The following is a 71258-nucleotide window of genomic DNA, read 5'->3' as shown; positions in this document are numbered from 1 at the left end:
TGGTAGTTTGCTGACTTCTACTCTAGACAAATGTCTTCAAACCTGACAACTCATTAGAATCACTTGAGGAAGTGTTAAAGAACTTTACTCTTGAAAACAGGTGATTTACATGTCAAGACTCCAAAAAGTCACCACTCCATCCATATCCCAAACATTCTGTCACCCACTGTCCCCAGAGTCATCACCTTTATTATTTTCTTGTACAGGACTTCCCTGGAGGTCCAGGGGCTAAGATTCCCTGCTGGCAATGCAGGGGCCATGAGTTCGATTCCTGGGCTGGGAACTAAGATCCCACATGCTGTGCAACACGACCAAACATTTAAAAAATTACTATTTTCTTATACACTTTCCCAGTGGTTCTTTACGCAACTACAAGCAGTTTAAACGTACATTTTTTACTTTCTTCCCCTCTTCTTACACAAACAATACTATCCGATCAACACTGTTCTGATGCTGATTTTTTTCTTTTCTAGATATCCTAACGGTCTTTCCATGTCAGTGCAGAGAGATGTTTCTCACTCTTTTTGAACAGATATATAACATTCTAGGTTGAGGGTGGACCAGAGTTTACTCAATGACTCTGATAGATAACTTTTACGTTGTCTCCAGTCTTTGTTATCACAAAGTCTGCTGCAGAGAATGATTCTATGTATACATGGATTATAAGTTTGTGGCAGCCTCTTTGATCCTGCATCCCCACTTTAAGCCAATTAAATCAGGAATTCTGAGAGTGAGTTCCAGGCATTCTCATTTTTATTTGTGTTTTTAATTTAAAAATTTTACTGGAGTACAAAGGATTTACACCAGTGTGTTGGTTTCTGTTGTATGGTAAAATGAATCTGTTACACACACATCCACTCTTTTTTAGTTCCTATTCCCATATAGGTCATTACTCAGTACTGGGTAGAATTCCCTGTGCGATACAATAGCTCCCTATTAGTTATTCATTTTATATATAGCAGTGTGCATATGTCAGTCTCTTATCTCCAATTTACCTCTCCCCCTTTCCCCCCCATGACAGTAAGTTTACTTTCTACATTTGTGACTCTATTCCTGTTTTGTGAATAGCTTCATTTGTACCATTGTTTAAGATTCCACATATAAGTGCTATCACACAATATTTGTCTTTCTCTGTCTGGCTTCTTTCACTCAGTATGACAATCTCTAGGCTCATCTATGTTGTTGCAAATGGCACTCATTCGTTCCTCTCTATGGCTAAATAATATTCCATTGTGGGGCTTCCCTGGTGGCTCAGTGGTAAAGAATCCTCCTGCCAATGTAGGAGATGTGGGTTCGATCTCTGGGTCTGGAAAGTCCCCTGGAGAAGGAAATGGCAACCCACTCCAGTATTCCTGCCTGGGAAATCCCATGGACAGAGGAGCCTGGCAGGCTACAGTCCTGGTGTTGTAAGAGTCAGACATGACTTAGTACCTAAAAAACAACAACAACAAATAACCCATTGTACACAGGCACCGCGTCTTCTTTATCCATTCCTCTGTCAACGGACACTTAGGTTGCTTCCATGTCCCGGTTATTGTAAACAGCGCTGCGATGAACAGAGGAGTGCTCCTATCAGACTTGCTCATTTTTAAAAAGCCCTCCAGGCAATCCCACCGTCAGCCAAGAGCGAGCAGCGCTGCCGCAGATCAAACACGCCCTGGAAAGAAAGAGGATGGTGGGGCTGCTTCTGGTGGATTTTCCAAGCAGGACGATGGTTCTCAAGCCTGGCTACGCCTCAGAATCACTGAAGAGCTGTTAATGAGGAGTGAGCCACTGTGTGTGGGCACCCTATAGTTCTACAGTTGTTCATCTAAACTTTTATATTGCTTCCTTTGGGAAGAACTACAGTGAGTTAGGTCAGCCCTCCCGCAGGCTTTGTGGTATGTCACGAGAACCTGAGCCGTCACCATCATCCCACTGAGTTACTGTGAAATGGTCTTTTCTGAGTGTGCATTCTGGATGCAGTATTGACGGTAGAATATGGATCACCTCTACTTCTGTATTGATTTATTTATTACTAGGCCTCAACTACAGCCTTCTTTTTTCCCTTCCACTTCTCTTTGCCTGTAAGATGTACTGTATATAGTCACGCACTTTGTAATATATTAGAAATCTGCAAATCCTTTTTTTGCTTTTTACATACTGTTGGATACTTATAATCAAAACTTTTACTAGAATATTGAATAAATTTAGTCTTATTAGAAAGTTTAAAGAGTACCCCACATTCAAGGTTCACTCCTAGAAAAACTGACTTGTAACCAATGCGGGTAGTGCCTCAGCATTATTTTTTAAAGCTTCTTCTGTGATTTTAATTTACAGTCATGGTTGAAAACCATCCTTGAAGGGGCGAAAATGCAGCCTTTTCAAAGGGTTGTTGGTGGAGTCAGAGCTCTCTTGTCCTCTAGTCCACGCTCTGTCTCTCTACCTGCTTCCCCAGTCTTGGAGATCAGTCTGAAGTGGATGTCGATCCGGGGACACCTGGCATGTCATGCCGAGTGCCCTCAGCGCCAGGGCGGGGCAGCGGGCTGGCTCAGCCCACCGGCAGCCTGAACATGAAGGCGGTGCCCGCTCTCGGTGCCATGCATCGCTGCCCATCCATGAGCTCCCAGATTAATATTTTCCAGCCCTTGATGAGCTTTTGCTTCCTTCCGGCGGCCTCTATTTCCCATCAGCAGTGGGAGTGACCGTGGGGAGTGATGAGGATGCTGGTGGGCGAACAGAAACTGCTCTTTCCTCTTTTTTTTTTTTTTTAACTTGATTTCAATGAATTAGCTTGGAATCTAAGACAGGACACCCTTTGGGCATTGCTTCCTCATTGTGTCATGGGGAAAGGTAAGGGGAAAAATGCATTTTTAAAAGAGAAGCAAGAACTGGCCCTTAATAATGGGCACATTGAGTGCTGACTCACAGAACCTCCACATAGAATGGGTGAGATTTTTATCATCCTCATTACAGTGGGAAACTGGAGCACGGAGAGGTTAAGACGTTTATTCAAAGGAACACAGCCGGGCAGTTTCAAAGCAAGTGGATCTCAAATACAGATCCATCCAGCTCCCAATCCCAAGCCCTAGGTGCTATAACGTCTTCTTCTAATAGGAGTTGCTGCCGCCAATGCCCCTGTCCCCACGGTGGGCCATTGCTGACCCACGCCTCCGCAGGAGACCGTCAAACACTCACAGGCAGGTCTGACTCTGTCTCTTTTTTTGGTGGGGGGGATCACTGCTCCTTTCCCTTGGTCCTGGTGTACACAAGGTCTTGTTTGTGCCCTCCGAGGGTCTCTGGAGGGTACGGGGTTTGATTTTAATGTGATTGCACCCCTCCTACCATCTCACTGCGGCTTTTCCTTTGTCCTTGACGTGGGGTATCTTTTCTTGGTGCGTTCCAACAGCCTCCCGTTGGTAGTTGTTCAGCAGCTAGTTGCGATTTTGGTGTTCTCGCAGGAGATTGAGCGCACATCCTTGAACCCCACCATCCTGATTCTCCTGATTCCTGGAGGTGGATGTACAGTCTTGAGGGCTGCCATCTTTGATGGAATCAGAGACCTTGGTGGTTTCCACCTTGGAAAGAAAGAAAAGGAGTCTTTATACATAATCTGCCCTTATTCTAAGGTTCATACACTCTGTACGGAGCAGCAAGGACTGCTTTTCATCTTCAGTAAAGCCACAGCACTTTCTCACAGGGTTGTACCCAAAAGGTCTTTGTAACGTTCCTCCTGAGACGCCATAAATGCCACCTGCCAGCCCATTACCTTAACCACGATAGTCACCGTCATTACCTCGTCCAGTCCTCATTCCACCCCACTCCATGAGCAAACTGAGTCCCTGAGGATTTCAGTACAGTGGTGTCTGACGTCACATCGCCAGGGGGAAGGGAGCTGGACTTAAGTCCGCATCCCGCCTGCGCCCGGCCGTTCCAGCGTGCTTTCTATGGAAGCGCTTTTTCCCACCCCTGGTGCATCTTTCTATCTTCCTCCCTCTCCTCCCAAGCACATTCAGAACTTCTAATTCTCTTTCTCTTTCTTCTTCTACCCAAGCCAGAGAGAATTAGGCCATAGCGGATGGATTAATACGCAGAGTTAACCCATATCTTGCCCACCCGGGGCCAGAAGAATCCCAGATGTTAAGAGTGGGTCCAAGAAGCTGGAGTGAGAACCCAGGGGTTAATATTGCTCTAGTGGGAAAGTTATCTGCTTTGTTGTAAAACACAGCTTCCCAGCCCTACAGAAGGGGCCATTAGCATGCAAATGTACTTTGCCTCATGCTTTTTAATGTTTTACTTCTCTTAATTGCTGAAACCGGTTGTAATTTCTGAGCACTGTTGGCTTCAGGGGAGCAGTTTCCTCTAAAGGGATCTATCAACGCACCTGGAAAGATCTGGAATTCTAATTTTATTAACCAGTTGGGTGAGGCATTTTCTCTTCTTTCAAAGGGGGAAAAAGTCCAAGTTTAAGTTGGAAACTTTATTTTCTCCTGGTGCCTAACTTCCTCCAAATTCTTTTTTTTTAAAAAAACATTTATTTATTTGACTTATTTGGCTGTGCTGGGACTTCATTGCAGCACGCGGGACCTTTAGTTGTGGCATGAGGAATCTAGTTCCCTGGCCAGGGATAGAACCCGGGCCCCCTACACTGGGAAGTCTGTCCTCCGAAATCTTTGGTGTGGACTTTGACAGTCATTGAGAGATCAAAAATCACATGTGATATTTGATGGAGGTAAGAGGGGCTTCCTTGGTGGATCAGAAGGCAAAGAATCTGCGTGCCACTCAGGGGACTCAGGTTCAATCCCTGGGTTGGGAAATCCCCTGGAGGAGGAAATGGCCACTCACTCCAGTATTCTTGCCTGGAGAATCCCATGGACAAAGGAGCCTGGTGGGCTACAGTCCATGGACTTGCAAAGAATCAGACACAACTGAACGACTAACACTTTCACTTTCAAGAGGCAGCGTATTAAAGATTTTATGTGTCAGACCCTTGGTTATGAATTTGCAGTGAAGAGGTTTCCTGAATGCTACCTGAATTAGAAAATAACCCTTTCTCTCACCCCAGAGGTCCTGCAGATAACTGCATTATTTCTAGGATGCTCTGTGACTCTCTAACTACTTTCAAATTTCTACAAATTCAAATTTGAATTTCTACTTCAAACTATGAAGTAGAAATGACTGGAGAAACTCGGTCACCATAACACAAATCTTAGCACCAATCAAGACACTCTTAGCCAGTTTAAGAAACAGCTGCCTTCCCTCCCTTCATCCCCATCCCTCCCAAATGCATTCTTTTCCATGAGTCAATACAGACAGATTCCCATGGAGAGACACGCTACGTAACCCTTGGAACTCTTGACCACAATTAGTCTGACTTGGCACTTATTTCTGGTCGAAAACCAGTCTTGGGGAGCCTGAAATCTCATCAGAAGCACTCAGCAATTCTGTGAGGATCGAGGACCACTGTATGCAGAGGTCTGTACCCAAGAGAAAGAGGGAGTGGCCAGCGGTGACATCACCGCTAATGGCAGGAGGCCACCCTGACCCCTCTGGGTCCAAAAAGTCAGAATCAATATGGATTTGGCCACGGCTAAGTTCGCACTTGATCTTGTCATTTGCTGCATGGAAAGGATCATTCGTATCTATGTTGTGGCCGTTCTTTATCCACCTTGACTTTCAATACAACCCTGAGTTTCTGGGAATCACAGGTACGCTGAGGAACGATGGGAACACACGACTGGAATGAAAGAGCAATACCTACATGTGCAAAGGTTGCAAAAGTTCATTTCCTTGTCTCCCCTGTAGACCCTCCTGCATCCCCGGGGAGTCCATCCTGTACAGCATCTTCCCACAATGACGTCATCATCAGAGTGTGTTCATAAATGCACATGGAGCGATGCAAAGCAGAAAATAGCTCACATCTTATCTGTTGATTGATTTATGCACAGGTTTTCAGGGTTTGGGAGACTGTAATGTCTGAAAGGAATGAAGTCTAAGGAAGAGAACATTGTGACCAAGCTGAGGTCTGGATGGAGGTTTGAAGGAAACTGCAGAGAAGACAGGGCTTCCCTGGTGGCTCCGTGGTAGAGAATCCACCTGTCAATGCAGGAGATGCAGGTTCGATCCCTGGGTCGGGAAGATCCCCTGGAGGAGGTCATGGCCACCCACTCCAGTATTCTTGCCTGGGAAATCCCATGGACAGAGGAGCCTGGTGGGCTGCAGTCCGTGGGGTCACAAAAGAGTCGGACACGACTGAATGCGCATACATGTATATGCAGAAAGCAGGAGAAGGGACACTCACTGTTTCAAAGCCTGCAGTCTTTCATTTGGCCTTTTCAAAGTTCTCTTTAGGGGTCCGTTGTTGGGAGCGGGGCTGCGGGGGGAGAAGAGAAAGGCTTTCCCCTTTTTGAGCCCCTCATTTGTACCTGGCACTTGAAGCTCACTGAGGACTCTTTAGGGTTTGAGGAGGTGGGTTTTATCTCCATTTGGCACGAACAAGAAGCGAGGCTCAGAGTCACACGGGGACTCCAGAGAGAGCGCCGCTGAACCGGGGTTCACCTTCGTTCCTCCCCGACCCCCAAACTCTCCCCTGCTCCACACCGCCTCCCAGACACGCACTAGAATCTTCCACCTTCCCTGGCAAGGCCCCAGAGTCGAACTGGTGGTGGGGACCCCGCCCCCAGAAAGTGGCCGTAGTCTGTCGCCAGCCACCCACTGGCCCTTCCCCTCCCCCACAATTTCGGCTTGTTTTCCTGGGAGCAAGCATGCCTTTTCCCATTGATGGAGCTCCTGGGCCAGCAACCCACCGTCACAGGCTCCACCCCTCCCAGTTCGTCCTGGACCCTGCTCTCAGGCTGGCCGCCCCCTCCCCTCCCCACCTGCCCTGACCTTCCACCGCAGGAGGAACTTTCTGAATAACAATGTGTAGTCCCTGCTGCCTGCCGAGCTGCCCTTTTGCCGTTAGCACCTAATGAAAATGTAACCGTATTTAACCCCCCACCGTCCTAGATTAGCAGGAGAGGGCCCCGAGAGGCTTGAATTCCTTTGTATGATAAGCATCCCGGTCTCGTCCCAGCCCCTTCTCCCTGGAGAGGATGCAGGGCTGCGCAGGGCTAACCCGGGATCTCTCAGCTGTCCCGGGCACAATGGGGAAAGTATCTTTTGTGGCATTAACGGCTTTGGGGAGGGGAGAGGGGAGGGTCCGGGCTGCCGGGGAGGGGGTGCCGTTGAAGAGAAGGAGAACAATGTGTGAGAAGCGGAGGCTGTGGGTTTCCCACACGGACCACTACGTCCCCCCCACCCCCCTCTGGGAGAGACAGCGCTTCAGCGACCAGCCCACAGCTGATCCTGCCTTGATTGGCTTTTTTTTTTTTTTTTTCATTGTGCTCTCAAGGGACGAAAATCCTTTTGTGGCGTGAAAGGAGAGGCGTTCCTGCCGTTCCCCTCCCTCGAACTGATTGGCTGTGTCACGAGATGGCCAAATCCATCCGGATTAATGCGCGGCCGGCGCGGCCGGCCCGGCCCGGAGCGAGGCCGTCTGAGTCCGCCCCTTCGGGCCAGCGAGCGTGTCTGGCGCCCTGGGAGCAGGGAAGGGAGGGGACCCCGAGGGGCAGGCCACCACCTTCCTCGTATTTATTATTCCCCCGCCCACCCGCCTCCCGGCCCTGCAGGGATGTTTATTCATGGACCACATCTGCTGGCTGGCGGACACGTCTCTCTCTTTCTCTCGTTAGAATGCCTCAAGTCCCCAAGGAGCCAAGAAAGCGGGGCACATTCCTCAGGACCTGCCTCTTCTCTCAGCTCAGAGACCTGTGGCTCCTCCAGGGCACCTGTAACCCTAGCTCTCAGCCGCCCCCTCCTCACCCCGCCCCCGTCCGCCCGCACTTGCGCGGCCTCCCGCCCTTTACCTATTCCAGACTTCCCACCTGGGCATGCTGGGCTCTCTCTGCTTTCTCTGGTACCCAGCACCTAAAAGAGCATCCCTTCTCTCTGCTGTTTGCCCTTCTGTGGCTTCTTCCGGAACCTCTCTTCCTCTTGTCGATTCTTACGTAATTACATCCCAGGTCTTGAGTCAGCTCAGATTGTGTCTTTCCCGTTCTCCCAATTGAAAGGACTCTCTTTTCCCCCACCTCTGACCTCTCATATGCTTTTCTACATCTTTCATTGAAGAGCCAACACATTGGAAAAGACCCTGATGCTGGGAAAGATTGAAGGCAGGAGAAGGGGGTGATAGAGGATGAGATGGTTGGATGGCATCATAGACATCAGTGGCATCTTGAGTTTGAGTAAACTCCAGGAGACAGTGAAGCACAGGAAGGCCTGACGTGGTGCAGTCCACTGGGTCTCATAGAGTCAGGCATGACTTGGCAACTGAACAGCAAAAACAGAGATGAAATCCACAGTATGTGTGATTTTGTGGCTCCTTTTACTTGACCTTTGGTCTGATGGTTGCATCAAGTTGGAGAGGGTTTATTCCTGTGGTGGTGAAATAGTTCATTGTGTGAAAACCCCACAATTTATTTTTCCACTCTGCTGTGGATGTTCGTTTGGATGGTTTCCAGTTTGGGTTGTAACCATCACCAGAACAGGCACAGAACTTAAAGAATCAAGCACGTGATGAATCTTGTGAGAGGAGTGCATGTTTTTTTAATTTTTTTTCTTACTGAAGTCTAGTCAACTTAAAACATTGTGCTAGCTTCTGGTGTGAAGCAAAGTGATCCACAAATAATTTTTTTTTCAGATTCTTTTCTGCTATACATTAGGGTTTGCCATTTCCTTCTCCAGTGCATGAAAGTGAAAAGTGACAGTGAAGTCACTCAGTCGTGTCCGACTCTAGCGACCCCATGGACTGCAACCTACCAGGCTGCTTTGTCCATGGGATTTTCTAGGCAAAAGTACTGGAGTGGGGTGCCATTGCCTTCTCCGCTATACATTATTACAAGGTATTGAATACAGTTTCCTGTACTGTACAGAAGGTCCTTATTGTTCATCTGTTTTATATGTAGTAATGTGTATCTGCTAACTCCAAACTCCTGATTCCTCCCCCCACTTTCCCCTTTAACCATAAATAATTTCCCCAGTAACCATAAATAGCTTTGCAAATCTATGAGTCTGCTTTTGTTTTGAGAATAAGTTCATTTGTATCATTATTTTAGGTTTCACATATAAGTGATATCATATGGTATTTTATATCAAATAACATATGATATCATATATGTTATGATATCAAATAACATATGTTATTTGTCTGTCTCAGTCTGACTTACTTCACTTAGTATGACCATCTCTAGGTCCATCCATCTTGCTGCAAATGGCACTATTTCCATCTTTTTTATGGCTGAGTAATACTCCATTTGACTGTGTGGATTACAATAAACTGTGGAAAATTCTGAAAGAGATGGGAATACCAGACCACCTGACCTACCTCTTGAGAACCTATATGCAGGTCAGGAAGCAACAGTTAGAACTGGACATGGAACAACAGACTGGTTCCAAATAGGAAAAGGAGTACGTCAAGGCTGTATACTGTCACCCTGCTTATTTAACTTATATGCAGAGTACATCATGAGAAACGCTGGGCTGGAAGAAGCACAAGCTGGAATTAAGATTGCCAGGAGAAATATCAATAACCTCAGATATGACACCACCCTTACGGCAGAAAGTGAAGAGGAACTAAAGAGCCTCTTGATGAAAGTGAAAGAGGAGAGTGAAAAGTTGGCTTAAAGCTCAACATTCAGAAAACTAAGATCATGGCATTTGGTCCCATCACTTCATGGGAAATAGATGGGGAAACAGTGGAAACAGTGTCAGACTTTATTTTTGGGGGCTCCAAAATCACTGCAGATGGTGACTGCAGCCATGAAATTAAAAGACGCTTGCTCTTTGGAAGGAAAGTTATGACCAACCTAGATAGCACATTGAAAAGCAGAGATATTACTTTGCCGACAAAGGTCCGTCTAGTCAAGGCTATGGTTTTTCCAATGATCATGTATGGATGTGAGAGTTGGACTGTGAAGAAAGCTGAAACTGAAGAATTGATGCTTTTGAACTGTGGTGTTGGAGAAGACTCTTGAGAGTCCCTTGGACAGCAAGGAGATCCAACCAGTCCATCCTAAAGGAAATCAGTCCTGAATATTCACTGGAAGGACTGATGCTGAAGCTGAAACTCCAGTACTTTGGCCACCTCATGCGAAGAGTTGACTCACTGGAAAAGACTCTGATGCTGGGAGGGATTGGGGGCAGGAGGAGAAGGGGACGACAGAGGATGAGATGGCTGGATGGCATCACTAATTCGATGGACTTGAGTTTGAGTGAACTCCGGGAGTTGGTGATGGACAGGGAGGCCTGGCGTGCTGCGATTCATGGGGTCGCAAAGAGTCGGACGCGGCTGAGCGACTGAACTGAACTGAACACTCCACTGGAATTTCCCAGGTGGCGCTAGTGCTAAGAAACCCACCTGCCAATGCAGCAGACACAGGAGACGTGTTCGATCCCTGGGTTGGGAAGATCTCCTGGAGGAGGGCATGGCAACCCACTCCAGTATTTTTGCCTGGAGAGTCCCATGGACAGAAGAGCCTGGTGGGCTACAGTCCATGGGGTCGCAGAGAGTCAGACAGGACTGAGAAGACTCAGTACATATTCCGTTATGTATATGTACCATATCTTCTTCATACATTCTTTGGCTGAAGACATTTAGGTTGCTTCTGTGTCTTGGCTATTGTAAGCAGTGCTGTGATGAACACGGGGGCACTTGAATGTTTTCCAGTTAGAGATTTTGCAGATAGACGCCCAGGAGTGGGATTGCAGGATTGTATGGTAGCTCCATGTTTAGTTTTTTGAGAAACTTCCATACTGCTTTCCATAGTGGTTGCACCAATTTACATTCCCACCAACAGTGTAGGAGGCTCCCTTTCCTCTACGTCGTGGCATTAAGACAGGAGTGAAGAATTTCTCTCTTCTCTTTGGTGTCTGTCTCAGTGCTAAGAACAAACCAGAGTCCCCAAAACGTTTAGCCCAGTCAATTCTCATTTCGTTAATTTTACAATGCAAATAACTATGGGTTTCAATTTTCAATTGTCACCTGTTAACATGTTTTGGCATAGATGAAGGAATGAGCCTTTGCAGAGAAGGCTTTGTTTATCAAGGAGAGGAGGGACAGTGTGAAATTGCTGGTATCTAGGAATGAGAGTAAACTCAGGAGTTAGAGCAAGCCCAGATCGGGAAGGCAGTGATGGCAAGCACGGATGTCGAGTGTTTCACAATTTGCACCTGGACCGTTCTGGCCCCCATGGCCATGGTGGTCATCAGAGGGGTCCTTCTAGGGCTACTCCAGCCCCCCTCGAGGCCACCTAAAACACCCTCTTCCCTTCCTGGGCACTTTTCCACTTTCTCTTTCTTCTGAGTTAATAGGTATTTCCTCTGTTTCTCTTACTGGCTTAAATGTCATAATTAATCACTCTAGCTTTTTAGGCAACGGTCTTATCCTTGGAGCCGTCACCGGTGGGGTTACAGCTACATGTCTTATCCCCGAGTACACCCCCACATGGATCCGCTGCTCCATTGGTCTCTCCAGCCTCTTCGCAAGCTCTCGTTCTGTTCTCCCCAGAGTGTTACCATCCACTGAGTGGGTCCTTGTGCCAGGCTCCACGTGTGTGTGTACGTGTATGTATGTGTTCAGTCGTGCCTGACTCTTTAAGACCTTGTAGACTACAGCCACCCCCAGGCTCCGCTGTCCGTGGGATTCTCCAAGAAAGAATACTGGAGCGGGTTGCCATTTCCTCATCCAAGGGATCTTCCCGACTCAGGGAGCGAACCCAGGTCTCCTGCATTGCAGGTGGACTCTTTTCCATCTGAACCACCAGGGAAGCCCCATAAATTGAGGTCTCGCATTCAGTAAGTAGTCGAGTCAGAATCCAGACATGCACTGTCTTGCCCTCTTCTCTTTCCACCAAAGCCACAAAATGATCACGACAATCACATCTCACTCAGGTCTGTGATTCACTTTTATTCTCAGGTTCGCACATCCTTGCTCCCCTGGTCCCACCCCATTCCCAGCCTCTGGCCAATCATGTCAGGCCTCTGCTCTCCTGCCCAGTTATTAAGGTGTAGCGGTCATTTTCAATGGCTTTTCTTGCCATCTTCCAACGTGAATGTGAAAGTTTCATTCATTCCCAGAGTGGAGCTTACATTGTACAATGAAACCTGGGAAGTGGGATTTGATAATATTTTGATGTCAATGGGCAAGAGTTACTTGGATGGAGAGAAAGTCTTGATCTGAGGGGTCTGTGTCAGTTCTTCATTCATTCTTCACTCATTCATTCAAAAAAGGATGTTCAAGTTAAAATGAAAACCAAAAACTCTCAGAGTAGGGGTTCAATCACCCTTTTTAATGTTGTTTTTATTAGATTTTATATTTTATTTATTAAATTTTAATTTGTGGATAATTACAATAGTGTGATGGTCTATGCCATGCATCAACATGAATTGGCCATAGGCATATATGTGTCCCCTCCCTTCCTCCTGAATTCCCACTCCCACCTCCCTCCCCAGACACACCCTTTTCTTGAATTTAAAAATATATGCAAATTCAAGGTGGTAACAGTCTAGTATTTTGAAAACACTGACATTGAACAAAAGCACAGTTTTGACAACATTCGCAATTGCATGAATGCACCAGGGCGTCCCTGGTGGCTCAGTGTTAAAGAATCCATCTGCAAAATGCAGGAGACCATGAGTTTAATCCCTGGGTCAGGAAGATCCCCTGGAGAAGGAAATGGGAACTCACTCCAGTATTCCTACCTGGGAAATCCTATGGACAGAAGAGCCTTGTGGGCTACAGCCCATGGGGTTGCAAAGTCAGACACGACTTAAGGACTAAAAACTACAGCAACGACTGCGGTGATTTCTTATGTAGCTCACACGCAGTTCAGTCAGAACTCTGGATTCAGGGCACTTCAGAAACATGGCGTCGCGTCTTGTGATCAGCTCTGGCCATAAAAAGAAATCTTCCCTGATCGGTGGTCGTGCTACTGCCCTGGGTCTCGGGGAGTCTCAGCTATTATCCGAGAGGAATTCCAAGGCTTGGTTGGGGCTGAGGGATCAGAGTGTAGCTTTTCAGGATTCCAGCATGAAATGCTTTACCACCCAGAAATAGCAACAGCCAAATCTGAGCTCCCAAATTCCAAACTTAGCCTCTGCAGTGCCTGCAGGGCACCCCTAGCCTTGCCCTGGGTCTCTCTTTGTGTGCGTGCTCAGTTGCTAAGTCATGTCTGACTCTTTGCAACCCCATGAACCATAGCTTGCCAGGCTCTTCTGTCCTTGAGATTTCCCAGGCAAGAATACTGGAGTGGGTTGCCATTTCCTTCTCCAGGGGAACTTCCCAACCCCAGGATCAAACCTACGTCTCCTGCACTGGCAGGCGGATTCTTTACCACTAAGCCACCAGGGAAGCCCAGAGTCCCTTTTTGCTATTGTTCGTTGTTCAGCGGCTAAGTCATGTCCAACTCTTTGCGACCCCATGGACTGCAGCATGCCAGGCCTCCCTGTCCTTCACCATCTCCCAGAGCTTGCTCAAACTCATGTCCATTGAGTGGATGATGCCATCCAGCCATCTCATCCTCTGTCGCCCCCTTCTCCTCCTGCCCTCAATCTCTCCCAGCATCAGGGTCTTTTGCAGGGAGTCAGCTCTTTGCATCACACCATCACAGTCCTGGAGCTTCCTTTCAGGGCTCCTCTTCACTCCCCCCAGACACACAGCTGCATGTCCACCTCTGTCCCGCTGCTCTGGGAGCGTCAGGAGCCCCTCGGCAAACCCTCCCACCCTGCTGGGTCAGGGATCTCTGGACACCAGGCCAGACAACGGAGGTGGACTGGCCTCCAGGTCCCCATGGGAGGGGCTGAGGGGGCCTGTGTGGACGTGGCCGGCTCCTTGTTCCTCAGCTTCAGGGAGCTCTGAGGGCTCCCTGGGTGTAACACAATGTGAGCGGCTGCGGGGTGAACTCTGTTCTCCCGTGACAGCTGCCTTGGTCTCTAGCAGGACCTGTCTGAGCCGACTGCACTCTCCATGTGTGGCCAGCTGCGGCGGCCTTGACTCTTTCTTACACACCCCTGCAGGCCACGCCCTTGCCCGCTGCTTCCTCAAAATGCCAGCTCTTCCAATGACCTTTCTGGGGGCCTTCCCTGGTGGCTCAGTGGGTGGCAATCCACTTGCCCACGTAGGGGACATGGGTTCGATCCCCAGTCCAGGAGGACCCCACATGCTGGGGAACAACTCAGCCTGGGCACCGCAACTACTGAGCCTGTGCTCTAGAGCCCGGGAGCCACAGCTGCTGAGGCCACACGCCACAAGTACTGAAGACCGAGTGCCCTAGAGCCCGTGTTCTGCAGCAAGAGAAGCCACTGTGATAGGAAGCCCAAGGACCACAGCTAGAGAGTTGCCCCCACTCGCGGCGACTAGAGAAAAGCCTGCAGCTGTGAAGACCCAGCACAGCCAAAAATAAATAAATAAATATCTTAAAAAATTACCTTTCTGGGCTGGAGGATGGCTTGGTGTCGAGTGGGGGAGGAGCACACGGCATCCCACACCTTGGATGCTCTGGGACCATCAAGAGTGTCCCCGGCCCGTGAAGTCTCACTTTGTTGGCAGGAAGGGCCATCTGGCTTGAGTCTGGCACAGAATTTGACCACTCGCCTCTCCGCAGGTGTTTGGGGAGATTTGTTCCCACCTGGCAGAAGCGACTGGAGGCAGACGGATAGGAATTTTAAATACCTGCTCACACCCTGAGGGTTCTTCAGCTCTAAAACCGGAGGCAATCAGGTCAGGGAATCTGAGGAGAAGTCCAGCAAGTGAAACTGTCAGAGCCCTGGGTTTGCAGGCAGGCAGACCATCGATGGGGCTGCGGTGTCGACATTCGATCTCGGGCAAGTTGTTTCACTTCTCCAGGCCGAGGTTCATCCGCACAGAGGCAGATGGTCGTGACAGGGTGGAGGGCAGTGTCCACTTCTGCGGCCGCAGTGCCAGAAACTTGCTCCAGAGAGAAGATGCCGAGGCTCCAGGAAGCGTGGACGAGGTGAATAAAATTATTACTCAGTTTCAATTTGGCTCTGAGCTAAGAAGGCAGCCAAAAGGAAGTTGCTAAAACTTATACTTGTTACCAAACCAATTGTTGTTGTTCAGTCACTCAGTCGTGTCCGACTCTTTGCGACCCCATGCGCTGCAGAACACCAGGCTCCCCTGTCCTCCACTGTCTCCCAGAGTTTGCTCAGATTCATGTCCATTGAGTTGGTGATACTATCTTACCGTTTCATTGCCTGCCACTTCCTTCTCTTTTTTGCCCTCAATCTTTCCCAGCATCAGGGTCTTTTCCAATGAGGCAGCTCTTCCCATCAGGTGGCCAAAGTATTGGAGCTTCAGCTTCAGCACCAGTACTTTCAATGAATATTCAAGGTTGATTTCCTTCAGGATGGACTGGTTTGATCTCCCTGCTGTTCAAGGAACTTTCAAGAGTCTTCTCCAGCACTACAATTTGAAAGCATCAATTCTTTGGCCTTCAGCCTTCTTTATAGACCAACTCTCACATCTGTACGTGACTACTGAAAAAACCACAGCTTTGACTGTAGGGAACTTTGTCGGCAAGGTGCTGTCTCTGCTTTTTAATACACTGTCTAGGTTTGCCATAGCTTTCCTTTCAAGGAGCAAGTGTTGAGCACTAGCAATACCCTGGTCCTGAGAATAACAGAGATAACTGAGATGGAGACCCAGCTTCAAGGAGCTGAGATGTGGGGGTGGTGGGGTGGGGAATGCATGGCTTGGACTCTTGGCTATAAATATAGAAACCCGAGTCTAATTGTTATACATAAAACGGGAGCATGAAAGGATACAGGTGCGGCTCATGGGATCCAAGGAAGCGCCTCCCAGCCACGCACCCAGCAGTGCAGGGATGTAACCTGGCTTCAGAAACAACCAGGACAAGAGAGTCAAGTGTGGGGCCATCTCCACGTAAATGCCACGATTGCTAAACCAAAGAGGAAAGAAGAGATTTTAGTGTGTGTGTGCTAAGTCATTTCAATCGTGTCTGACTCTTTGCGATCCTTTGGACCATAGCCCACCAGGCTCCTCTGTCCATGGGATTCTCCAGGCAAGAATACTGGAGTGGGTTGCCATGCCCTCCTCCAGGGGATCTTCCTGACCCCGGGATTGAACACATGTCTCTCAGTCTCCTGCATTGGCAGGTGGGTTCTTTACCACCAGAGCCACCTGGAAAGCCCCAGTTTTAGGAGATTCAGTTATAATTTCTACTACAGCTAAGACTTTAAACACTTTTCAGTGTTCACTAAAGCAGCATGTTTTGATTGCCTTCTACAAGCAGCAAACCCCAATAGGTTTTGGCAACTGACTGCAGAAATCCTAGTCTTGACCGCTGTGGCTTCTGCAGTGACAAAGCAATGGCCTGGAAGCTTCGAGCACCAGGCCGAATCGGTCCTCCAGCTGCTGCGGGCCGCGTGTGGAGAGTGGCTTGTTACAAGACTCCTGCTGTGTACCTAGAATTTGAATGATTCAAATGACCGAATTTCAAAGCACCTACGTAGGAACATGTTATTTCCATTTTTCAAAAAGTAGGAGTAACTGAGAGGTTTATTTTCTCCCTTCCTATGTTTATGTTTGGTGATGATCGTTGGGTGGAAATTATGTCCACCAAGTCTATTGAGCTGTGATAAAACTCCAGTTAATATTTGACTATTGGCTTCCTGTTACACACAAAAAATCAAATAGTGAAGTATATACTACAATATAGGTTGACTCTTCTCCTCTTCTCTCTCAAGCTTTGGTGTCGCTACCTTTTTATTTTTAAAAGTTTTTCATTTTATGTTTTCATTGGAGTAGAATAGCTGTACAATGTTACATTAGTTTCTGCTGTACGGTGAAGTGAATCAGCTCTAGGCATGCATGTCCCATCTCTCTTGAGCCTCCCTGCCGACCCCCACGGCTCTAGGTCATCACAGAGCCCTGAGCTGCTCCCTGCGCTGCTCAGCAGCTTCCCACCAGCTCTCTGCATTTCACAAGGCAGGGTAAACATGTCCGAGCTACTCCCCCAGTTCACCCCCCTGCCCCGCACCCCCCAACCCCGCGCTCACTTGTCCCTTCTCTGTGTCTGCATCTCACTTCCTGCCCTGCAAATAAGTTCGTTTGTGGCATTTTTCTATCTTCTGTATGTGTGCGTTAACATACCAGCTTTGTGTTTCTGTTTCTGACTTGCTTTGCTCTGTATGACAGACTCCGGGGCCATCCATGTCACTCAGTTCAGTTGCTCAGTCGTGTCCGACTCTTTGCGACCCCATGGACTGCAGCATGCCAGGCCTCCCTATCCATCACCAACTCCCGGAGTTCACTCAAACTCACGTCCATTGAGTCGGTGATGCCATCCAACCATCTCATCCTCTGTCGTCCCCTTCTCCTCCTGCCCCCAATCTTTCCCAACATCAGGGTCATTTCAAATGAGTCAGCTCTCCGCATCAGGTGGCCAAAGTATTGCAGTTTCAGCTTCAAAATCAGTCCTTCCAATGAATATTCAGGACTGATCTCCTTTAGGATGGACTGATTGGATCTCCTTGCAGTCCCAGAGATTCTCAAGAGTCTTCTCCCACAACAGAGTTCAAAAGCATCAATTCTTCGGCACTCAGCTTTCTTTATAGTCCAACTCTCACATCCATACATGACTACTGGAAAACCATAGCCTTGACTAGACGGACCTTGGTTGGTGTCCACATCACTACGATGACCCAGTTTCACCCCTTTTAGTGGCTGAGGAATAGTCCACTGTGTGTATGCACCACATTGTCTCTATCCGTTCATCTGTTGGCAGACGTTTGGTTGCTCCCATGTCCTGGCTGTTGTAAACAGTGCTGCATCTTTTTGAACTATGGTTTTCTCAGAGTATGCCCAGGAGTGGGATTGCTGGCTCATATGGTAGTCCTACTTTTAGTTTTTTAAGTAACCTCAACTCCCCTTTTGTGGCTTCCCTGGTGGCTCAGATGGTAAAGAATCTGCCTGCAATGCAGGAGACCTGGGTTCAATCCCTGGGTCAGGAAGATCCCCTGGAGAAGGGAATGGCACCTCACTGTAGTATTCTTGCCTGGAAAATCCCATGGACACTTTTAAATAGATGCCTTTCTGCCTGTAAATGTAGAGGTTGTGCTTACTTAGTTCGTCCTGAGTGGAAAGCGTGGATGGTATTCAGGTTTGCTGGTCACTCTCCAAAGTGGTCGAAGGGGGCTCCAGTGAGCTTCTGTCAAATATTCTGCCTCTTTCCATACCTTCTTGAGAATATACCCAGCTGCCCATCTTTGAGGCTCTCTAGACTTGTAGGTGAGGTTAAAGAGGGAAGAAGAAATGAACATATTGGAAAGAAAACACAGCTTTGGTGTGTGGTGTCAACAATAACCAGAATGCTACAATGCTCTGTGGAGAGGAAAGAGGTGTCTAGTCTCCAGGACAAAGCCCACCTGTTTGAACCTTAGTCCCCTCCCCCCAATTCCCCGTCTCACCGCCTGCTCCCCTTCAGCCCTCAGTAGACTGATCTGATGGATCTCGTTGGTTCAAACAGTCCCCAAATACCTGCGTCCACCAGACTGTCACTGATGGATAGTTCCTGATCTCCTGGCTTTGGCTGGCTGCTGTCGCCATGGTAACAGAGAGTGAGGGGGACCTGGGGCAGCTCGGCCCATCTGCCATCAGTTGCCACTGTTTTGTGCTGCCTGGTGTGTGCTCTCCATTGAGTTCTGGGGGAGGCAAAGTAGAGCAGAGGGATTTGGCTGGAGGGCTGCGCCCACCCTCAGATACTGAGGACAGAGCCATGTAGCCTCGGAAACTGCTTTCAGAGACGCCCAAGACGTGGAGATTATAAACAGCCTCTCACCTTCTCTGGGAGAATGATTTTTCTGTAACTCAAGATTTTATGTTTTAAGAAGGAGGGTGGTATCTGTGTCAGCCTGAAGACCTTTACTTTTTTGTCGAATTAAGAAGGGAAATTTACCAGCTCCCCCACATAGAGAATAAGATCTTCCCTTTCTTATTCTGGATTGGAACTTGAAAATTTTTGATGAGGCTACTATTGTCTCATGGCTTTAAACAGAGCGTGCAGATGTGTGTATCTTGTTTCATCTTTGACCCTCTCTGGATGCTATGCATTCATGTTGAGAATTCACAAAAAGAGTTTCCCAGGGACATCTCTCCCAGCCCCTCCCTGCCCTGCCCCCAATCAGGCTTACACAGTTCGAGCCAGGCCAGCTGGGTGGCAACATTCTTGGTTGGATCAGACCTAGGAGGCCCCTTCTCACCACCGTTCTGGGCCCGGTGTATGCTGTGCTTTGAGCGTAGCAAAGACACAGACCAGGTTTGACACAGGCTTGGGGCAAGCTGGACGGAGCCCTGTCTCTACCCACGCAGGTCTCTCCAGTGTGGTCAGCCGGAACGGCTCCTTCTCCGTGATTTTCTATTGGCCCCTTGGCATCCTTTCCAACATGCTCGGATCCTATCACATGGACGTGCCCTGTTCTCTCTTCCTCTCTGCACCATCCTCCGTGGATCTTTCATCTCCTCCACCATGAGCAAGTTGGTTTTCTCTAGGGACCTGTCCAGGCCCCCTTGTCTTCCAGCTCTTCACTCCCTGCAAGGTCGCCGCCTCCTGCAGCCTGGACTGCAGATTCTGAGGCTGACTCTCCAACCTGCCTCCAAGGCAGATCCCAGTCCCGCACGGCCAGCCTGAGGACCAGCTCTGCACGAATGTTACAAGCAGACTCCTCAACTTCTCCTTGAAATCTTCCTCCGTGTTCTTTGGTGTTATTAGCATCCCTGTTCTCCCAGATGCTCAGACTCAGAAGCTTTGTATCATCTTTAATTATCCTCATACCTTCCATCTGGAAGAGGAAATGGCAACCCATTGCAGTATTCTTGCCTGGAGAATCCTATGGACAGAGGAGTCTGGCGGGCTATGGTCTGTGGGGCTGAAAAGACATGAGTGAAGCGACTCAGCACACATACAGTCCACGGCTCCAACTTATTTCCCTCCTCCTCTCCTTCCTCCACTTCCTTCTCTGCTTGCTCTTTCTTCTCTCTTCTCCCCTCTCTGTCCCCCACACTGATACAGCCCATCTTGGTACCCTTAGTTCTCCATTTTCCCTTTCCATCAGCTGTTGTTCAGTTGCTCAGTTGTGTCCGATTCATTGTGATCCTGTGGACTGCCGCACGCCAGGCTTCCCTGTCCTTCACTATCTCCCAGAGTTTGCTCAAACTCACGTCCATTGAGTCTATGATGCCATCCGACCATCTCGTCCTTCCCATCACGGCTGCTTGCTATTCCAGTATCCCCCTCTTCCAATCTTTCCTTTCTTCTGCCTTTGCCATTAGCCCAATCAATCTCTGCTCAAAAACTTTGTGTGAGCGACCCCCTGGACTGTAGCCCACCTGGCTCCTCTGTCCAGGGGAGTCTCCAGGCTGGAGTGGGCAGCCATTTCCTCCTCCAGGGGATCTTCCCGACCCAGGGATGGAACTCGAGTTTCCTGAAGCTGTCACACTGGCAGGCGGATTCTTTACCACTTGAGCCAAGTGTGAAACCCCAAATCTTTAATATCTCTCTAACCCCTAGAATCCAAATCCCATCTTTGCTTCATGTCATGCAAGACGCCCTCAAACACGGCTGGCATGCCGACCCCCTCCTCCAGGCTCTCTCCATACGTGCATGTCCTTCCATGAAGCCTTGACTCCTAGATCCAGCTGCTGGGACTGTGAAAAGGCACACCCTTTGGCAAAACAGATTGAAAATCTTGGTGTGTTTTGACCAAGTTATTTCACTTCCAGGAACTGATCTTAGGGAAATAATCAGACAGCTGCACAATGATATGTGCATAAGAAACTTCATTACAGCAGAATTTGCAATTATAAAAAAATGAAAACAGTGTCAGTGTCCAATAATATCAATACAACAGAACATGAAGCAATCATTAAAGAATAATATAAACCTATCCACTGACCAGGAAAGATAGTTCCAGCATATATCTGTGTTTCTAGGTAAAAAAACAAAAAAACAAAAACAAGTGCTATGCAGGGGTCTGTGAGAATATGCAGTGAATATACATTACTGTGTGATCTTATATATAATATTTATATACATAAAAAAATTGAACAACTCTCTAAGGAAATACAAGCACATATGTCTATATGTGCTTCCCAGGTGGCACAGTGGTAAAGAACCCACCTGCCAATGCAGGAGACACAGGAGATGCAGGTTCAATCCCTGGGATGGGAAGATCACTTGGAGTAGGAAATGGCAACTTGCTCCAGTATTCTTGCCTGGAAAATTCCATGGCCAGAGGACTCTGGCGGGCTACAGTCCATGAAGTTGCGAAGAGTTGGACACAACTGAGTGACCGAACACACACGTGTCTGTATGTACACATATACAGTGGCTTGAATTATGGTTAATGGTCTATCTTTTCCTTTCTCTTACCAGCCTTTTAAAAATGTTCTACAATAACCACAGATCAACTACATAAAGTAACGAGCAATTAAATTTACAGTATGCTCAGGTAAAGCAATTTAAAAATTCTTAAAAGGAAAATGTCCTCCACTCCTTTGTCACCTTGCCTTTGTTAATCTCATCATTGTGTCTTTAAGTCTTCAAGTCCATTTCCAAGTATGACTGAATTTCCTCTGCAAGGAAGGAGCAAAGGCTCTGGGGTCAGAGGTCCAAAGTTTGCATGCTCATTCTGCTCTCACTAAGCCGAGTTTCCTCCTTTATAAAAGAGAAAGAGTTAGCAGTATCCAACTCACAGATGTGGCGTGAGGATCAGATAATATATATGAAAAGCCTGTAGAGAACAGCAAAGCGTCACTCGGCGGTCAGGAGTGTGATTTATCGTCAGTATGACTGAGGCCCTTGGGTCTTTCTCTGTGGATTAAATTGGCACTGGAATTGGAGGCTTTTCAGCCTCAGCCTTGAGCCCAGCATGGACACAGCCCAAGCTGCAGATCACTGTGAGCTCCGGTCCCCAAGAATTGGCCACACGGGTGAAAAGGGGGCAGGATTCCTCCCAAACCCCGCCGGCACTTTCTGTCCCTTCCAGTGTTTGCAAGGCGATCCTTAACTCTTAGAAGGCTCAGAGAAAACATCGTGTCCTGGACCAGCCTGTCTGGTACCCACCCGGACTACTCAGAGCTGCCTGGAAATCTCTGACCTCATCCAGTTATGTACCTGGACCCTGGGAGCTGGGGACTGTCGCTGCTGCTGGCTGTGTGGGTGGTAAGAGGCCTCCAGTTTCCACCAGAGCTCCAGCTGGGCTGCTCTGCAAGTGTGTGTGTGTGTGTGTGTGTTTCTTCCCAGCTTAAAATCTTCTCTGAACACAAGAGGGTTGGGTCTACTGTATGCTTGTAAGTGACTCAAGATTAAAAACCACCTACTGAGGTCCCAAATGTTTGGGAAGAAGAGTATCTGGGAAGAAGGAAGAAGCAGCCGAGCTCTAACTAGACGCTCTAACTCAATGCGGGCCTGGAGGACAGAATCAGCCCTCTCCATCTCAGCTGGCTCGTTTGCCTCCAGAAGCGGCACCTGGGGAGGATCCACTGGGAGGCTTGGAGGTGGACTGCGATCCAGGAGGACTTGGAGGCACAGGGAGGTGGGGGGTGGGGGTGGGGAATGTGTGTGCAAGAGCCGGAGATCACTTGTCTTGGCTCGGATGGGATGATGCTACTTGGCCAGCCTCACCGAACCTGTCAACAAGCAGAGAGTGAGGTCAGCTGGGGGCTGGAGGCCTCATTAGCTATCTCCAGAGCTTGCATCTCAACCCCTTGAATCATCCATGATGAAACTCTTTATCAGCCCGGGAGGAGGCAGCCCTGGGGGATAAGACTCCTGTATAAGGCTTGATTTTGAGCAAGGCTACATCCGGATGGACCAGCCAGGATGAGTTATCCCCACCACACACTCCAAGATAACCAAACAAGCTGACTTGCGGATGGGTGTTATTAAGCATCCTCCATCTGGGACCAGGGAATGCCATGCCTCTCGGTTCCTCTCTCTGCTTCTGCGGCCAGGGTAACTTAACCCTCTGAGTCCCAGGCTGCAGACTAAGCCTCCCTCCTGACCACCCTCCCTCCCCGAACCCCACTCTCACACTCAGGAGAGGCGGGAGGAAGCCACCAGCTGAGGGTTGAGACATGGCAACAGTTTTACTTCTGTGGAAAGATTGGAACTCATTATACCATAGGGAGTGATAACGCAGGAGGAGTTTTGTCAGAGATGTTCAGCTAAAAGGAAACAGTTGGAATCCTCAAGTCACACGCTGCAGAGATAGGAGAGGGGAGAATGGCTCGTACCTCCCTTGTCTTAAATGCGTCAAGGCCACCCCAGATCGCATGGGGATGGGGGAGGCTGGGCTCGCCAACCGTCTCGAGAGTGACGAGGAGGTACCGGCTGACGGCAGTGGCAATTCTGGGACTCAGAGGGACAAGGGAGGCAGGAATTTTTAGTGCAGCCTTGAAAGAAAAAGATCAGCCTGCCCCACCCCTGGGATGGGAACAGGGTAGGAGTCTAGAAAAACAAATACAATCTGCTGTCCGAAAAAAACCAGGCATAAATTGTTACTTGAATAGCAAAGGGGAAAAAAAAAAGGGTCAGATACGCTTCCTATGCTTGTTTTCCATCTTTCCACCCTGTGTCCTTTATCTAAGTGTTTCTAGAAGATTCTCAAAGGGGGCAGTTGGGTGAGGGCCAGCTCGGGGGTCCTGGGGCAACACCCTCAGGTTGGCATGCCCACCCCAGGAGACCTCAGGGTGGGGAGCTGGCTCTGCTCAGTCAGACAAACAAGAGAAAAGTACACTGTGCTGTTTTTTTTTTATTTACCTCGTGTTTCATGCTTCAAAAGGAAATTCAGTTGTCATTAAAGTAATTCAATTTGCAGCCCCGGGGAGGTTTGAATTATTCTCCTTTGCGTTTTAAGTTTGCATTCTCTTATTTTGTTTCTTTTTCCAACGTTGCCTTCACCAGGGTAGGAGGGAGATGGCTGACAGTTGAAAACTGTCTCCCGGGTTTTCAACCTTCATGCTGCCATGAGCCCTCCAAGCTGGTGTCTGTTCTCTTGCTTTGGGGCTGAGATTAACTCGAAAGGGACTGTACGCTCATGAAGTTGTTGTATTGCTAGGCTGATCCTAAGAGGCAGGCCAGACACCTCGAGGGTGTGTTCACTTATTTCAGGGTTGCCGGGCATCTGGACTGGCATGGAGCGCCCCGGGTGGGTGGTGGAGATGGTTGATCGTTGCTTGGACTCTGAGAACACCAAGTGACAAGAAATAGTTTGTGGTCACTCAGTCATGTCTGACTCTGCAACCCCGTGGACTGTAGCCTGCCAGGCTCCTCTGTCCGTGGAATTTCCCAGGCAGGAATACTGGAGTGGGTTGCCACGTCCTCCTTCAGGGGGTCTTCCTGGTCCAGGGATTGATCTCCAGGCATCTCCACATCCCCTGCATTGGAGGCAGGTTCTTTACCGCTGAGTCAGACGTAGAGGAATGTATAATAAGTCCTCTGACCCCTTCCTCATGGGGACAAGTCGGGAACTCTGGGGAGAGTGGTCCCTGGGAGAGGTCTCCTAGATTGTTCTAGGTGCTTTGAGCTGATGAGACAGTGTGGGGTCTGAGCCATGGCCAGGGAGCCTGGGAGTGAGTGCTGTGAACGTTCAGAAAAGTGAGCTTTGCAACCTGGATGTTGGCTAAACATCCTGTGTTTTGTTTTCCTTTCGGGTTTCTTTTCTCAGTCTCTCTGTCTCTCCATCTCTGTTTCTGCCTCTTTCTCATTGAAATTCCAGCCTCTCAGTTGGGCTGAAGCGAACCAAGGGAGCAGACGGCAGCCCACACTCGGGCCCGAGTTCTGCGGGATGAGCAGTAGTTCACAGCGGGGCCGACAGGACTGCGGGGGTGGGAGTCAGAGGGAGAGACGGCAGGGAAAGGGGCAGCTTGGCAAAGACGGCAGCCGGCTGGCCAGCCCTCCCTTCCCGCCTGGAGAGCAGGCCTCCAGTTTTGAGGCTTTGGGGACTCTGTTTTGTTTAAATAAGAGAAGCTGTTTTCCCTTACATCTTTCCAAAAATAAATAAATATAAGGCTGTCATATCGTCTTACAGATGCTCCTACGGGCACACAGAGGTTTGGAACTCGGGACGTGTTTCACAAAATCCAAAGATGAGGAAGTGGAGTGTGGGATGCAAGGGAGGATTTCTGAGACAGAGAAGGCCAACGAGCTGGTTTATTTATGTCTTGGATTATTCCAACTGTAACAAGAACATGGACCCATCACCACCTTCATCCTCCTTAGATCACCATGAGCACCATCCTAAGTGTTACCATGGCGACCCCCGTCAACTTGTCACCACCACCACCACCATCATCGCTGTCACTATGACAATCACCGTCAACTCATCATCACCACAATCGCCACCAGCATCACCACCACCACCAACGCCACCGCTGACACTCGGTCTCCACCCGCCTCGTCCACCTCCATTGCCACTATCAAGCAGCTCCTAAGAGCATCAGCATTAAGGACCGCCAACTTGAGCCAAAATGACGCATGCGGATTGTTCAACTGATTTAGATGGGGGGCCCTGAGCCTATAAATGGCTTAGATGACGGGACTAAGTATATAAATTATAGCGGCAGTCCCAAAGCTACTGGCAGCGGCAGCAACTTGATGGAAAGTTTCTGACCCTGAAGTCAGAAGGCTCAGGTTCTGTCCATTACCAACTGAGTGACCTTGAGCAAGACACTTGTCTTTGGGGCTTCAGTGTCTTAGATATAAGATGAGGGTAATCAGTACTTATGGCTTTATAGAGTTTAAAGGGGGAAACACAAGTAAAACATTTTCTACATTATCGGACTTGTTATTCAGTCGCTCAGTTGTGTCCGACTCTTTGCGACCCCATGGACTGCAGCACGCCGGGCTCTGTCCTCCACTATCTCCAAGACTTTGTTCAGACTCATGTCCATTGAGTCGGTGATGCCATCCAACTATCTCATCCTCTGTCATCCCCTTCTCCTCCTGCCCTCAACCTTTCCCAGCTCGGGGTCTTTTCCAATGAATCAGCTCTTCGAATCAGATGGCCAAAGTATTGGAGCTTCAGCTTCAGCATCAGTTCTTCCCATGAACATTCAGGACTGATTTCCTTTAGGATGGACTGGTTGGATCTCCTTGCAGTCCAAGGGACTCTCAGGCGTCTTCTCCAGCACCACAGAACACCCTCCCGTTTCTCAAAGAGGAGAGTGAATCCCAGGATTCAGGCACCCAACACATAGAAGGTGGAGGAGAATCGCAGCTGGGGCGTGGTGGGGGGGGCGGTGTGTGTGTGGGGGGATGTCCCGATCCTGCAGAGCATGAGGTCAGGCTGCAGGCGAAGGCTAATAAGAAGATTTGGCCCGGATTCTGGGGTCTTCCAGGAAGGCTCCCTGGGCGAGGAGGTGGGGGAGGCGGCGGCTTCCTGAAACAGCCTGCCAACCCGGTGCTGCAGCTGCTCGCTGGAGTGCTGGCCCTGCAAGCTGTTTGTTTTGGCCCGATGGCCACACGGAAGCAGCAGTAGGGTAGCATGGGGGTGGGGGGCAGCGGGGACGGGGCAGGGGCGCCCCATGCAGTGTCCACAGAGAGAAGGGTTTCCTTTCCAGGTGGTGTTGGGCCTCGGGCTGCCTGGAGGAGCTGGCTGTGACTGGGGTTTGAGATACCGGCCGGGGGGACAGGCACGATGCTGGGGCTGAGTGTGGCGGAAAGGACAGCTGTATAGATGGTGCAGAGGTGGGCGACGGGCTGGATGGAGGTGAAGCGAGCATACACGGAGAGTCAGATGCTAGCTTTTTGTGTTTTGGGTGGTTGTTTTGTTTTTGCCTGTCTCCTTTTGGGTTGAGTTTTCATGGGATGGTGAAGGGTTTGTGGCTGGTGGGCACTTGGGTGCTCTTGGCCCAGAGAGGAGATGACTTTGAACGAGGCAGGAGGAGCAATATGGCCGGGAGATGGCACTGGGAAACGCGGTGGATCCAACAGGCGCTTCCAGATGCCACTCTTACGGAGGTAGGCTGGGACCTGGGGCCCTTTAGCTGCAGCACTTGCACCTGGACAAATGTCTGCTCCAGCAACAAAACACACAGAAACCATCAGGGACTAAAAATAACTGCATGCACATGCGTTTGTGGCAGATTCTGAATGACAACCCACTCCAGTATTCTTGCCTGGAAAATCCCATGGACAGAGGAGGCTGGCGGGCTATAGTCCACGGGGTCACAAAGGGCTGGACACAACCGAGCGACTAATCCAGCACCACCATCACGGCATCGGTTCAGTTCAGTCGCTCAGTCGTGTTCGACTCTTCGCGACCCCGTGAATCGCAGCACTCCAGGCCTCCCTGTCCATCACCATCTCCCGGAGTTCACTCAGACTCATGTCCATCGAGTCGGTGATGCCATCCAGCCATCTCATCCTCTGTCGTCCCCTTTTCCTCCTGCACCCAATCCCTTCCAGCATAACAAAATACAGAAAGACCAAAAAGTCCAACTGCCACTTCTGAAGAGCTAGGAGCAAAAGCTGGGTCCTGTGCGTGCCCACTGCACATAACACCATGAAAGCGGTGGGCAAGCCACCTAAGCTCCTCCTCCAGCCTGACCCCTGGACACACCCCTACCCTCATCCGGTAAAGGGAACCGGCTCCCCCCACCGTCTCGGGAAACAAACAAGGGGACGTGTTTTCTCTTCTCTCTCCCTCCTGCAGCAGCAGGGGCCCCAGAAAAGCCTTGTGTGAATTTCTTGTCTGGCCTCTGCTCAATGTCTACTGGTTACAAAAGGCCGAGAACCCCGGTCAGAAACATAACCACTTTTAACTTTGTTTGCAATAATAAAGTAAGATTTCTTGAGCTTCTTGTGCACTTTGCCTATTCTACAACACGATTACATACATAATCTCACTCTGTCTTTTAAAAATTAATTTAGAAAATAACTTTAGGGATGATGACCCGAAAGCTTGCAATGTTCAGGTCAGATGGATTGTGCAGAAAAGACGACCAAGAGAGAAAATTTGCACAAAGATCTCTCTGCCTCTATGCCCGGTATCTTAGTAGCGCTCTTATGCTGTGCCAGCTGGTGATCATCACTGCCCAGCCTGTTTTACAATGCATCCCAAGGACCAGGCAGGCATGACACCAGTGAAGGGTGGGAGATGCTGTGTATAATCCTACAAAGGGGAGAAACTGGGGTGAAACCAAAGGAAGGCTTGATGACTCCCACTCCAGCTCCTGGGAATGTTCTCCAGTATTGCGAAGAAACAGCATCTCTTTGAGCCCATCTTGATCTGCAAGAAGAATCTGATTTCTTTTGGTGTTGCTGGGGCCAGAGAGAAGAGAGAGTTAAGCCAGGCGGCAGAAGATAAACTGGTACCTCCAGTTCCTTGAGGGGAATTGCTGAAGCTGACTGGGATCGCACGCATGGGGAACAGCTCTGAGATGCCAGACTCTTGCCCCTGGGCAGAGCTGACTAAGGAAGCCCCAGACTGTGTCTGCCCCAAACAACAGACTTGGGCTTCCCTGGTGGCTCAGGGGTTAAGAATCCACCTGCCAATGCAGGAGACACGGGTTCGATCCCTGACCCACGAAGATCTCTGATCTGGGAAGATCCCACATGCCTCAGAGCAACTAAGCCCATGCCCACAACTAGAGCTAGGGCTCTAGAGCCCTTGAGCTACAATTACCGAGCTCCTGAGCCGTAACTACTGAAGTCCGTGTGCCCGAGAACCTGTGCTCTGCAACAAGAGAAGCCTCCGCTCACCACAACTACAGAAAACCCCAAGCAGCAATGAAGAGCTAGCCCAGCTGAAGATAAATAAATAAATGAAATTTTTTGAAAAAGGAAAGAACCTCCTGGTCCTGGTCCCTTGGTGATGTACCTTGCGGTCCCTCCGGGGGAAATCCACATCCAGGAAGGATTTTTCAACTTTGCTTTCTCAGAAGAATTCAAAACAGCTGGGAGGGGAAGCAGCCGTTTTGGGGGTTGTTGATGGAGGGGCGCTGAGAATGAGCGAGGGTGGGGGTAGGGGGATGGAGTGAAGATCAGCAGCCGCAACATGCAAGGAGACCCCCAGCTGAGTCTGCAGCCTCCTCACTTCCGGTCACCACGGTGGGTCCCTTCGGCCTGCTCAGCCACCAGCTGCTCCCTGCAGAAAGGCTGACCACCCTCCCCTCCTCTGACTCGCAGGCTTTAGCCCAGAGCCTGACCCCAGCCTGCCACATGGCTGTCATCTCCCCCCCCGACTCCTTCCTCTGGTCTCTCTCTGTGTCTCAAAACTAAGAGGCTAACACACCCTTGGCAAGTGCTGAGAAGAGGGAAATGTGTTTGACACATGGTCACCCCGAGAGCAGGGAGGGCTCCCAGCAGGATACAATTAATGACCAAGGGGGAGGTGGGGATTGCAACAATATGGGGTTTATTTTTCCCCTCCCCAAATCCCCCTGTTCCTGGACTTTGGCAACATTTCACGATGGAAAGAAGAGCATCCCAACCTTCTGTAAATAAATAACTGGGGTTCATTGGTTTCAGGGCTTCCCTGGTGGCTCAGCAGTAAAGAATCCGCCTGCGATGCAGGAGATGCAGATTTGATCCCTGGGTGGGGACGATCCCCTGGAGAAGGAAATGGCAACCCACTCCAGTTCTTGCCTGGAGAATCTCATGGACAGGGGAGCCTGGTGGGCTACAGTCCATGGGGTCACAAAGAGTCGGACACCACTAAAGTGATTGAGCATGGCCATGGAGATCCAAGGATTTGAGAGGAAAATGGGCTTTTAAGTGGGAAACCAGCCGAAGGGCATTGGGAAAGGTTCCTCAAGTTTAATTTTTTCAGCCTCCTGGCTACTTTATAAAAAGACAGAGAGAAGTGAAGCAGGATCATTAGAGTTATTAGAAACTGTTTAAAGTTGGGCTAAGTAATCCACGGGCATCTAAAGCTTGACAGGAGGCCAGCATCCAAATGGGAACAGGACTTTCTGTTTCACATCTTAATAGGTAAGTTTGGTTCCTGGGCATCGTAAGACCATGGAAAGTCAAAACCCTACTCCTTTGGGGAAAATCTTCTTTATTTTAGAGTCACCGAATCACAAAGGGCTTTCTTAAGCCATAAGGTCATGATGAGTTATTGTTCCCATGGGTCAGGCATGTATATCCTACCAGCTGTTAAAGAAGCTGCATGTAGATAGAAAAAAACAAGGAATCCCTGGTTCTTTTTTTTTTTTTTTTTCAGTATCCTTCAGGAAAGGGGAAAATAAAAAGGAAATAAAAGAAAAAAATGAAATGGATCATAAAATGTTCAAGGGAAATCAAATTCAGGATGATCAGAATAACTCTGAATTTGTGGACAAGTTGGAAGAAATTTTAGGGACATCTGTCTTTAGAGGCATGAGTTACGCCAGGGACCTTGCTTGATAGCTGTTTGTTCCCATCAGCACCTGTGAGACCCCTCTTTGTGCTTCTCGACCACCTTGGGAGGATAAGTAAGGCAGACTTTTCAAATCTCCATTTCATCAGGAAGATGGACAAGCAAAACCCCTGGAGAATGAAAATGACTTGAACAAGTACCGCAGCTTCCACCCGCTAGGGTTAAGCCTAGACTTGGGTGTTCTGGTTTTGCTTGCTTGCTTTCGTCTCATCCAGTTCTCTTCCTCCTCGGCCATGACGTTCTGGAGTCGAGGGATGACCTATTCGATTTTATGAAGACAAAGTGAGCGGTGCCTAATGAAGCCAAGCCAGGAAGGTCTCGGGGTTCCCGTCCTTCCCCTTCACTGCCCTCCTCTCTCCTTCTCTCAGGGCAGGCGTCCCTGCAAGCTGGGTGCACGAGGTGCTGAGCTGCCCGCTTAGCACTCAGCATCATGTACGCTGTGCACATAGCGGACCTTGGGGAGAAAGAGACAGGGGCCTTGGACATTGCTCCCCATCCCTCTTCTTCACTGTCCTGCGGGATGTCCACTCACCTCTTGGAAGATTGCTTCCTTCGTTTGGTTTACCGGGATCTTTCTTGGTACAATGCAGAAGCTAAGGTCGAGCCAGCTGGGTGTGCACTCTGAGAGCTTGGGTTAAGGCAACTACCTCCAAGCCCAAAACACAGGGAATTCCAAAGCCCCCGTTGGCACCGGGAGAACGAATGGTGGGTGGGAAGGCACAGTTGGAAGCGCCTGAGTCAGGCCTGACGCTGGGCGCTGCAGCGTGACTGCTGACCTGTGCCAAGTGCTCCTGAGCTGTTGTTCAGTTGCTCAGTCGTGTCCGACTCTTTGTGACCCCATGGACGGCAGTACACGGGGCTTCGCTGTCCTTCACCATCTCCCAGAGACGCTCAAACTCATGTCCATCGAGTCGGCCATATAGTCCAACCATCTCATCCTCTGTCGTCCCCTTCTGCTCCCACCTTCAATCTTTCCCAGCATCAGAGTTTTTTCAAATGAGTCAGTTCTTCACATCAGGTGCTCAAAGTATTGGAGGTTCAGGTCCAGCATTAGTCTTTCCAATGAATATTCAGGATTGATTTCTTTAGGAGGGACTGGTTTGATCTCCTTGCAGCCCAAGGGACTCTCAAGAGTCTTCTCCAGCACCGCAGTTCAAAAGCATAGATCTTCAGCACTTAACCTTCCTTTGGAGAAAGAAATGGCAACCCACTCCAGTGTTCTTGCCTGGAGAATCCCAGGGAAGGGGGAGCCTGGTGGGCTGCTGTCTATGGGGTCACACAGAGTCAGACATGACTGAAGCAACTTAGCAGCAGCAGCAGCAACCTTCTTTATGGTTCAACTCTCACATCTGTACATGACTACTGGAAAAACCATAGCTTTGACTATGTGGACCTTTGTCTGCAAAGTAGTGTCTCTGCTTTTTAATACACTGTCTAGGTTTGCCATAGCTTTTATGTTCCTGTCCCTTATTTGAGGAACAGGTAAGGCTTGATAGCTTCGAGTTGAAAGAGGTTTCTAAGTGAAAGCCTTTTAAAGGACTTAACGCGGTTTCCTGGGCAGAGGGTGATGGTGCTGAGGCCAGTGGGAGAAGGGCACACTCCTTCCTGCCCACCCCTCCCCTTGTCCACGCGGGTCATGTCTCCTCCCTTCCCCCACTTGACAGTGATGTCACAGAAAAGCCTTCCCCAAATATTAGCTCAGCCTGGACCTGGCCTCAGTACATCTCCCTCCCAGGGTCATCCCAGGCGCTGGGGAGGCCAGCCCTCCTGTGCCTGGCACCCTGCAGAGACTGATAGAATTCCAGAGCTGGGAGCAGCTTTAAAATTCATATTGTTCAACCTCCCCTCCTGGGAGCCAGGACAGGGTGCCCCATCCCCTGGCCCCAGGCCCCCTCCGTTTCTCCATCATCATCTGTATCCTTTTCACCCCCTTCAGTATATAAAGAGCTATTTTAGGTGCCCCTGAGCTTCTCCACAGTGGAAGTTGAACAAAACTACCGTGGGTGGGACAAATCCACAACCTTAATCTTGGCTCTTGAAGTGAGAGCTGCTTGAATACATCGTGCTGTTTATGCAAATCCCATGAAAATCAGGGTGACTGGATTAACTGTGAAAGAAAAAAAAATACCATGGTGTGTCTGAGCCTTCCTAGCACTCCGTGTTGGCTCCAGAAAAGATGATTTTTTTTTTTTTTCAAGTGCTGTTTTCTGTTAGAAACTTCTCTTCTGCCCTGGGAGCCTTAGCCAGTATCCCAAGGTGGCTCTTTCCATCCACCGAACTCTTGTGTGAACAGGGAGGTTTGTTTTAGGCTCTGTCAACGGGGCCTTGTTGGAAGTTGCCACACCTTAGGCAGGCTTGCCAATGTCTCGGTGGGGGTTGAGCGTGGGGAAGTGGCTGACAGTGACCAGGGCGTAGGGAGGGCCCAGTCCAGGGACGTTTGCTCAGCCAGATTCGGGGTGTCTCCACACAACCAGGACAGATGAAGAGTCTTCTTTCGGGGGTGGGAATCTGTTTGTCAGCTCCTGAATGTCCTACTGGAAAACACACTCAGTGGCCATTTGACATACTTAGAGACACCAGCTCAGCCACTCAGCTCGCATATTTATGCAAAACAAATGCAAATGAGTCCATTGAACCCTTTGTCTGTCTCCTGCCAAGCTGGGAACAGGGGTCTCCTGACAACCTCCTCCTCCAAGCCTTTATCCTCTCCAGAAGAGTTTTTCTAATTAGGGCATGGAGCCTCTGAAACTTGGCTTGCTCAGTGAAGTTCAACTCAATCAATATGATGATTGGACTCCTACTAAGTGCAAAGCACTGGGTTAGGCTCTTGGCCGGGAGTAAAGAAGAAGAAAATCCAGTTATTGTTCTTGAAGAGCTCATGACCGTTTTTCAGAATTAAATTTTATCTTTTTAATGAAAGTATGGTTGATTGACAATGTTGTGCCGATCTCTCCTGTGCAGCAAAGTGACTTAGTTACACACGCACATATTCCCCCAAAATGAGCAGAAGAGCCTTAAAATAGACATTTCTCCAAAGGAGACATGCAGATGGCCAGCAGGCATGTGAAAAGATGCTCAACATCACTAATTGTTAATGCAAATCAAAACGACAGTGAGCTACAACCTCACACCAGTCAGAATGGTCATCAAGACGAAGTCTACAAGTAACAAGTGCTGGGGAGGGTGTGGAGAAAAGGGAACGCTCCTATGCCGCTGGTGGGAACGTAAGTTGGTGCAGGCACCAAGGGAAATAGTAGGGAGCTTTGGCAGAGAACTAAAAATAGAGCTACCGTATGACCCAGCAATCCCACTCCTTGGGGACACACCCAGACAAAACTGGCACTCAGAAAGATATATGCATCCTTACGTTCACAGTGGAACCACTCACGGAGCCAGGACACGGAAACAGCCTACACGTCCAGATGGAGGAATGGATAAGTAACCCATGGTGAATACGTACAATGGACTAGTGCTCATGATCCTTTTAATGAGATTTCCAGCTCTGCTCACTTTCTTATTCAATTATCCATTCAACACACGGTAGTTGGGGCACCCACTGGGTGCCAGACCATCAGTTCAGCGTTGGGGATACAGCCAGAACAAGCAGGAGAAAGTTCCTGCTCTAGGTGGGCTTACATCTTAAAACAGATGAGACGGATGAGAAGGGGATAGTGACGAATAAAATAAGATAATTATGAGTCGTAATAAGGGCCCAGAGGAAAAGGAGCAAAGTGCTGTCTTACTAGGACAGAAATGTGCTGGTGACCAGTTTGGTAAAACTGTCTACCAGTTAAATCTTCTTTGTTAAGATATATTTTTTAATGCGGATCATTTTGAAAGTCTTTACTGAATCGGTTACAATATCGTTTCTGTTTTATGTTTTGTTTCTTTGGCTGGGAGGCTCGTGGAATCTTAGCTCCCCAACCAGAGATCGAACACGCACACCCTGCATCGGAAGGCGAAGTCCCAACCACTGGAGCACCAGGAAAGTCCCTAAATCTTCTTTTGAAGTGAATGAAGAGCAGTTACACAAAATGGCGAAGTACAGAAGGTAATTTTGTTTATCCGCCACATCAGCATCTTCATTTGTCTTAATTGGAATAATGACGTTCCATCCGTTAATGAACTTGATAAGGATTTACTGAGTGCCTACTTCGGACAGGAAATGTTCTCAGTGCTGTGAATTCAGTGTTGGACAGAGCAAGCCAAGCGCCTGCTCTCGCTGGGCTGCAGACACATGGCACGTTGATAGGACACACCATGTGATGTGTGCAAGAGGGCAGAGAGGGGTAAGTGGGGCACGGATGGTGGGTGTGGGGTGACGGGTAGGTGGCAATGGCGGCGTTTGAATGAAGCGCAGCCCAGGGGATAAGCACAGCAGAGGTAAAGGTCTAATGGACCTAGGTGTTGGAGGGACAGCAAGACGCCTTTTGCAGCTGGTTGCAGCCAGGAAGGGAGAAAGTGGAGTGAGGCAAGATGGCCCAGGTGAGAAGAGAAGGACCAAGGAGAGATGGTGAGAATCTAATTATAAATGCAGTGGGAAACTCCTGGCAGATTTTGAATAAGGGAGAGATCTGATCTGATTGATGTCTTTGAAAAGATTATTGATTAGTTGCTGAACAGCAATTAGACAGTAGGAGGGTGAAGAGGAAGCTGGAAATGTAGATACTTGATTAGCTCAGGCACGAGGCAGCAGCTGCTTTAATTAGAGGGACCACAGTGGAGCTGGTGGGAAGGAGAGCTCAGTCGTATTTAGAAGGTCCAGTTCACCTGACAAGTGCATGTAGGGTGTGGCAGAAATCGAAGCATCAGGAATGAATCCCAGGTTTCTGTCTTGAGCAACTGGATAAACAGGGACGTGTTTAATGCTTTGGGGAAAAGTTAGGGGAAGAATGTCTTAAAGGGCATTAAGAGTTGTGTTGAAGACACAATGAAGGTTGAGAATGAGCCGTTCCTTGGATGTCCGACTGCAGACGCTGAGAAGGAAGCTGATGGGCTTGGAGCACAGAGCACTCTGCTGATTTAGAGCCAGTCTCTGATGCCTCGTTCCAGCATATTTCCCATTGTTCCATAAAGACGCTGAGAGGAGGGAAGCGAGGCCCTCCCGATCCATAGGGACAGGTGAGGCTAAAAGGGCGGATGAGATGGGGCTGTTCTTGAGGGCTGAGGCCAGGGGTATCATCTGTGCTTTTCTGGGGCGGCAAGAGGGTACAGCAGACCCTGAAAACCTGTTCATGGCCCGTGTCCTGACCCTCCACTGGTTTTATCAGGGCTGTGTCAGAAAGGTGACTTCCCGGAGATGATGTAAGGAAATGCTAATTATAATCTGAGGAAGCGCTCAGAGCCCCAGGTGTTCATTCCTGGGAGAGCCTGAAATGAAGCCAGCCAAGAAGAAGAGCAGCTGAAGACGAGGAAACAGAGCCTCAGAGAGGAGAGATGCTCGCACCAAGGTGTCCTGTTCACAGAGCGGGACCCTGATCTTGGATGTCACCTTGGTTCCTACATTTCTTCACTGAGGGCTTTGTGGACAGGAACGTCTTGAACATACTGTTGAAGGTCTGATATCCACCCTGTGATTCCTCCTCGACACTATCTCGTGATGAAGAGTCGCAGGAGCGCTCAGGCATCTCAGCGTCAGTGGCCGGTGACCCAGCGGCCAACGGTCCAGCATCTGAACAGTTCATTTTCCTGTTGGTGTTGCCTGTGCCGACGAGTCCGTTCATCAGCTCACCTGTAAACCCTTCTGAAACATAAAAATAAATCAGACCGAAGACAACAAAGCAAACAACAGAAAAACGATTTTGGGAAGCAGCAATCAATTGTTTTCACTTGCGAAGGTTTTCCTTGGGAAGACCGGATCGATTGGATGCCTGTGCCAGCTCTCCGTGGAAAAACCACTCTCACTCCCTAAAGAATTCTTGCTCTGGCTGTCAGGAGATTTCATTAGATATTTAAAATTTTGAAATTCCCAAGTGCAATCTGGTGACGCATGTGGTTAAAAGAAACTCCGTAGGGACTTCCCTGGTGGTGCACTGGTTAAGATTATGTGCTTCCAATGCAGGGGGCGCAGGTTTGATCCCTTGTTGGGGAACTAAGATCCCATGTGCCAAATTTTAAAAAAAAAGTAAAAGAGATTCAATATGAAATTGATACAACAATCCAGTGCAAGGTAGGAAATTTGATTGGCTCCCAGTGAAGAGGACTGACCGTTCTAGTTTACCTGGGATGGAATTAGGGGGGATGTTCCCCCAGACACGCCTTGGATGGGACAAAATTGCAGGCAGGCCAAGACAGTTGTCGTCTTCCTTCTAAGTAAGTAGGGGACACAGGTTCAGTCCCTGGTCCGGGAAGATCCGACTGGCCAAGAACAACTAAGCCCGTGAGCCACAGCTACTGAGTCCCTGCTCCAGAGTCGGTGCTCTGCGGCAAGAGAAGCCACTGCGACCAGAAGCCCAAGGACCGCAGGGGAGAGTCGCCCCTGCTCACCGCAACCAGAGAAAGCAGCAGGGGGCACCCAGCACCACCAGAAGTAAGTAAGTAATTGGTTTTTAAAATGACACACCTACATAGAGACAAAGCAAATATGCAAATATATGAACAATTGTTGAGTGGAGGGACCAACTCCACAGATGCTCCCTGTACTGTTCTTTCTCGTTTCCTGTAAGTTTCTACCAAAAAGTTTGAGAAAAAGCTTTTGAGTGGAAAGACTACCGTCACCTCCTCTTTTAGGATGTAGTATCTTGGATAAGTTGAGATTTTGGATCTCAGTTCTTTGTCTCAATTCAGTTGTAAAGTTTGCCAGATACCAAGAGTATGCATATGCTCATATTTTAGTAAGTGAAGACCTACTGAAGTAGTCCATCAGAGGTGGGGAAGACCTAACACGAATATCGCCACCCAATAAGAAATGAAAGGGAAGAAGATGGTTAAGGCTAGATGCTGGGAGATGGCTGCTAAAGCGAAAGACAACCCTTTAGAGCTCATGCCGACAAAGGGAGAAAACACAGCAGATTTCTCTTTATGCTTCTTCTTCCCAGAAGGAAAAGCAGCTAAATGGAGGGAATAAAGCCACCACGGGGGGAGTGGGTTGGAGGGGCTGGTGAGCAGGCCCAGGGATGATTCTGTTCTTTGGAGTAAACAGAAGACAGTCTGAGCTCTAAAGCAGCTGTGTGCTAGTCGTTCAGTCGTGTCCGACTCTTTGAGACCCCATGGACTGTAGCCCACCAGGCTCCTCTCTCTATGCAATTCTCTAGGCAAGAATCCTGAAGTGGGTTGCCATTTCCTTCTCCAGGCGATCTTTCCAACCCAGGGATTGAACCTGTGTCTCTCATGTCACCTGCTTGGGCAGGACGGTTCTTTACCACTAGCGCCATCTGGGAAGCCCAGTTTCATGTATAATAGTATGTATTTGTCAACCCCAAACTCCTAATTAATTTCAAAAGATAAGAGGTGAAATACATTTATTCTGATCTTGTTTTCAGATTTAAATCAAGGTAACCACAAAACAAACCTTTAATTGACTTTCTTGGGGGAACAGTGTAGACGAGGTACCAAGGTTCTGTTGACCACACAATTTGCTAAGGTGGACAGTCTATGAACTCGATTCAGAACATGAGCCTAGGTTCACACAGGCCAATGAGGGAATCCCAACTCTGCACCCTGCTTGTCTGATCTTAAACCAGCTACTTGCTGCTGCTGCTGCTAACGCTTCAGTCGTGTCCGACTCTGTGCGACCCCATAGACGGCAGCCCACCAGGCTCCTCTGTCCCTGGGATTCTCCAGGCAAGAATACTGGAGTGGGTTGCCATTTCCTTCTCCAATGCATGAAAGTGGAAAGTGAAAGTGAAGTCACTCAGTCGTGTCCGACTCTTAGCGACCCCATGGACTGGAGCCTACCAGGCTCCTCTGTCCATGGGATTTTCCAGGCAAGAAAATCTGGAGTGGGGTGCCATTGCCTTCTCCGAAACCAGCTACATAATCCCCTGCAAACTTCAGTTTCCTCATCTGTGAAATAAGAGAATAAATTATATTCTTCATAGAGTTCCCGAGGCTTAGAGGTGTCCCTACAGGGAAAGGTATTAGCATAATGTCCAAAACACAGTCAGCTTTCAATGAATCTCACCTGTTAATATGTCCCTTGTTGCTGTTGTTCAGCCGTGTCCGACTCTCTGGGACACCATGGACTGTATGGAGCCCTCTATGAGATTCTCCCAGGCAAGGGTACTGGAGTGGGTGTCACTTACCACTAAGACAAAGAGAAAATAGGTCTGACGGACTGCACCAAACTTGCAGCCTTAAATATGTCTCTTTGCAGGGGATGATCTAACCATGACGGAGAAGCAGACCAAATCCAGGAAAGCTCATTCTGAGGACCGCTAAGAACTTGTTGAGACACATGCTGCGTTCTTCTGAGACTATGACCTTGTTTAAATATTTGGCTTTTAAAACACAGTGTTGTTTTTTTTTTTTCCGTGAAACCACATGCTCTCATTTAGAAGGACTTGAAAATGTCCAGGGTCTTGGAATTTGGGGTTAAGTCCTGGGAATGAGGGGAATGAGAAAGCAGGACTGAACTGGGGGAGGCAGTATGAGAAAAGCAGAGAAGTCATCCTCCGCCCGGGCACAGGAATACCTGGCCCCAATTCTGGCCACGGAGGGCAGGTGAGTGAGAAAAGGCTGTCAGGACCCTTTATGGTACGTAATAACCATCGCAGCTGTGCAAGCAGAGATCAAAGATCAAATCAAATTTCAAGCTGCGGGGACCTCAATCCGATCACCTGCAGAGGTCAGAGAAAGGAATTTTTCTTCCCTGAAGAGCTTCAAGATTGGCTGAATTCCCAACAGGGGGGTTTGGCGCGGCCTTGAAGGATCGCGTTACTGGCTACTGCCCAGAAGCGAGGGGACACGGCCTCAGGGTGGATGAGACGGGTGGGACCCTTCTGTTATTCCCCGCAGGGTGTCTGCCAAGCAGCACAGAGAAACTCAGACAAAGCCCAGGTTCTGGGCACCCATCCAGGGGCTCCGGTGTAATGAGTGCTCAAAAGCCCGCCTTTGAGTGTCTGTTCTCAAGGTAGGTCCCTAGAATGCCAAGTGCCAGGGCTTTCTGTGGGTGCTGTGTTGGCCTCCATCTCCTCCTCTTTTGCCCAGCCCAGGCTGGGATGGGACTTCGGCCAGAGGAGGGTGGCGGTTGGCGGTAAGGCCGTCTGCGCTGTTTGCATGCCCCCAGCCCAGGCCGTCACCCCCAATCCCAGCAAACACACAAAGGGCGCTGGGAGACTCAGCCCCGTGCCCACATTTGGGGGTACCCTCCAGGGCACCCTGCTGGAGACAACGCCATCTGTCCTGAAGAAGCCCCCTGCATCTCTGTGCTGTTCAAGGGAAGCAGGTGGTCCCCAGCGTCAGCTCTGAAAGGCTCCGTGGAACTCTCCAAACTTGGATCTTCAACCCCATCTTCCCTGCCTCTCCTCACTCCCACGACGACATTCCGCACTGGGGGAGAAATTAGGGAGATTCCCTGCGATGGTGGAAAGATGCTAAAGATAACTAAGTGAGGAGAAAGTTGAGTTCTTGAGATTTAGTAGATTGTGTTTGAAAATATGCCCCCAAATGGGGGACTTCCTTGGCAGTCCCTGGTTAAGACTTCACCTTCCAATGCCGGAGGCGGGAGTTTGATCCCTGGTCAGGGAACTAAAGTCCCACATGCTCTGAGGTGTGACCACAATTTTTGTTAAAATCCCCCCAAATGGTATGTCAATGGTCTTTATTAGAGAGCATCCTTCAGGGTGAGGGGACGTGTGTATAAGGCATTGGAGGGGGTGGTGCTGGGGGAATTGAATGTATCATCAAGTGAATGTGGGGAGCCAAGTGAGCTGAACTTGGCCACTTAGACTGTGGACGTCAGTCAAGCTGATGTGTTGGGGGAAGGAGGGGGAAGGAAGTTTGTCACTCGTTTTAATATCAGAAATTCCTTTACGTGGGTGGTAACCGGGGAACAGCTGCAGGTAGCTGAATTTCAGCCCAAATCCTTGCAGAAACGCTGGTGGGACCCCTGCCAACAACTGAGCAATGGCTTTTCAAGCTGGAAGGGAGCAAGCAAGCCGGACTAAGGAAGGCGAAGCCGGGAGAGGGGGTGGGGGCGGGGAGGCAAGGTTTTGAAAAGCTGAGTTTGGAAGCCGGTGCATATTTAATAGGATTAGAACACATGAGTTCCAGGCTGAAAATTCTCAACCTGCCTCGTTAAACAGCCAGCCTGAAGGAACGCCTGGCTCTCTGAGTAGCAGCAAGAAAGCCGGGAGGAGGGGACGGAGGCGAAACACCTGGGGTCCTAGCCGGGGAGCTGGGTGGTGGAGGAGGGGTCCTGGAAGCCCTTTTCTCTCCTTTCCTCTCCAGGGAGTGTGCATCAGTCACCCTCTGGTCCAGGAACACACCCGGTTTGTCAATAATATGTCTGATGGCCTGTCCCTGCCTGACTTAGCCCACTTGGGAGGAAGGTGTTTACTTTTGCTGGCTCGTGTAATTGAGTGTGTGCTCTGTCGCTTTAGTGTCTGACTCTTTGCGACCCTGTGGACTGCAGCCCGCCAGGCTCCCCTGTCCATGGGATTCTCCAGGCAGGAATACTGGAGTGGGTTGCCCTGCCCTCCTCCAGGGGATCTTCCTGACCCAGGGATCGAGCCTGCATCTCTTCTGTCTCCAGCACTGCAGGTGGATCTTTACCACAAGCGCCACCAGGGAAGCAGGTCCAGCTCAAGGTCCGTTTGGTTGTGTCTTGGCTATGGCAGCTCTGAGTCTGGGGGTTTGGGGTGACCGGTGGTGAGAAAGGGTTAGGGTAAGCTGGAACACATTTCCTCTTCTGAATCTGGATTTTATATGCCGGCCTGATGATTCAGCCCCCTGGGTTAGAAGGCTGTTTGGTCCCCATCTGCCCAGCCTGTTGGCCCGTGATACCCGGAATGAAGTGGGTCCTCCCTGGCTTCAGGCTCCGCACGAACTTGGTGAGTGACGTCAGACAGGACCTCTCACTTCCTCGGTTTCTTACTTTTACAGAAACCACAGCCCGTCTGAGCCCTCCTGCTGGCGGCCCTCGGTGTCACTGAGATGAGAAACAAGCCGTAGCGTTGCTACAAATACTTCATTCGAGACACAATGCCAACCACACAGATGCTCAAGGCTCGCAGAGGCCACCGCATTTACAAGGGCCTCTGCTGGGCCCTATACTTGTTTAAACTCTAAACCATCTGCTTGTTTGTCACAACATCCTTCGTACTATTCTTAGAAGTTGAAAGAAACAGAACCTCTTGGAAAAGAAGCACTAGAAGTTGTTGGGTTTCAGGATGTCACCCTTCCTTGATTTTTCCTTCTATCCAGTGTCATCATCCCAATGTTCTGAGTTGGGAGAGTCAGGCTTATCGTAAGACTGAGAGATGTTGCCTCGATTTTATCCCTTAAATGTAGATAGAGCCTAAAGCGTTCAGACTGATGCTTGGGTGCACATTCTGGCCACCTCTTATTAAGTGTGCCAGGTTGTCAACAGTATGGAACATTCTAAACCTCAGTATCTATGCTCTAAAATCTGTCAAAAATAGAAGTTCGTGGGAAAACAAACCTGCATGCTTGAAGAACAAGAAGAGTTAGTTGCTCGGTCGTGGCCAACTCTTTGCAACCCCATGGACTGTAGCCTACCAGGCTCCTCTGTCCATGGAATTTCCCAGGCAAGAAGACTGGAGTGGGGAGACATTTCCTTCTCCAGGAGATCTTCCCTACCCAGGGACTGAGCTCAGGTCTCCTGCATTGCAGGCAGATTCTTAACCATCTGAGCTACCAGAGCCACCAACATGCTCAGGATGCAGGTACAGACTTCAGGTATCTGGATCAGAGTTGTAGCTGTGATGCTTATTAATATGAGTGGGCATCCAGGGGACTTTCTCCTGTGTTAGCACCGCAGGTAGATGTCATGTGATTCATTCATTCATTTATGCTCAGCCCAGCAACCTGTTCAGCCAGTCCTGGCTCCCTTCTTGGTTGAGCAAACAGCTTCCAAAGCCTTCCTTCCCAGCTTGATCCCCGGGCCCAGAGCTCGGTCTAGATAAACTCTGGACCTGGGCTGGGGAGTTCCCGGAAGCCCCTGTCTTCCGATAACCCAAGGGAATGTTGAAGCCTTCTGAGAGGTGGGGCCCCACCTCCCGGATGCGGGGGCCTCAGGAATCCAGGGAAGCGGGGACCATCCCGACAGCTCTGGGGAGCCCAGAGAGCAGTGTGTCCTGCCGGCTGTGTAAACACAGAAACCCAGGGCACTGATGATTTCCAGGGCTCTGCAGACGGCAGCGAGTACAGCGGGTGGTGCGGCTTCCTGTCCTCCTCCTCCCTTCTCATTTTTCTCTGCTCCTCTCACCTCAGAGTAGGCCAGAACATGAGATCCCAGGAAGCCTTGTTAGAACCCCAAGACTTCACTCTGTGGATCTGCACTCCCCCTGGTGTGGTTCTCACGTGTCACCTCCCCCGGGCAGCACTCTTGGACCCAAAGCAATGAACTTCCCAGCTCTTCACAGCCCCTCCCTCTTCCGTCTTTTCCTCCTTAGCCCTCCTAGCCTATTGTGTCCGCTCAGTCGCTCAGTTGTGTCTGACTCTTTTCGGACCCCATGGACTGTAGCCCGCCAGGCTCCTCTGTCCAAGGGATTCTCCAGGCAAGAAGACTGGAGTGGGTTGACATTTCCTCCTCCAGGGGATCTTCCCAACCCAGGGATTGAACCTTCGTCTCCTGCATTGGCAGGCCGATTCTTTATCACTGAGCCACCTGGGAATCCCAAGCCCTCACTCTCTGCCTTGCCATATATTTGAACTATTTCTTTTTTAAAGTTTTGTTGTTCTCCTTTCCCCCTTAAACGAAAATAAGTTCCTAGAGGGCAAGAATTGTGGTGTTGTGTGTGTGTGTGTGTGTGTGTGTATGGGGTGGGGGTGTGTGTACCACCACATCACAGAGTCTGTAACTGTCCCTATATTTTTTGAATGAAGGAATGGATGCCTCTTCTGGGCCAGTCTGGCCCTCCTGTAATATTTTCTGGAGTCTTAGGGACATCACTTGCTACATTTCCAGATTTTTCTAAGAAACCTGGAACCAGGGTCAAACTAGAGTTCTTGACACTCAAGTTTCCAACAAAAAGGAAGACTTCCTTGCTGAAATGCATGGAACAGGGAATATACTTGAGTCAGATTGTCATGATCACCCTGAAGGTCTCTTTTTTCTGGGGTAAGGGGGTCGCAGCCTCGAGCACCCCCTCCCACCCAGCTTTTCCTGCTCTTATAAGAGACTGGAGCTGATGATGGCCCTCAAGTTCATCCAGCTTCAGGGAGCAGCCTACAGCCACTGGGTGTCCCAGTCCAGGCTTTTTTCTCCTATAAACCTTTAATGCCCAGAAGTGAAATGCACTTTTTGCTTTATTTTTTGTATATTGCTTTCACTACTTTGGGCTTCTCTGATGGCTCAGCTGGTAAAAAAAAAAAACATCCGCCTGCAATGCAGGAGACCTGGGTTTGATCCCTGGGTTGGAAAGATTCCCCTGGAGAAGGGAAAAGGCTACCCACTCCAGTCTTCTAGCCTGGAGAATCCCATGGACTCTATAGTCCGTGAGGTCGCAAAGAGTCAGATACGACTGAGCGACTTTCACTTTCACTACTTGGGGTGGTGGGAGCAGGGTAGCAACCGTGACTTGAGTCATGCTCACCATGGTCAGTATTCCTAGCGTCCCCCACCCACCCCACTCAGTGTGAGCTCATCAAAGAAAACAGCAAAGAAAAGGAAACTGGTCTGGGAGCAGACGGAACCCTTTAGTAGGAAAGCTGGGAACAGGGGCGGGAGGGGCGGAGCAGGGGCTGCAGGCTGGGCTGGGTTGATGCCGGGCTTCCTGCACAGGCTTGGCCGTGGGGATGCCAAGGCCTGGGCTGGATCTGAGGCCTCCTAATCTCCCAGCTCAGCCTTCCCATCGCTCCAGAGAAACAGAAGTCAGAGCCCAGAGTGATGTCCAGTCGATTCTGGCTTCTCGCCATCTGCATTCACTGGACCTGCCCAGAAGCTCTCCATGGTGGGGACAGTCATTTTGCCAAGTTCTCTGTCATCTGAGTTCAGGCTTCAGTTATGTAATCAATGCAACAGAAAGCAAAGCCAGTTCTCTTTCTTCTCACTCTGCTGAAAATTTCACCTCTTCCTAGTCTCTTTATTTTTCTTTTCTTTTCTTGTTTGAAATTTCTATTTTTTTCCTAAATAAAATAAGAGATCTCTAGAGAGGGAAGTAAAAAGAAGAGCTGAAAGATTGAGTTTTCTTTTTTCTTTCACAAGCTTTGTTTTATAAGAATGCAAATAAAAAAGAGTTTTCCAATGCTAGAAACATTGTTGTTCAGTCACTAAATCATATATGACTCTTTGCAACCCTGTGAACTGCAGCACACCAGGCTTCCCCGTCCTTCTCTATCTCATAGAGGTTGCTCAGACTCACGTCCATTGAGTCGATTATGCCATCTAACCATCTAGTCCTCTGTTGCCCCCTTCTCCTCCTGTCTTCAGTCTTTCTCAAAATCAGGGTCTTTCCCAATGAGTCGGCTCTTTGCATGATTATGAGACAGTCTCTGCTCCTAGACCAAGGAAGCATACAGACATGGACTTGTGCACAAGTGCACACTCTGTACTCTGCAAGGTCCTATAACCTGCAATAGAAGTGTTGTACAGGGGACACTAGGGAATAAGGGATGGCTTTCCAGAGTTTGCCCGGCAGTCAAAGGGAGTAAAAGCCCAGTGGAGGCTTAGAAAGTACCCTTCATGAAGCTATGGAGGGCAAGAAGAGCACGGCACGTTTGCGGAGCCCACAGTCATTGCTCATGGCTGGTGTGTTGGGTGAATAAGGCCTAGGGAGTTGGAGGGGGGCTTGGAGACAAGGCTGCAGAAGTGATGGGGTCAGGCCATGCATTCCATGGTTGCCATGGAGACATACTGGCGACTGGACCAAATGGAAGCATTTGCAGCAGTCCAGTCCTTTTTCTTTTTGATTCCAGCCAATGAGACCCCTCAATATGCAAAACTCAATATCCAACAAACAAAGATCATGGCATTGGGTTCCATCATGTCATGGCAAATAGATGGGGAAACAATGGAAACAGTGAGAGACTTTATTTTCTTGGGCTCCAAAATCACTGCAGATGGTGACTGCAGCCATGAAATTAAAAGACACTTGCTCCTTGGAAGAAAAGCTATGATCAACCTAGACAGCATATTAAAAAGCAGAGACATTACTTTGCCGACAAAGGTCCATCTAGTTAAAGCTATGGTTTATCCATTGGTCATGTATGGATGTGAGAGTTGGACCATAAAGAAAGCTGAGTGCCGAAGAACTGATGCTTTTGAAAACTGTGGTGTTGGAGAATACTCTTGAGAGTTCCTTGGACTGCAAGGAGATCCAACTAGTCCATCCTAAAGGAAATCAGTCCTGGATATTCACTGGAAGGACTGATGCTGAAGCTGAAGCTGCAATACTTTGGCCACCTGATGGGAAGAACTGACTCACTGGAAAAAAACCCTGATGCTGGGAAAGATTAAAGGCAGGAGGAGAAGGGGACGACAGAGGATGAGACGGTTGGATGACATCACCAACTCGATGGACAAGAGTTTGAACAAGCTCTGGGAGTTGGTCATGGACAGGGAAGCCTGGTGTGCTGCAGCCCATGGAGTCGCAAAGAGTCGGACATGACTGAGAGACTGAACCGAACTGAATGAGACCACTTACTAGGCAGAGTCAAGTCTTTCCATATTTTAGAATAAGAGAACAGAGTCATAGACTTTTAAGGCAAATGTTCAGAGGGCCTGTCCCAGCTCCTGTCTTTCTCTCAGCCGAGTAACACGGACTGGATGGGTTTCAGACGGTGAGATGGCAAGGACCAGGGCAGGGCAGGGTGGAGAGCTTCAGCAATCAGAAGCAAGAAGAGAATTCATGCTCAGTCGTGTTCAGCTCTTGGTGACTTTATGGACTGCAGCCCGCCAGGCTTCTCAGTCCATGGGATTTCCCAGGCAAGAATATGGGAGCGTGTTGCCATTTCCTTCTCCAGGTGATCTTCCCGACAGAGGGGTCGGATCCGTGTCTCCTGTGTTGGCAAGTTTACCGCTGAGCCACCTAGGAGGCCCCTCCTGTTCCTTAGAAGAATGTAATTCAAACAGTGTGAAAAGAAGAAAGTCTGTTTCTAGGTGCCCGGCCTCTGCTACTCAGAGAGAAAGGTTTGGAGACAAAGAGTCTGGCCATCAGCCTGACCTTAAATCTATTCTAAGCAGCTCCTGCATTCTGAAGACCAGCAGAAAATGATAAAATTGATGACAATTTCAACCTATCTAGAAATAGGTGACAACTAGTTTTCTGAGCTGGATTCTTTTTTTTTTTTTTTTTTTTTTGAGTTGCAAGTTAAGTTTTGTTTGGGGCAAAATGAGGGCTGCAGCCAGAGAGAGAGGTGCTGGGAGAGAGCTTTGAGAAGCTGCTCAAAAGAGGCAGGGAGGGGAGAAGTCCGTATGTATGTGATTTTGGTGAAGCGAGAGTGCATGCAATCAAGCAGCTATTTTTTTCTGGAAGATTTCTGCTAGTCTGCAGAAGCTTTCTGCTAGTCACAAGGAACAGTAGTCACCGTGAAGGATTTTAGTGATCTTCTAGATGTGAGGAGATATAAAAATTGAGCTCAGAAAATCATGAGCTGGATTCTTGAAGATTTTAAATCAAGCATTGCCACAATTTAAAGATCTCTGTACAGCAGAATTAATCAGCCATAATAAAGCCCCGATACAGAAAGATCCCCTGGAGAAGGACATGGCAACCCACTCCAGTATTCTCGCCTGGGAAATCTCGTGGACAGAGGAACTCAGGCGGTTACAGTCAATCGGGTTGTAAAGAGTCGGACACGACTGAGTGACTAAACAACTCCAGTAAAAATTAATTAAAAAATAAAATAACTTGGCTTTCTTGACTTAAAAAAAAAATAAAGATTTCTGAAAGATCTTTGCGCAACTGTCCAATGGGGTCAAACACTTGCATTTCCCCCTTCACCCGTGCCCTGAAGGCTGCTCATGTGTTCACTTAAGGGGATGCTAATGATTCTTGAATTGCTGACATATTTTCCCGTCATTTTGCTAATTACACCGTGGCTTATTTCGCCTGCTGTGCAATTGTTCAGCTGGGAAGGGTGACTCTTAGCAAAACTACTCTTCCATAGGGCCTGTGTCAGAACCTGCAAGGAGTGGCTGGCTTTGCTGGTGCTGCCCACGACGGGCTGGTCAGTGTCCCATCCCGGCTTCCGAGCTCTGCAATTGCGCCATCTGGATTCGTTTCCAAACGGAACCAGAGAGGCTGGGCACCTTACGGTGTGGTCACCTTTGCACTTGATTCCCAGCTGGGGTGAGAATCCTCACCGGGCTGGGAGCCTCCATCCTTCCCCAGGTCGATCTGCAGACTCTGACCCCCCGTCTCCGTCTTCTTCATGCTGGGAGCCTCCATCCTTCCCCAGGTCGATCTGCAGACTCTGACCCCCCGTCTCGGTCTTCTTCATGCTAGGAGCCTCCATCCTTCCCCAGGTCGATCTGCAGACTCTGACCCCCCGTCTCGGTCTTCTTCATGCTAGGAGCCTCCATCCTTCCCCAGGTCGATCTGCAGACTCTGACCCCCCGTCTCGGTCTTCTTCACACGGTGCCTGTGGGGTCAGGGCCTCTTGCAGGTGGCACGACATGAAACACTCTCTGATTTGGGAAAAGAGACTTTTAGTGTGGATAGAAGTAAAATTTTAACTCAAAGTAGAGGGTGTGGCTTCTCTGGAAGAGTGTGAGAAAATGGGAAAGGAGAGGGCGGTCCCCGGGGTGGCCCTCTGTGCCCAGGCTGGACAAGAAAACCCAGAGGATGGCCTCTGGTTCCTCCTGGTCTGAGGAGAGAGCCTCTGCCTGCCTCTCAGATTTGTCTTGTGCCCTTCCTTCCTTTGGCGATTGTTGGTAGTGGTCAGTCGCTGAGTCGTATCCAACTCTTCGTGACCCCGTGGACTGCAGCACGCCAGGCTTCCCTGTCCTTCACAATCTTTCAGAGTTTGTTCAAACTCATGTCCACTGAGTCAGTGATGCCTTCCAACCATCTGTCCTCTGTTGCCCCCTTCTTCTCTTGCCCTAAATTTTCCCCAGCTTCAGAATCTTTTCCAGTGAGTCTGCTCTTCGAATCAGGTGGCCAAATTGCAGCTTCAGCGTCAGCATTAGTCCTTCCAATGCATATTCAGGGCTGATTTCCTTTAGGATTTAAGCTCCACCAGTTTTGGTCCTAGGCTTCCCTTGTGGCTCAGTTGGTAAAGAATCTGCCTGCAACGCAGGAGACCTGGGTTCCATCCCTGGGTTGGGAAGATCCCCTGAAGGGAAAGGCTACCCACTCAGTCTTCTGGCCTGGAGAATTCCATGGACTGTATAATCCATGGGGTCACAAAGAGTTGGACATGACTGAGCAACTTTCACTTCACTTCACTTCAGTTTTGACCCTTGATCATTGTCTGTTTCCCTGACCATGTTGTGAGCTCTGTGAAGTCAGGGGTCATGTTTATCTGCCCACCATGTTTATCATTAAATGAGTAAATGGATGGCTGAATGGAAAGATGGGTGAATGACTTGGGAAGGCTGCAGTTGGAAAACTACCCCAGAGTCATGTTCAGCCACTCAGTCTTCCAATGTGGGATTCAAAGAGAGGTCCTTCTCTAATCAACTACCCAGGATTGAAAAGGTTGCAAGTTCCTTTCAAAAAGGAGACGATGTCTTGGAAACACTTAATCCCGTGGAGATGTGGTAACTGAAGGTCTTGATCTCCAGGAAAGGAGTTACTCCAGGATCCTTCTGAGTGTGGGGCCGAGTCTCAGGCTTGGATTAAATAAGGTCCCCACAAAAATGGACAGAAGAGGGTCCAGTTTGTAAAACCAAGGCATGCATTTGAAAGAGCATTTAGTAGCCCTAGAGATGATCATGCTAAGTGAAGTAAGTCAGATGGAGAAAGATAAATATCATATGATATCGCTTATATGTGGAATCTCAAAAACAAATGATACAAAGGAATTTATTTACAAAACAGAAATAGATTCACAGAATAGAAAGCCAACTTATGGTTCCTGGGGGAAATGGGGGGAGTGCTAAATTGGGAATTTGGCATTGATATATACCCACTGCTATACATGAAAGAGGAAACAAGGATCTACTGCATAGCACAGAGAATTATATCTAATATCTTGTAATAACTTAAAATGGAAAAGAGTCTGAAGAAGACTATATGTATAAGAATATATATATCTATTGTTACTGCATGTATATAAAAAGATATATATATATATCTGTTGTTTAGTTGCTAAGTTGTGCCCACCTCTTTGTGACCCCATCAATTGTAGCCTGCCAGGCTCCTCTGTCCATGAGATTTCCCAGGCAAGAATACCGGAATGGATTGTCATTTACTCCTCCAGGGGATCTTCCTGACCCAGTGATCAAACCTGCATCTCCTGCATTGGCAGGCAGATTCTTTACTGCTGAGCCACCAGGAAAGCCTATATATGTATAGGCTATATATAGATATATATGTATATATATAATATAATATATAGGCTATATATATTATATATAAAGTGATATATTTATCACTTTGTTGTCCACCTGAATCACTATAAATCAACTATTATTTAACTTTAAAGACATTTTTTAGAAATGAAAGAACATTTAGGCTAAACATCATACCAACCATTGAAAGGGAACCATGAGAATGATTAGCTAGTTACTTTTTAAATAATGTGATTCGGCCTTCACTTGGAAGTTTTCAAAACAAGTAAATTAAAAAGCAAACTCACCACTGCTTTTGCAAAAGGGAACGAAAAATGAAAGCGAGTTGAATGTTGATGTTAAGGCCCGTATCTCCCTGACAGGGTGGGTTTACTATGTGTATAAGCAGCAAGGGTCTTAACAGGTGGTTTTCTTCCGTTGGACGCTGGTACCCTCTGCTGCACTGGAAGAGGGCTGAGCCACAGCCTAGACTGCAGAGAGGATCCTGCTCCTTCCCCCAGAGAGAGAGGGGAGCTGGGTTTATAGCCCTGTAAAGGATGGCTTATCAATGCTGACTTCCTTCCAGCAACTTTCATCTTTTTATACTATTTGTCCTGCGACTCCTTGAACCTCAAAGGACCTTGGAGTTGAAAAGCAAGCTTTCCCAAAGATAGAATATGTTTGCACTGGGATTAGTGAAGCTGGGGGAGGGGTGGCACCTGGCTCTGAGAAGTACCTGGGTCACACCTGGGCTCTGGGCCGGTGGAGGTCCAGCCCAGAAGCTGTCAGTTCTGTAGAGTCTTCTGTACACAAGTCTTCTTTGCTGGAATCTGCTTCGTACATGGACCTCTCTTGGGGGTCATCACTGCTGATTATTTAGGATCTGCCTGCTGTAAACACTCCTGCTAGAGTCTTGCATAGTATAGGAGAGAGGAGGCTCTGACAGGGAGGGCTTGTGGAAGTGGTGGCTGGAGGCGCTGGACGTTGGCCCGCCATCTGGGACTGCGTGTGGGGGTGAAGGGTACTGGGCCGAGAGTCCAGTCCCTGAAATTCCAGCCCTGCTGTCCTCGTGACTCAGCAGGTGTGACTCACTCTAATCAGGTCATTTCTTCCTTCTTACAGATCTCTCACCCGAGTGTGCCTGCTTGGTCACTCAGTCATGGCTGACTCTATGTGACCCCATGGCCTGTAGCCCACCAGGGTCTTCTGTCCATGAGATTTCCCAGGCAAGAATACTGGAGTGGGGAGTCATTCCCTTCTCCAGGGAAACTTCCCAACCCAGGGATCGAGCCCGGGTCTCCCGCATTGCAGGCGGATTCTTTACCATCTGAGCCACCAGGGAAGCCCATCTCTGAGCTTGGGTACCAGCATAACACTGAAGTCAGAAGGGTGTGTAGTAGCCGAGGGGAGGTGAACTGTTTGCTAAAGTCAGAAGTTCTCCCATATTCCCCAAGCCTCTGCTCCTTCCCAACCATGATCCTCCCCATCCCACCGACCGTGGGTTGTCCCACGAGTGGGGAGAAGGTGCCGAGCTCCCAAGCCTCGCGGTGTTGACTCCCACCAGCTCTGCAGCAGCTCTGACCTCAGCGAAGCCAGCAGGCCCGAATTAAAGGCTGTTACTGAAGGCAGAAGGTTGCAATCAGGAGTTGGCCAGCGAGGCTACGGGTCACCAGAGGGGTCATCCCTGACTTATTTCCATGTCCCCCAGTCCTGTCAGGAGGTCCGTGGGGGCACAGAAAGCAAACACTGCGGACGGCTCCGATCAGAAACAGCCTGTGACCTTCCTGGCCCAGAGCGTTCACGATGGTCCAACTCCTGCAACTCTGCAAGCACTTGGGTGGAGGCGAAGAGCGTGTGTCCGAGAGCTCGGGGCCGGGCCTATCTTAGGACTTGGTGCCCATCTGCGCAGGCGTGCAATTCTGTGCCTAGTGCGCATGAGCGTGCACCCAGGCCACTTATGCGAAGAGAGCCTTGGAGGGCTGCAGAAGCTGGTAACAGTCTTGCCCGTGGTGCCAGCAGGTTCAAAGTGACCAGCCTCACAGGCTGTCTCGGGGTCCCCTGCTATTTTGTTGGGAGGCTCACGGGAACCCTCCTGAATAGCATGGCGAATGGACAAGCGGATCAGGCGGTCTCCCTGTCACTAAGGGGATTTGAGCAATCAGTCAGTATCAGGTCTGATCGGTATGGGAAGGTGATGGAGGGGAACTTGTTTTGAATACAGCGTTGACAGGGAGGGGGAGAGCAGGGCAGGAGACTGTCCTGGGTCCTGGCTTCACCTGCCCGCTTCATGCTTGATGATATTCTTTGGCAGTAGCGCTCTCTCTTTGACCATCAGCCTCCTTTGGGAATGGAAGGCTCCCTGCTAGTATTATGAGCCTCTTCTGGGACTTTGGGAGCTGTTGGCCTGTACTTTTAATATGCACAGTCCCTCAACTATTGACTTCACATAATGGTCCCAATTTGCATCTTGTTTTGCGTGTGATTTGCATCACATTAGGTCCATTCCCCCTTCAATGAATATTTATCAACAGTCACATACCATGGAAGATGCTACATAATGAGAAAGTGGACTAAGGATGCAAAAATCCTCTCCCGGAAATCTTTGTTGCTTTTCACCAGCAGCCTCTCCGCCTTTCCAGTCCACTAATCCATCTCGCCACCTACTTCCTTTGACAGCTTCTTAATAGAGGTGGATCTTCTTGAGATGCATGCATGCTCAGTTGCTTCAGTCGTGTTCCACTCTTTATGACCCCATGGACTGTAGCCCACCAGGCTTCTCTGTCCATGGAGTTCTCCAGGCAAGAATACTGGAGTGGGTTGCCATTTCCTCCTCCAGGGGATCTTCTCGACCCAGGAATCGAACCCATGTCTCCTGCATCTCCTGCACTGCAGGCAGATTCTTTACCGCTGAGCCACCGAGGAAGCCCACTCGTTTGGCTTCTCAGGGTTTAGCCCCACCTGGAATAGGTACCTGAGTCAGAAATTGTACACACATGTGGTTCTTTAAGTTATTTCTACCAAAAATTTCCTGGGTTTCCTTGTAGATTGACTGTCTGCTGTGCAGTTCTCAAATAGAACACTCCAGAAGGAGATCCAGGGGCTTTATTACACTGAAGAAAGAAAGAAAATGAGACATGAACCTTGGAAGGAATTTACCAAAGGCTATTACACCAAGTTCAAGCCCAACTTGAAGCAAGACTAGCTTAGTAAGATTAGCTTCAACATGCATTTTCTGGATTCTATTATGTCTGAGTTCATGTAAGTTGAAGAGGGAGGCAGACACACACATGGAAATCAACAGAAAGCAGGAGTAGCAATACTCATCTCAGATAAAATAGACTTTAAAATAAAGACTGTTACTAGAGACTGTTACAAGAGACAACGAAGGACATTACATAATGATTAAAGGATCAATCCAAGAAGAAGATACAACAATTATAAATATATATACACCCAACAAAAGAGCACCTAAGCCAAACACTAGCAACTATTAAAGGGGAAATTTGCAGTAATAATAATAATAGTGGGGGAGGGACTTTAACACCCCACTCACACCAATGGCAGATCATCCAGACAGGAAATTAATAAGCAATCACAAGTTTTAAATGATGCATTGGACTAATTGGACCTAATTGATAGCCATAAGGCATTTCATCTCAAAACAATAGACTTCACTTTTTTCTCAAGTGCACATGAAACATTCTCCAGGATAGATCTTGGTCACAAATCCAGCCTTGGTAAATTTTTAAAAATTGAATTCATTGCGTCTCTTCATAAAACATCTGCCCAGGACTGCCCTGGTGGTTCAGTGGTGAAGAATCCACCTGTCGCTGCAGGGACATGGGTTCAGTCCCTGATCCGGGAAGATACATTCAGTGAAGCAGCGAAGCCCGTGGGCCACAACCACTGAGCCCGTGCTCTAGAGCGCACACCCCACAATAAGAGAAGCCATCCAAAAAGAAGCCCACCCACAGCAACACAGAGTAGCCCTAACTCGCTGTAACTAGAGAAAGCCTGCATTCAGCAAAAAAGACCCTGCAACCAAAACCAAGACAACAAAAACGTCTGTCCACGTGCAATCCTCCTGACTCATTTTGGGGTCGTTTTTGTGCTTCACTGTTGCGCTAGACACGACAGACATGTGTAATATTTGTGTTCACTGTTTCAAAGATTCCTCCATGACTCCTTAGGGTATCACAGACCCCGTTTGAAATGAGACTTTTGTATAAGCAAGAGTAGTATACATCATGGGTTAGTAACAACTCAAAGAATATCCGTTTGCACAATCCCAAATGATGGCCATCTCTCCTCCAAGTCATGACTCAAAGATCCTGGTTCCTTCTGCCTCATGGGTCAACCATCCTGGAATCATTGGTGCAAGAACGTGCAGACGGTTTGGTCGCCCAGCTGGAGGTGGTGTGCATCGCTTCTGTCACTAGCATGACCAACGCAGTGGCCAGGAACTCTGGGAAACGCAGAAGAACACAGAAACATGAGTAACTTTTGATGATCTCTGCCATACATACTTAGCGATGGGCCTCAGACAAATCTTCTGTTTTCTCCAAGCCGTACTTCCTTATCCATAAGATGGGGTAGGTATCCTCCTGCTTCTGGAATTCTTATGAGGGTTATATAAGATAATGCATAGATCAGTACCCACTAGAACAGTGCCAGGCGCTGAGTAGAGGCTAAAGAAATGTTCCCTTTGCTTTTCAATCCTTCCCCTCCTCCCCGTTACTTGTTTCTGGGAGCCCACAGGAAAAGAGGAAGCAGGATGGCCCGCATATGGTTTTAATCAGATAAATCAGGAGGTGAGGAGATGCCATTTGCATTCCTTGCTGATCTTCTCAAGGCAAAGGAATAATGTCAAGCTGTTTGGGAAGAAACTGTCAGCCCACGCTGAGCCCGTCCTGACTGCTTCGGTGGCTGTGTTTCCAGGCTCTGTTGGAAAGGGTAACGATGCAGAGTGGTACTGCCCCTCAGCTCTGAACACGGACATCTAAAGCCAGAGCAGTCTGGTGGGCTGAGAGAAAGGCAGGCGGGGGGGCCCCTCCGAGTTATTAACACAGGTGCTGGGAGCTGACTCAATCAGGCTCTGCTTACTGGATAAGCTGAAGGTGGGCGGAAGTTGTGTGTACAGATGGCTCTCTTTCTGACTCATGTCTCAGAAGTGTTGACACCTAAGGCACAGCTTTGAGAAATGCTCTGTTTAGAAAGGGTTGGCAGGTGGCCTAGACTATGTTCCCATCAGCTAGAATGTGTTAGAAAAGTCGATCAGATTGAAATTCTGGCCTTTCCCTTTCTTTGGACCCTCATCCCCTAACTCCCCTACCTCACAATTATGCTGGGGCCATGACTCACTTTTTCTCTGTGACCCCTTGACAATTTAGATTTACATCTTTAACATTCTTTTCTTTTTAAGGTCCAATGTAAGGCATTTGCAGGAATCAATATGGGTCCAATGCCTAAAAAAAAAAAAAAAAATCCTAAATTATAGTAGTAAGGTAAACAGTTGTATGGGACTTCCCTGGTGGCTCAGACAGTAAAGACTCTGTCCACAAAGTGGGAGACCTGGGTTCAATCCCTGGGTCAGAAAGATCCCCTAGAGAAGGAAAAGGCTACCCACTCCAGTATCCTTGCCTGGAAAATCCCGGGGACTGCAAATAATAAAACTTTTATAGCAGTGGTTTCAAAATGCAAGACATTTAATTGCCTCACATGGAAGTCTGGAGGATAGTCGTGCAGGGCTAATTCAGTGCTGAATAATGTCCCCAAATTCATGCTCCCTTCTACCTTTCTACACTGCCCTAGCTTAATTTGTTGGCCTTTAACCCTCACAGATATTGTCACGTGGTCACAAAACAGCTTCTGCAGCTCCAGGCATTATATCTGCATTCAAGGCAAGAGGAAGAAAGAAATTAATAGTACTAGCTGTATCTGTCCCTTTTATCAGGACAACAAAAGCCAATCTTAAAATATAGATCAGAGCTGACAATTATTTTCAGGTAAGGCCAATGCAATCTAAGGTTAGTTCCAAATTCTGGGTTCATTCATGTTTCTGGAACTTTTTCTCTCCTCTCTTCCATTCGTGTAGAGGGAACCCTAGGCTCTAGGTCGGGGCTAAGTTTTCCTCCTTTCTGCTTTGTTGTCGTTCAGTTGCTCAGTCATGTCCAACTCTTTGCCACACCATGGAGGGCAGTACACCAGGCTTTTCCTGTCCTTCACTATCTGATTTTCTCTGGCATATCTTTTATAGATGGAAAGGGAAACTTCAAAGATGGGAGAAAGAGACAGAGACAGAAAGAGACAACAAGAGAGACAGACGGACAAAGGGAATTATTCAGCACACAGAGAGAGGTATGTTGGTCTTTTTCAGTCAGTGTAAACTAATGCTTTTTATTTGTTTCATTTTCTTTTGCTTTATTCTCCAGCCATATCTTTAACATCACTTGCTGAGAATATACCTGCTTCCCCAGAGAAGTCCTGAGCCTCGTTCACTGATAGTAAGACTTCAGATTCTCACGTGGTGATGCAAGAATGTCCTCAGTGGAGTAGGTGACTGGAAAGTCAAACTTATTGATGAATAATTTTAGGGAAGCAAAAAATGAAAACTATTACAGATGTGGAAAGCAACTTTTACAAACCTCCCTAGGATTGGGCTGGTATTTGGACATTTTCATATATGCTTTCACATGTATAAATAAAAACTGAGCTTAGACTCCAGGGCTTCCCTGGTGGCCCAGATGTTAAAGAAACTGCCCACAATGTGGGAGACCCGAGTTCGATCCCTGGGTTGGGAAGATCCCCTGGAGAAGGAAATGGCTACCCACTCCAGTATTCCTGCCTGAAGAATTCCATGGACAGAGGGGCCTGGTGGGCTACAGTCTGGGGGGGGGGGGCGGTGGTTGAAAAGAGTCAGACATGACTGAACAGCTTTCACTCACTTTCAGACCTTAGACACTAGTTCATTCAAACATTTTTTAAAACTTAATTCTTCTCTCCTTTTTATAGTCTACAAAAATGGAAATAAAGGTCCAGAAATTTTAAGAAACTGTTCAAAGATTCCTTATGGTCATATTAAAAAGCTAGGAATTTTATTTTGTATTATCAGAGGCACATGTCCAAGGCAGATACTCAGGACAGACACTGCTAATCAATCACTGTCAACTTCCTCCCTCACATATGGGAGTCATTGCTAATCAATCACAGTCAAATAACAAAAACTTAATGCTGGTTTATTGTTTCATAATCCATCTTAATAGATTGCCTCCAGAGTCTAGTACCGAACCATCAGGGTTGGTCGCCAAGATGTGATGAAACCTATTTGCCACACATGTCACAGACATCTCCCATTGCTTTCTTTGAGAAGATCTAAAAACGTCCCAGGTGACACAGGGGTAAAGAATCCATCTGCCAATGTAGGAGACAGAGGTTCGATCCCTGGGTCAGGAAGATCCCCTGGAGTGGGAAATGGCAACCTGCTCTAGTATTCTTGAAAAAGTCCATGGACAGAAGAGCCTGGTGGGCCACAGTCCGTGGGGTTGCAGAGTCAGACATGACTGAGTGAGCATGCAAACAGATAAACCAGGATGCTGTTCCTTCATTGAAATTCAATCTAATTGCTTTCTAAGATGATACATTTCCTTCAAATAAAGTCTCCCGGAACCCCCCACGATAAAGATCTCTGTTAAGTTATAGAGTCAGAGACTGTATGGGGTGCACCCCTGAAATCTGTGATTGTTACCCTGGGGTGCACAAAGCTGGCCCTGGAGATGCTCTTAGGCGAGGTACCAACTTCTCTGCAGAGAGGAGTATCCAGAGGGGGACGCGGAGAGGCTGCACTCTCCTTCCCACAGCTGGGAACGTTTGTTGGTGGGTGGAATGGATATCTTGCATAAAGAGACGTTGCCCCAGAGTTGGCAATGACAGACTAACCCCTTTCCCACTGTACTGTGCCGAAACTAAGCCCGACACCTGGGGAATTGATCCCATGGAGCCAGGCTGAAAGGACTTGAGAATTCCAGATCATTAGATTATGTGAGAATAGGGAGGAGCCCAGTTGGAAGCGGAGGGACACAAGAGGTGATATTCCACTGAGGGTAAGAGCAGCCAGATGATTAAACAGTGGCTGCTGTTTCATCCTCATTGGCCAGAGGACAGGTTAGGACACGGCCACAGCCTGAAAGGCCGAGCAAATGCATTAACCCTTTCTGGGGTTTGTTTTTCTTCTCAAGGCAATTATTTTTGTTATTTTAGTCATCTTCAACCTCCCCTGGATGGGTGGCTGGGCCTGGCTTTAGATGTGCAGAAGGAGGTCTCGCCTGTGTTTGTACAACACAATTTTCATTCGCAAATTACCGTCACGGGATACTCTTTGCGTCTAAGGACTGGGAACACAGGCACGGTGCTTTTGCTTTCCTCCTCTTCCCTCAGGAGGACACAGATGTACATTTACTCTTACAAACGAATGTCAAGATATTAACAGTCTTTTCGTCTTTATGCATGCTCAGTCGTGTCTGACCCTTTGCGACCCATGGGATTTTTCCCCGCAAGAGGATTTGAGTGGTTCGCTGAGCCTCTGGGAATCAAAATAGTGGTTAACATTTACTGAGTGTGACCATTATATGTATATCTTGAATTCCCACAACCCTTAAAGACAGGTGCTACAGACAACCCTACATATAGAAGAAGAAAGGAAACACGTAGGAGGTAAGTGACTTTCCCAGGGTCACACAGCTGTGAACTGGCAAACCTAGGTTTGGACTCAACGGGTATGATGACCTCAGAGCCAGGAAGCTGAAACCCAGTTCACGTTCCTGTCCCTTTCACCTCTGAAATGCATTCACTGTGACTCAAGATCTGCTTTTCTTGAATGAAGGTGAGGAGATTTCCTGCCCAAGTAGCAGTACTGGTTCTAGGAATCCCTCCTCCCCCTGGTTAGCCTCTCCTGCCTCTTTCTTGCAACAGAGAACATCGCCGCCCACCACCCCCATCTGCCAGGCATCGGCAGGTTTCTGGCTCTCTCTTCTCCCAGCTCATGTGAATGCACTTCTTCTCAGTCTCTCTTCCGTTTCCTCACCAGGTCCACAGGGCTAACATTCCAAGGGCAGCAAAAAAAAAAAAAAAAAAAAACAACAACCCTCTAGCTGGGGAGCCCCAGTTGTTGTTTTTCAACTTCCTTTGATCCTGTTTTGCGGTTGACTTGGCCAAAGTCCACATCTGCCACCAATGGGCTTTCAAAGCGGCTGCAACTCAAAGCCCGTGTCGGGTTTGACCTCAACACGCCCGTGTGGAGGCACCCATTTGCTTTCAGTCCTGGAGGAAGAAATGGGGTTTCTCTGATTCCGCATTCATCCTTCTCGCTCTCTGCCTCCCCCTCCGTAACCCGTCAGACTCAGGAAGGACCTTCACTCGCGGCTGCTGCTGTCCGGCATATGCGGTGTCCTAATCCTTCCTGTGTTTGCTGTAGGTATGGCCGTTCTCCAAGACAAATTACTGATGTTGTTGAGGAGGTCACCCGGGCGTCATTCTGCTGGGGGATGGAGGGGAAGATGTCTCTGCTGATCCATCCCGGAGCCGGCTCTGTCTCTGGGACGGTTCCCTGCTTGTCTGACGGCTGAAGTGCCAGACCCTGGGACCCCAAGCTGCGAGCTGGCAGGAGAGGAAGGAAGAGACGAGCTTTACCTCCTGGCCCTTGTCATCTGATGAAGGGGAAGCTTGTGTGGGGCAGACCTTGGGTGACAGATGTTGGTGGAGACAATGCCAAAACCATGTTGAGGGTAAGGGCATGATGCATATGCTATTTGACACCGGAGGATTAGGGAAACCAGGAAGAAGCCTGCCTCGGCCCTTCACGCCGTGACACCTCGGGGAAGTGACTTATGAGGACAGAGGTGCACACAGACGGGGGATGGCGGTCTGGGGACAGGCAGCTGCAACCACGATGCCTTGGTGTTTCTCTCCCTTCTCCAGCCCCCAGCCCCACCCCCCAGGTGCGGTGATCAGCAGGCGTGGTGAGGTGTGCTGTGTGAGCCACAGAATCAGAAGCAGGAGGCATTGGATGGGAGCGCTGCCTCGCTCTGCCTGGGAAGTCTTCCCCGCCCACCTCCACATGGATAAGAGGATGTGAAGTTCTGTTCCCTGGATTTTGCAAATGAAGTCACATGGAAGGTGACCAGTGGCTCCAACCATTGGTCTTTGTCAATGGCACATGAGAGCATGGCTGGAAATGGACACTACTCAGAGAGCTCAGGTTGTCAGAGAAAGCCAGAAAAATGACCGTTGGAAATCTGAGACTGGGAAGAAGTGGGCTAGATTCCACCGTTCCTTTCTGCCCCTCTGTTAGGGTTTCACAGGACTGTAGGTCCTTCTGGTGGAGCTAGCAGCAGGCCAGGGATGCAGGCACACGCGTGTATCCCCTACCTGTGAAACGGTGGTGGAGAAGAAGAAAGAGGGAGAAGGGAAAGGAGAAGAAAGAGAGGGGAAGTGGAAGGCTGGCCTTGGGGGAAGTACACTTTGGTAAGGAAATGGCTTTTGGAAAGCATCCCAGAATCTAAATTTCCAACCACCGGCAATCTCATTCAAGGAGGAGATGGAAGGACAAGCAAGTTGAAGTCCGTTACTAGGCCCATAGAAGCCAGAGGGATTCTCAAAGCTGGGAGACCCTCACCAAGAGAGGTCAAGGTTGCTCATGCCCACTGAATGAAGCCAGTCTGTAGACCAAGCCTTGGTGGCCTCTCATAATTTCAACTTATGTCCACCTGGAACGCTAGGAGGAGCAGAGAGGAGGGAAGCCAACCTCCCTCCCCGCTACTAGCTATATGCCAGTAACACACACTCTCTCCCAGTTGAGACTGTCATGAATGCTTTGAGGGGCTTCCCTGGTGGCTCAGTGGTAAAGAATACACCTGCCAGTGAAGGAGACGTGGGTTTGATCCGGTCTGGAAGACTCCCCTAGAGAAAGGAATGGCAACCCACTCCAGTATTCTCACCTGTAAAATCCCATGGACAGAGGAGTCCAGCAGGCTACAGTCCATGGGGTCACAAAGAGTTGGATGTGGCTGAGCGACAGAGCGCATACACACACATTGTGAATGTATAATGACCACATTCTACTTATACGATTTTCTCCCAGAAACTGTGCTGATATGAACATTGGAGCCAGAGATGCTCTGTAAATCCAAGTCTTCTCATGGGTGGGATGTCTGCTTCTGAGAATTTAAGTGGTGCCCTATGTGTAGGGGCTGGGGCACCGTCTGATGCCCAGGAGAGACCTAGTGTAATTTTATTGACTGAACGAATGAAGTCGTCCTGTGTTCTTTCTTTCCGTCCCTGCCTCCTGTCCCCACACCCAACTCAGTTGGTTATGTGTGTGCGTGTGTTAGTCACTCAGTCATGTCCAACCCCGTGGACTGTAGCCCGCCAGGCTCCTCTGTCCATGGAATTTCCCAAGCGAAAATACTGGGTTGGGTTGCCATGCCCTTCTCCAGGGGATCTTTACAATCCTGAGATCAAACCAGGTCTCGTGTATTGCAGACAGTCATTACCGTCTGAGCCAGCAGGGAAGCCCCCAGTTGGTTTATGCTTCCTTTCAAATCTGGTTAAAGAAATAAAGAGGGTGAAAAAGCCCTGAGTAGACTGAGCATCAGGTGAGAGGTGCCTTTGGTGACCAAAGGTCAGCACGGTGCCACCCAGTGGCACTGGAAAGTGGTCCCCCAGCCCTGCTGGGCCCCTGAGATGTCCTTAGTTGCCTTGGCTCCTGGTCCATGACGTGGATGCTCAGTCTCTCTCTTGGCTCAGGTTGGAGTGGACCTGAGCGGACACAGAGCTGCCTTCAATTCCTGTCTGCTTCCCAAGGTCTCTTCAGCCTCTGCCTGCTGATCAGCAGGTACACAGAAGTCCTTTGGAGAATGGTATGCACCCTTGAATCTTCACAATGAGTTCCAAATGAGCCAATCAGAAAACAGAGTGCAGCTTGGGAAGCAGAGACGAGAATGTCTCCTCAAGGATTTTTCTCCCCAAGACCTAAGTATTTACATTCAGATTTGCATGTGATTTGCATATAATTTGGGTCTGGTTACAAAGCCCTTCTGTTGCTCAGATGATGTTGAAGCTAAAGTTGATTTCTAGAAAGTCCCACTCTCCCCTGTCCATCCTCCACTCCCGACCACTCAGATATATGGTGGAAGTGCCTGGACTTTCGGTGGACAGGCATAGTCCTCGGGTCACATGCTTTCTGGGCCAGCCATGCTGCATGTCACGATGCGTTTTGGTGTCACGAAACATCCCTGAGAGCAGAAGAAATTAGGGCAGAACTGCCTGGAGGGTTGCAAGCAAGACGAAGAGAAGAGACCTCAGCGGAATTAGCAGAGAGTTAGCCAGATAAGCCGACAAGAGGTGAAGTTTGGGAAAATGAGACAGCAGAGAGTGCGTGCAGCGTGTACCTCGTGACTCGCATTGTTTTCCGCACCCTGCCACAGGAGCTCCCCACCTTTGGGGTACCAGGGACTGCTTTCGTGGAAAACAATTTTTCCGGGGACTGGGAGGGAGGGCAGGGTTTCAGGCTGACTCAAAAGCATTACATTTATTGTGCCTTTTATTCCTACTATTATTATTTAAAGATCTTTCTCAGGTGGACCATTTTTAAAATCTTTATTGAATTAGTTACAATATTGCTTCTTGTTCTGTGTTTCAGTTACTTGGCCGCAAGGCCTTCAGGACCTTACCTCCCAGACCAGGGATCAAACACACACCTCCTGAGTTGGCAGGTGAAGTCCCAAGCACTGGACTGGCAGGGGGCTCCCTATTTCTATTCTTATTACACCAACTCTACCTCAAATCATCCCAGGGGTTGGGGACCCCTGCTTTACATGGATTATGTGTTTGATTACCATAACATTCCTGCAAGGTGAGTATAACTCTTACCCCCAATTTTTAGATGAGTAAACTGAGACCCACAGAAAATAAGTAACTCGCCTGAGATCCTACAGCTTGAGAAGACAAGAGTCAGGAACGAATCTCCCGCACTGTGTGCTGAGCAAGAAGGTTGAGGCCAGGAAGTGAGAGAGAGGACCAGCTCTGAGCTCACTGCAGGGGTAGCCCTTCTGGCAGGGAGAGGGCTGGGGACAAGACGTCGGAACACACGGAGGCTCTGCCTTCACCCTGTTCTCCACTGGCTTTATCGGAAGCCTCTGGGGTTTACTCTTTCTTTTGACAGTGAACTCCCTTCAGGGCAGGAACTGGTCTCAGCCTATGGCAGTGCCCGAGCCGAAGTCTGCTGATGTGGACAAGTGGGAAATACTTGGTCAGTGGCCTGGAGAAAGAGGTTGGCAGGCCAAACAATGGCAGGGATGAGTCAGCCCCTCTATAGTCAAACTCCAGGGATCCGTCTTATCAGGCGCCCTGGATCGTCAAGAAGAGAACCAGGCTCTCTGGGGAGAAGAGATGTTGCTCAGATAAACTCACCACAATGGAAGGGGAGGGGGAAAAACAGAAAGGAGCCTCTGCTCCATGGGGAAGGATGGGGAAGCCTGGCGTGCTGCAGTCCATGGGGTCGCAAGAGTCGGACACGACCAAACGACTGAACAACAACCGCTCCATGGATGCCTGGCAAGAACTCCGTCTCTCTGTTTAGTCAAGCCCTTCTTGTCCAGCATTGATATGAAACGTGGATCTTCCTCTCTGATTTTTATTTCTTGTTCTTAGGTGTTACTTTCTTTATGGGGAGGTTGTGGACGGCCCCAGAATGAGAAGCAGGCAACTGCAGCTGGGAGGTTGAAGGGGGTTGTCGCTGGAAACAAATCTTGCAGGAGCGAGGCAGGGGGGGCGGATAAAATAATTAATGAAAGATGGTGTAGAGGCCACCGGTTAGCATTGGCCCAGGCAGTGTGAGAAACTTCCTCGTGCTGGGGCGTGTTGTCCAGGAGAGAGTGTTGTCATCTGAATTAATTTGCATGACAATAGGCCAAACCCTTATTATGCATAGGGTTGCTAATGGTACCAGCCCCAGCGCAGTTCCATGGGAAAAGGGTCTTCCTTTGACGAGGCCAGCTCTTCCTCCTCCCCTCCCTCCTCCCTTCTCTTCCCCTCCCCCCTTTCTCCTCCTCCCCTCCTCCTTCTCACAGTGGGACCTCCGCCCCCCCACCAACCATCCCTTGGGAGCCAGGGCTCCTGGCCACCCCTTCCAGTGGGAAGGAGAGGGTCCGCTGAGGTGGAAGAAATCCTTTTCAGAACCTCCCCAGAGCCTTGTGCGTCCTCCCACCTCTTACGAAAAGAACAAGAAGGAGATGTGAGTGTGCCGTAGTTTAATTAAAACCAAATGGATCCTGGAAACTGCCAGCCGGAGGACAAGCCACTGTGGAAGCAGATAGGGTGGAAGGTACCAAGGCTTGGGGTGGGCTCAGGGCCCAGGGAAAAGGATGGCGAGATGGAGACCAGGGGCCTGGACTTGGTTCAAGCACCTGGAAGCCTATTTCGGAGCAAGCTGCACTCTTCTGGCTTTGTCATCAGCGGTCCCGTGAAGAAGGACTTAAAATGTAGCACAACGCAGCTGTTTGGGCTCCCTTCCCTCACTTGTGCTCTGGGAGGCTGTGGGATTCAAGGGAAGGGTTTGGAGTCAGAATATCTAGGTTCAAATCCTGTCTCTTCTTTTTCCAGCCATCTGACTTTGGCCCTGGGACTTAACTCTTTGTAGCCCCTCAGGATCCTCACAGGTGTCATTGGTACCCTACTGCCTCTTCCCATTAGGGACCCTGGGTGGCTCAGGGGTGAAAAGTTTCCACCTGCCAATGCAGAAGATACAGGAGACTCAGGTCTTGAGTCCAGAAGATTCCCTGGAGGAAGAAATGGCAACCCACTCCAGTATTCTTTGCCTGGGAAATCACATGGACAGAGGAGCCTGGAGGGCTATGGTCCATGGGGTCTCAAAGAGTCGGACATGACTGAGTGACTGAGCAGCATGCACATATTGTAGTAACATAATATGTAATATCGTACTATTACATATTGATGTGTTCAATGGAAGGACTGATGCTGAGGCTGAAACTCCAATACTTTGGCCACCTCATGTGAAGAGCTGACTCATTGGAAAAGACCCTGATGCTGGGAGGGATTGGGGGAAGGAGGAGAAGACAGAGGATGACATGGCTGGATGGCATCACTGACTCGATGGACGTGAGTCTGAGTGAACTCCGGGAGTTGGTGATGGACAGGGAGGCCTGGCTTGCTGCGATTCACGGGGTCTCAAAGAGTTGGACACGACTGAGCAACTGAACTGAACTGAGCTGAACTGAAGGACCATAAGCATCAGGTGTCAGCATCCTTTCTTTCTTCCCTTATTAGTTCTTCCACTCAGTGGCCTCCACTGCCTCCGTGACCCTTTAGAGAATAACTGTGGTGGGCCCTTAGACTGTGAGATGTCTGATTTCATTGACATCCCCCCCAGACCCACCCCCCACCACCACGGTCCCTCACCACTGTCGCCACCGTGGGGGAGGCAGGTTTGGTGGGACTGGCTGGATCAGGAGCCAAGAGCACCCCTGGGGAGGGAACAGTCCTGTTTGGTCACACTGTATTGAGTAGAGTAGCTGAGGAGCCCAACGGACTCACTTTTCTGTGGTTGCTGCAAGTTCTAGGAGGCTTATCTACAACATGTCTCAAGGAACAGTGTGTTCTCTCCTCCCCAGAACATGGTTTGGGTGTCAGAGCTGGAATGACCGTATCTCACAGTCATTTTGAATGGCTTGGCTTTGCCCCCGCAGCGTCCCTGAAGAGAAGTAGGGCATTTCTGGATGGAGTAAGGGCTCACCCCCGGGCTTACAGGACGAGTCTTGGCTACTTTAGCAGCATTTCTCACACTTAAAAAAATTAAAAAAACTCAGGCTCAGTTTTGAAAAATATCAGTATCTGATTTCCATTACTGTCCTTTAATAGTTTATAATAAATATTTTCACTAAATGTGCAGCAAAGAGGTAGTAATTTTAAGGATACTATTTGTGAGTTCTTCATTAAAGGGTATGATGGAAGGACCAGACCACTGTCTGGTCTCAACTCATGAAGCTCTAACATCATAACTGATATCAGGAAATGGACTTGAAAATAATATATATATATATATATATATATATATATATATATTATATGCATGCTAAGTCACTTCCGTCATGTCCAACTCTTTTTGATCCTATGGACTGTTGTCTGCCAGGCTCCTCTGTCCATGGGATTTCCAGGCAAGAATCCTAGATCTGAATTACTTTGCTGTATACCAGAAAGTAACACAACATTGTAAATCAACTATAGTTCAATTAAAAAATAAAATAATAAAACAGAAAATGCACTTGAGACAGATATAAAAGCTTCAGATAGCCATTTGTCATCAAGAGCTACTAAACAGAGTTGTTTAATACTAAATAGGAATTAACATGACAGAAAAAATCTCCAGAAGAGGATCATTTAGTTTCTATTTTGCCTCAGTTCCATTCCACATTTTAATCAAGAAAAATTAGATGAAGCCATAAAAAAAATGCTTGTAATACCTGTTTATGGTCAATAACTGAAAGGCATGACTAATGTTGATAGCTTCACCAATCAAAATTCAAGATGAGCTGAGATTTAGCAGGAATGGATCCAAATAAACCAAATGAAATTCCACGGGGTCAAAAGTAGAGTCCTGAAAATGTTAGCTTCAACCATCAACTGGGATCGCCTCTCATGGGACTAAAACGAGACATTTGGGTGAACGACAAGCTCGGTAAGTATGAAAAGTTTTGAGAAAGCACCTAAAAGTATTGACTTGCGTGTTAATGTCTGTGGATAAAGACACATGCCATTTCCGGTAGAAGAACAGACCACTGTCCAAGCCTTCATGAATAGCCTCGTTTGGAACTCACGATGTGTTTTTCCCCTAGAAACACTGTCATCAGTTCACCAGGCTTTGATGCAGATTCAGTTAAAATCTAGCTGAACAAAAGTATAAATAATAACCTTGATTCCCCTTTGCAGACAGGAAGCCAACCCCGGCCTAACTGCTTCCAGACCTGACACTTGTCTTGCTTTTCCTCGTCCTCCGCAGAACTTGCTTTTCCTTTCCTCGCTCTCCTGTCATGCAGTACGTCCCATTTGCTTTGTTCCTGAGCAGCTGGGCTCTACAGGCAGGAGGAAAGGCTGGAGCAGCCGTCACGAAGGAAGACCCAGGGAAGGAGACAGATGACAATCGAAAGCTTCCCCAGCTCCATTTTGGAAAAAGCCTCTCTTGTTTGCTTTGGCTGCAAAACAGATCAGCAACTCTAGGTAGAAAGTTATAATCTGCACTTAAATAGATTTCCCAGAAAAGGTACAAGTTCAAGGCCCAGACTACATTCTACTGGAATTTCAAGACTTAATAGTATTTTATTTTTCCTTCATGGATCTTTGAACTGTTAGATCTCACTGTTAACGTTGTCATTTCCAGGCAAAGGGGCAGAAATCATAGCAACCGCAAACTGGTGTTTAGTTTTTAGAGGGTTCAAATTCTTTATTAATGAGAGGAGATTTCCGTGTGGATATCTTTATTAATATTTTATAGAGTTTTCTTTTTTCCTTTCTAATTCTTGAGACACCTAAGTTTTTAATATGGCTAAAATAATTATCTGTCGCTGGAATTACTTGGTGGTCCAGTGGCTAAGATTCCACACTTTCAATGCAGGGGATGTGGGTTGGATCCCTGGTTGAGGAACTAAGATTCCACATGTCACTTGTAGGAAAAGAAAAAAATGAAGTGTCAGTAATGAGGTTGTCTCATAATAAGTTTTTCCTGACCTGGGTGCAAGAAAGTTGATATATTTCTGAATAGAATGAATGTTTGTGTTCCTACAAAATTATATGTTAAAATCCTAACCCCTGTGTGATTGTGGGGCCTTTGGCAGGTGATTCAATCACAAGAGTGGTGCCCTTATGAAAGGATTGCTGTTGTTCAGTGGCCAAGTAGTGTCTGACTCTTTGCGACCCCATGGACTGCAGCACGCCAGGCCTCTCTGTCCATCACCAACTCCCGGAGCTTATTGAAACTCATGTCCATCAAGTCGATGATGCCATCCAACCATCTCATCCTCTGTCATTCCCTTCTCCTCCAGCCTTCAATCTTTCCCAGCATCAGGGTCTTTTACAATGAGTCGGCTTTTTGCATCAGTATTGGAGTTTCAGCTTCAGCATGAGTCCTTTCAATGAATATTCAGGGTTGATTTCCTTTAGGATGGACTGGCTGGATCTCCTTGCAGTCCAAGGGACTCTCAAGAGTCTTCTCCAACACCACAGTTCAAAAGCATCAATACTTCGGTGCTCAGCATTCTTTATAGTCCGACTCTCACATCCATACATGATTTCCTTTAGGATCGACCTTTAGGAGATCGGTTTGATCTCCTTGCAATCCAAGGGACTCTCAATCAAGAGTATTCTCTGGCACCACAGTTTGAAAGCATCAAAACAAAATGAAGGAGGGCTAACAGAAGGCTTCGTGGAGGACATAACATTTAAGATGAGTCTCGAACTCCAGGTAGCATTTGAATATACAGAGATAGGGACGGGCGTTGGGGAGGGGAAATCGGTCATTCAGTGAGAAGGGAGCACAGAACGATTGAAGACGAGACTGGTGAGACCCTAGATGAACAAGAGACACTGAGTCCGCACGATGGAAGGCTTGCTTGTTTGCCTTTTATTTGCGTCCACTCCCCTCCACCTTCACTCATGAGGTCTTCCGAGCAATAGTCAGTCCTGCCTGCCATGTTCCCTGGGATGGAGCACAAGACCCCGCTCTCAGCATCTCCCCAGGTGGTGCTTGTTATGGTGCCTGACTTCTGAGTCGGGGGCCAGGACCCCAGTACCTCGAGCGGAATGCTTGCTCCATGCACCGATATTTCCTTCCTCTTCACTACACGAATGATCTGTGATCCAGGCTGGTGCCCCAGCCACTGTCAAGCATCTCCATCTGGCCATTTTATTATTTGTCCCAGGTTAGCACACAGTTGTACACAAATGTCCAGGAACAGAGCAAACTGGAAAATAATGGATGGGCTGATAACTTGTACAACTTACTTGCACAACGACTCCCATAAAGTGATTCAGGTCAAACAGAAAGCAACTGGTGACCATGCTAACTGACTTCCAACCTGAGCATGTAGGACTTTGCATAACCCTTCCTCCTCATGGCTGGCTCCCCACTTCGGACTTCTTCCTGTGTCCATAGCCTCAAAGGGATTCTAGTTTGAGACTGAAGGAATCTTGCTAAGCCTTCCTTAATATAAAGGAGTTTGGACATGAACTTGAATAGCCGTTGAGCTGATTTTCCAGCTGACAGGAGATGGTTAATTGTTTGCTGTCTATAGGAGTCTTAAAAATCTGTCTGGCCACGTTAATAGTGACTTGAAATTTATGGCTTGAGACCACTGCGGGAGATAAGGAACTCAGAACCCCAGAAACTCAGTGCAATCATCCCTTAGGAGGAAAAGAAAAACCAGTGGGCACTTCTCACAGTTCTGTAAACACAGAAGATCAAATGTAAACATGGTCCAAACTTAGCATCCCTGCGGGGTATTATTTTCTTCCCTTCGGGGGTAGCATCTGCTTGTTCAAAAATATGTACAGCCAGTGGAGAGTGGGTGTAAGATGTGGAGGTTATGGAATGGTCCCTTTGTATGCTATGTTGGTAAGAACTCCGCATCATTTTCAATAATCACCTTTTCTCTGATATGGTGTTTTGTTCTAACAACTGAAAGGTAAGATGAAAGGAAGATACCCAACCCAAGGGGATCTCACCTTGTGGTCTGACGGCTCTTCCGCCTTGTCCAACGCCCTCCCTGTGGGGCTTTTCACAGGCATGTCCTCTAATAACGTCCTTACACGTAAACACATCTCAGCATCTGCTTCTCTGGAGACTCAGGCTCACACACCTTGGGTTTTTGGTTATTTGCTTTTGTTTTCCTATCTGCAACCTCCAGTGTGCCGATCTGGGGACAATTCCGTGAGAGGACCCTGTTTTCCACTCTCCAGCTCCGTTTCTCCCTTCAGTTCCACATGCAGGTGACTTGTAAGAGGTGTGGCCCATGGTTGTCCATTTCAGAGGCTCGGTTTTCGGGTGTTTTCACGTCTCCCTTATCTTCACCACCCACCCATCTTCACAGGTGACCTGGAGGTTCTTCCCAGTTTATACTGATGAGACCCAGGGCCTGGACCACACTTGCTGAGCAGCTCCTAAGTGCCCTCACTGATGGAAAAACAAAACAAGCCACAGATGCTATCGCTTTTGGTTTAAGATGGTTGCATTTTGGGAGATTTCAAATCAGATGTTATCAGAAAGCAGGACTACTGATTTTTTCATCCAAGCCCAAAGTCAGGGCCACCTAGACTTCAGCTTTCTAATGATGATTTCAGTGATGTGGGAAGCAGGTATTAGTAAGAGGATAAGGGGATATCTCAGCAAAGACAAAATAATTAGGAAATACCCTTCATTCCCTCATTCTACCAGAAGACGCTAAATATTCTTTCTCCATCATGGCATCCGGTCCCATCACTTCATGGCAAATAAATGGGGAAGCAGTGGAAACAGTGGCTGACTTTATTTCTTTGGGCTCCAAAATCACTACAGATGGTGATTGAACCCATGAAATTAAACGATGCTACTCCTCGGAAGGAAAGTTATGACCAACCTAGACAGCATATTGAAAAGCAGAGACATTAATTTGTCAACAAAGGTCCATCTAGTCAAGGCTATGGTTTTTCTAGTAGTCATGTATGGATGTGAGAGTTGGACTATAAAGAGGGCTGACCACAGAAGAATTGATGCTTTTGAACTGTGGTGTTGGAGAAGACTCTTGAGAGTCCCTTGGACAGCAAGGAGATCCAACCGGTCCATCCTAAGAGAAATCACTCCTGGGTGTTCATTGGAAGGACTGATGTTGAAGCTGAAACTCCAGTATTTGGCCACCTGATGTGAAGAGCTGACTCATTTGAAAAGACCCTGATGCTCAGAAAGGTTGAGGGCAGGAGGAGAAGGGGACGACAGAGGGTGAGATGGTTGGATGGCATCACTGACTCAATGGAATGAGTTTGAATAAACTCTGGGAGTTGGTGATGGACAGGGAGGCCTGGCATGCTACAGTTCATGGGGTCACAAATAGTCGGACATGACTGAGCGACTGAACTGAACTCTCCTCTCCTTTCCCCTCCTTGCTCCCGCCCTCCCTCTCTCCCATCC

The 71258-nt window shown here is 48.6% G+C and overlaps 2 long non-coding RNA genes across 7 annotated transcripts; one reads left to right on the top strand and one right to left on the bottom strand.

Moving 5' to 3' along the window:
• Positions 1–3463: 3463 nt before the first annotated feature.
• Positions 3464–5641, bottom strand: LOC129651099 (uncharacterized). 2 transcript variants are annotated; one of them, XR_008714004.1, is made up of 2 exons: positions 5463–5641; positions 3464–3557 (listed from the first exon to the last, which is right to left on the bottom strand). It is a non-coding gene; the product is annotated as an uncharacterized LOC129651099 (long non-coding RNA). The 2 variants fall into 2 exon arrangements; XR_008714005.1 differs by lacking the exon at positions 5463–5641 and adding an exon at positions 5319–5453.
• Positions 5642–34564: 28923 nt separating this feature from the next.
• Positions 34565–42155, top strand: LOC129651098 (uncharacterized). Of its 5 annotated transcripts, none has more exons than XR_008714001.1 (5): positions 34565–34766; positions 35451–37006; positions 38792–39547; positions 41019–41225; positions 41521–42012. It is a non-coding gene; the product is annotated as an uncharacterized LOC129651098 (long non-coding RNA). The 5 variants fall into 5 exon arrangements; XR_008714003.1 differs by lacking the exon at positions 34565–34766 and having other exon boundaries at positions 35091–35598; positions 35748–37006; positions 41521–42008; XR_008713999.1 differs by lacking the exon at positions 34565–34766 and having other exon boundaries at positions 35086–37006; positions 41521–42155.
• Positions 42156–71258: the final 29103 nt, after the last annotated feature.

This window comes from Bubalus kerabau, chromosome 4 (genome assembly GCF_029407905.1).
Source record: "Bubalus kerabau isolate K-KA32 ecotype Philippines breed swamp buffalo chromosome 4, PCC_UOA_SB_1v2, whole genome shotgun sequence".
Lineage (NCBI taxonomy): Eukaryota > Metazoa > Chordata > Mammalia > Artiodactyla > Bovidae > Bubalus > Bubalus kerabau.
Note: the sequence above shows the minus strand (reverse complement) of the source record. Positions and strands in the feature narration are given on the sequence as shown.